A 72,089-nucleotide genomic window follows, 5' to 3' on the forward strand; every position below is an offset into this window, starting at 1 on the left:
TGACTACCTCTTAAAAAAATAACTTGTAACTTATATTTCTGACTATAAACCTATACTTTTTCTGTTTAGATTCATAAAATATAGTTCAATATGAAACCATAGCAAGTTTATTCACTCAAAACGGATTTAAAACGAAGAAGTTATGGGTAAAACAAGATTGGATATTTTTTGATTGTTGTAGCTACGGGAAATATTGTAACAATTCTATACAAATCATATCCTAGCTAACTTATATTATATTATACATGTATTCTAATATATTATGTAATCTTGGGATACCATAGACACGTATACAAATGTTTTGACATATCATATCGACCCATGTATATATATTATTTGGAACAACCATAGATACTCTATATGCAGTAATGTTTGAGTTAGCTATACAGGGTTGAGGTTGATTCCAAAAATATATATACTTTGAGTTGTGATCTAGCCTGAGACGTGTATACACTGGGTCGTGGATTGATTCAAGATAATATATATCGATTTATTTCTGTATATCTAATTGTGGACAACTAGTTGTAGGTTACTAATGAGGACAGCTGACTTAATAAACTTAAAACATTAAAACGTATTAAAAATGTTGTAAATATATTTTGAACATACTTTGATATATATGTACATATTTGTTATAGGTTCGTGAATCGACCAGTGGCCAAGTCTTACTTCCCGACGAAGTAAAAATCTGTGAAAGTGAGTTATAGTCCCACTTTTAAAATCTAATATTTTGGGATGAGAATACATGCAGTTTTATAAATGTTTTACAAAATAGACACAAGTAAATGAAACTACATTATATGGGAGAATGATCGAAGCCGAATATGCCCCTTTTTGCTTGGTAACCTAAGAATTAGTAAACCGATCTACTAATTGACGTGAATCCTAAAGATAGATCTATTGGGCCTAACGAACCCCATCCATGGTTGTGGATGCTTTAGTACTTCAATGTTGTTTTATCATGTCTGATGGATTTCCCAGAATGATAGGGGATATTCTTATATGCATCTTGTTAATGTCGGTTACCAGGTGTTCACCATATGAATGATTTTTATCTCTATGTATGGGATGTATATTGAAATATGAAATCTTGTGGTCTATTATTACAATTTGTTAAATATATAGTTTAAACCTATAACTCACCAACATTTTTGTTGACGTTTAAAGCATTCTTATTCTCAGGTGATTACTAAGAGCTTCCGCTGTTGCATGCTAATATATGGACAAGATTTGGTGTCAGCATGCTTGTATAATATTATTTAAAACTGCATTAGAGATTTATTTTGTTGTAACATATTAATATTGTAAACCAATATGTATTGGTAGTGTGTAAGTGTGATATTTTTAGATTATCATTTCTAGATAATCTAGGTGGTGTCTTTTTAACCTTGTCGATAAAATAAAGGTTATGGTTTGTTTTAAAAACGAATGCAGTCTTTGAAAAACGTCTCATATAGAGGTCAAAACCTCGCAACGAAATCAATTAATATGGAACACTTATAATCGATATGAACAAGACATTTCAGTCACGTTTCTCAACAAATCGTGAAGAACAAACATATGGAACAAACCATCATTCCTAATAATATCTTTCTCTAAAGGCCTAGATTATCATATTTGGATTGTTGATAATTGTGTAATAATTTTTGTTTAAAAGTTTTGAATGTAGAATATACTGTAACAATGTCAAACAATTTGTTTAAGAAAGCTCTGTTTTTAGCCATCTCAATGTATTCATAGTCCTCGAGAATAGATACATTTGTACCAATCGACACCGTTTTGGGTTTTAACCGGTGTGATGAGTTCTCTTGCAACTCAAGAACTTTGATTTTCTGAATTAAACATTGTTTTTCTTACTCAAAAGATCCTTTTTATGAATTAAATCACTTTCAAGTTTATTGATTTTCTAGTTTAAAATAACTTGATCGGATTTATATTTCAAACATTTAGTTTCAAAATCTTTTGATTGAGCAATCAAGACAAGTGTTTCAAATTCATATTATTTTGCTTGCTTGACGAGAACAGACTCAAGATCAGAAATTTTGTTCTGTAAAACAAGTATATCTGAATCTCGTTGAGCCTGTGAAATAGTAAAACTTTTGTTTTTAGCAATTAACTTGCTATTATCAACATGTAAGAAGTGAATGGTATCGGTGAAAACCTTATGTTCAACTTTGAGATCAATATACAGATTCTGAAGTCTGATGCGTTCCTCGTCAAACGAATCATCTTGTTTCTTCAGTTTTGCTTTCATTTCTGCTTCGTGTTTCGAAATTTGTTTCTTTAATTGAACCTTGTACATTTCAAGCATTTTGATCCGGTTAGCCAACTTGGAAACCTCCATTGTCAGTTCTGTTGAATCAACCAAATCACTCTTGTTTGAAGTAAAGTTTCCAAAAAGTTTGAATGCACACGGAAACGTCTTCGGTTGATTATTGTATGTGCACCAACAAGAGCAAAGTTTGTGTTTGTGATCACGTTCTTGTTCAAAAATGGGTTGTGTAGATTCCGAAGTTTGAGTATGAGCAGCGGAAGAATTTAGGTGAGACATTGTCAAACTGTGACAACCCAGAAATTTCCGAACAAATTTAAACCTTGATCTTTATATGTTTCCGACACGATAAGCAAATGTTTGTTAAGTTAAATCTCAAGAATTTTGAACTGTGTTCACACATTCATTTAACCTCGACCAAATTCCAATGATTCACGAACCATTATATGAACGGATATGATTATATATTTTAACTTGAAAACATTAACAAAGTATTAGACGTATGATACTTTACATAAACGTATTTGTTTTAGAATATATTTAGAATAATTATCGAGGGAATTAAAAGGTAATATCAAAAGATTGAAATATCAGATACGTTGAATTATGATTTTGAGTCTCTATTGAGAGGTCCACTTTGATTTAGGAAACCTTTCCTTTTAACCATATTCGGAAAATGGTAAAGTGATTTTACAAATAAGAACAAAGTGACAATTAACGAAAACTAGACAAGAGTTAGTGAAGATTCCTATTTGATTTTCAATTCATACTTTACAACATTTTCCTAGTGATTTTTAATACGATAACTATTTTAATCTTCATCTTAAAGTTGGGATGTAGAATGTAAATAACTTAGATATTGGATATCAACATTTTACATTGAGATGATTTCATACGTTTATCTAACCTTCGGACTTTATATCACGTTGCACCAACAAACGTTTAAAAACTTGAAATTTATTAAAAGTATATTTAATCTTACTTTTCTAAAACATTTTACCATATGACAACTTCTACTATTTTAACCTTTTAATAAAACGTTTATTTTATATATTTAGTTTTAGAAAACAAAGTTATCATATTTGATTTAAACGTATAAAAACGTTTCAGTTTAAAAAGAACTTTATTAATTAGGACATTTTATAAGATAATTTGTATATGACTTTTGAAGAAATTAAATAAAGTTTATATTATAAATTACAAATATATAAAGTGTTTCAAAAACGTAAACATAATTTGATATAATATTTTTCTACTATATAAACGATTCCAAAATAAACTTTAAAGATATAATTAGTTTTGAAAAACTAAATGTTATATTATTAAGTAAATATTTTAAGTACAAATTTATATTTCTAAATGAAAATATATGTATATATATATATATATATATATATATATATATATATATATATATATATATATATATATATATATATATATATATCTATACATTTTAACTTAGTCATAAAACATCCTGATTTAAACTAATATATTTTGACAAACAACGAGCCACTGATTTATAGAAGCAAATGACCACATCGCTCAATTTTATAAGTTACATTTATTATAAGGTAATTTGTTGATGAGAAAGTCAAATTATTAATAAGGGTACACGTCGCGTAACGTAAAAGGCTAGTTTTCTAAGCGTACGAAAATGCGTTCGAGAAACCGGAACCGAGACATGAGTCGGGTGACAACGTCCGTGTCATTTGAGTAAAAATTATATTTTTACCATGCCCGTAAATATAATATATTATATAAATAATTACCTAGATTAAATATATATATATATATATATATATATATATATATATATATATATATATATATATATATATATATATATATATATATATATATAATTTAAACGAGTGTCGGCAAGAGAATTCAATCGATCACAGCTGTACCAGGGTACAATATTATTATCATTAATAATATTATTAATATCATTTTTATTATTATTATTATTGTTTATTATTATCAATATAATTATTATTATTAGGATTATTGATATTATTATTATTATTATTATAAATTGTGTATAATTATTATTAGCATTAATATAGATATATGTTTAACAATATAGGTTATAATCAGATAAATACATATACATATGTTAAATACCGTCGAGTATATTATCAAATACATACACAGATAGTTAATTATATTTATTTATATACAAAGAAACTGTATATATATAAATACAGTTTACGCATAATTATATATAAACATAATACGTATCCTGTTTTCAATCAATCTCAAACTGTTCTAAAAGGTTAATCCTATCTATAAATCTGTACTGATCGAATCTCAATCTCTAATACCATCAAAATCTGTTAGGAATCCCTTTCACCTTTTGAATTTTTTTTATTTATTCTCTGTACCTGCTTCAATTATCTGTCGACCCCTATTTACCATATAATTGAGCCAATCCAGTTGTAAACGAAACAAAAACGAGTTACATTATCATTTATTAATCCCAACAACCCTTTACAGCTTTTATTTCATCGAATTAAAACAGAAAAGAAAGGAGAAACAGACGGCTACCCTGTTTTTATGTTAATTTTTCAAAAAGCTCGAAAATGAACCAATTGTTAAAGTCTTTAAAAGCAGTTATGTTTGAAATCTCCTATTCAAACAATCTGCAAGGTTTCACAGTCCAATTTTCCTTATCGAGTTCTAATTCACGAGTCAAAGTATTGGGTTTAAAAAGTCAACAATTATTCTTCAACAAATTTCGAGTTTTCTATTTAGATTTAGGTTAAATTGATAGTTTCTATAGTTTCCAGGAGGTTTTTGAAACATTTTTTATGTTATGATCGTGATCTATAACTGCCTCTAAACTTGAATTTGATTTTGAGTTCAAATGAATCTTTTTCTTTCTGTCAACGACTTTTTAATTAAAATTAACTGTTGTCTTAATTAAGGTAATCAATCCCTAATAATTCTGTGTCCTAAAACTAATTGTGTAAAATGAGACTAGTTTGAATCGACCCCTGGTCTGGTCAATTGAATTTTGAAGTGAAGAAGGAGAAATAGGGAACAAATTAAAATACGGGTTAAAAATATTTCTGGGTCGTATAAAAATAGAAAGGTAGTGTAGCTTGGATGGTTTGGGTGTTGGGTCGGGGTAGCGAGTGGTCTTGGGTTCGATTCCCTGCTGAGGCAGTATCTTTTTGGCTTAATTTCTTTGAAGGTAGTTTATTGTTTTTATTTAGTTTTATTATTATTATTATCATTTTCGTTATTATTATTATTGTTATTGTTATTGTTATTATAAATTATGATTATGTTAAAATTGATGATATGATTACTAATATTATAATTTTAGTTATTATTATGTAATATTGTTATGAATTAAAAGTATTATTATTAATGTAAAGTATGATTTTTTATTATTATTACGAATATGATTATTATAATTATTATTACTAAGAAAATAACACAACTTATTATTATTTTCACTAAAATTGGTATTAGTATCACTTTTATAATTATTAGTAATATTATTATTAACATAGGTATCATTATTAACAATATTATTATTATTATTATTATTATTATTATTATTATTATTATTATTATTATTATTATTATTATTATTATTATTATTATTAGTATTATCACAATTAATAAAGTTATTATTATTATTATTATTATTATTAGTAACTTATTATTATCAAAACTATCATTTTAACAAATGAAAATTAGTTTCATAAAAGGTACTTATTACATTTACTATAATTTAAAAAAAAAATATTTCATATAACTATAAATCAATCAGGCTAACATTTAAAATACTTATACCATATCGATTTTTAAATATAATACTAAACATAGCTGTATATAAATATATATAGATATCAAGATAACTAAAAGTATAGATATTAATTATTGTAATAAATATATATATATATATATATATATATATATATATATATATATATATATATATATATATAAAACATATAAATTAAAATATGATTTACATAAATAAAGAATATATTTTAATGAAGTTTAGAATAAATCCTTAATAACAACAAAGATATATAAATATTATGTGAATAATAAATGAACTTATGTGAATTCCAGTATACGTTTTAATATATAAATGAATGATATAGGTTCGTGAATCCGATGCCAACCCTGCATTGTTCAGTTTCGTCGTATGAATATTTTTACTACAAAATTTTGGATAGTGAGTTTCATTACTCCCCTTTTAAATGCTTTTGCAATATATATTTTTGGGACTGAAAATACATGCGCTTTTATAAATGTTTTACGAAATAGACACAAGTAATCAAAACTATATTATATGGTTGAATGATCGAAGCCGAATATGCCCCTTTTGCTTGGTAGCCTAAGAATTAGTAAACCGATCTACTAATTGACGCGAATCCTAAAGATAGATCTATTGGGCCTAACGAACCCCATCCAAAGTACCGGATGCTTTAGTACTTCGAATTCGTTTTTATCATGTCCGAAGGATTTCCCGGAATGATAGAGGATATTCTTATATGCATCTTGTTAATGTCGGTTACCAGGTGTTCAATCCATATGAATGATTTTTATCTCTATGCATGGGACGTATATTTATGAAAAATGGAAATGAAATTCTTGTGGTCTATTAAAATGATGGAAATGAATAATTATGATAAACTAATGAACTCACCAACCTTTTGGTTGACACTTTAAAGCATATTTATTCTCAGGTATGAAAGAAATCTTCCACTGTGCATTTGTTCATTTTAAGGATATTAGTTGAAGTCATTCATGGCATATTTCAAAGAACATTGCATTCGAGTCATTGAGTTCATCAAAGATTATTATTAAGTTAATTTATCGTTGGATAGTGGATATTATGAAATGGTATGCATGCCTGTCAATTGTTGATGTAAAGAAATTTTGTCTTTTAAAAACGAATGCAATGTTTGTAAAATGTATCATATAGAGGTCAAATACCTCGCGATGTAATCATATGTTATTGTATTCATTATTATGGATTAGGACGGGTCTTTACATGTGGTATCAGAGCGGTGGTCTTAGCGAACCAGGCCTGCATTAGTGTGTCTAACTGATAAGTCGTTAGGATACAATAGTGAGTCTGGACTTTTGCTTATCATTTCGTGTCGAAAATCATCTACTTATCACCCTTAGAAAATTACCTGCTTATCATTCCTAGTCTAGACACATCTTACTGCATTGATTGCATGAATAGTGTATAGACAAAATTCATATCTTAGCGTATCTGTTACTGTAAGCTTTGCCTGACATATCCCGCAAATTCCCCCGTAATCTATGAAATCTTTTGTTCTATATCTATGGATATTCTATGTAATTAGAATACCATCCGATAACCGAAAATCATTTCATATCAAAATATCCTTTATTCAATCGTACGAAATGGAATTCGTCATTAGTTCAAGTTCCTCAGATTTTGAAATGGAATCCCATTCAAGCTCCGAAAGCAGTGTGACCGAAATGGATCAACCAATCAGCCATCACCTATTCTGGATGAATTGGGGATGGGTTCATAGCCTCCTTGTAACGACCCGGCTTTTTTGACTTGCTTTTGTGCTTTGTGCTTCCGCGAAACTGCGTATTTGTGCGTAGTGTGCTATTTTATACTCTGGAATCTTACTACATATGGATTACTTTCATTTATATATTAAAACGTGCCTTTAAGTATGTAGGTTACTTAACTTGATCACCGAAAGCCTTTATGATCGTTAGTGTCACTTGACGTTACGAAAAAACTGCGTACTGCGTACACGTTTAACTTTTGTCGTAATCGGAATATTATGACTACGAAATCTTAATTATTATTTTATAATAATAATTACTTGGGTTTTTGGATGCTTAATTACGCGTAGTAATTTACTTATGCTTACTAGTTAGTCTTGTTGGACTTTCTACCTTGTTGGGCCTTAGCCCACCCTACACTAGTTAGTGGACTATTTAATTAGCCCAATTATTACTAGCTAGTGACCCATTAATATGTAAGACAAATGCTCATTTATTAGAGGGAACATAGTAGCATTTATGTCAAGTATTATCCTTAATGTTGCATGGGATCCTAATATAAGCACCAACTTTAGACAACCATTAACCAAAAAGCAAACTTTTGTCCCCCCTTGTCCCCCCCCCCCATTTCCAACGGCCATGACACCCCTCCCACACCCCATTCACTAATAAATACTAGCCTTATTCCATCCATTTTGCACTTGCTTTCATTTGTAATTCACACACACTCACTCTCTAATTCTCTCTCTAGTCTTTCTCTCTCTAAAAGTGTAAGTATTTTGAATTTCTCTTCTTCTTCTCCTTCTCATCATCACGAATTCATCATCATCATCATCATCATGGGTCTAGCTTTTTTGCTTTTGATCTTGATTACATCTTGTAGATTCAAACATGGATTTGAATCCTTCAAGAACATGGAAGATTCAAGCTTTCTAGCTTTGAATCTTCACCTACTTTGTAGATCCATATCTTTTAACTTTAAATCTTGTTATTTTGTTATAAATATTCAAACTTGTGTTTGTAATCTTCATGTAACTTAAAGATCTTCAAGAACAACCAAGATGCAAGCTTTCTAGCTTGAATCTTTATATCTTTTGTTGGATCTAAGTTTTCTAACTTATGATCTCATTATTTTGTTATAAAGATCAAAACTTATGTTTATGGTCTTCATATAACTTAAAGATCCAAGCTTTATGCTTCAAGTTCTTCAAGAACACTAAAGGTTCAAGCTTTCTGGTTTTGTGACCTTATAACTTGTGTGAAAAGGATCCAAGCTCTCTAGCTTAGGGTTTCATCACTTCATTTGACTTAGATTATGTTCATATTTGCTTGATTGAAGTAAAGTTTGTAGCTTTAGTTGTAAATGTAACTTGTAATTGTGTTAAGACTAATGATATGATGTAACCTTGGTTCATCATCCATCTAAGACTCTTAAATGAGTTTTGTTTTTACTTGGTCTTAACATATTGTGTGTTGATGGTAGAATCTTGGTCAAGGTGATGCTAACCCATTAACGAGTTGTACACTTGAAGCTACAAGCATCAAGGATGAGAACCGTGATGAGCATCAAGCACTAAGAACCCCATCGGAGCACCTTGCTTACTGTTTTGGGGTTCTGATTAGACCACCTGGGCTACTGGAAAGTTAATTTTCAGTTAGTTCGGTTTGAGTATATGATTTTCCGTTTAGACCTTGTCTTAATCCGAGTTACGATTTAGGATTTATGGCCTTCCGAAAGTCACTACACCTTATTAACGTTGTGCTGAAATTTCTGACCTACTCGCACTTACACCGAAGACGATTTAGGTTCTGAAAATTGGTTAGAAGTTAGGGGACTCATATACAAAGCCATAGCCACTGATTACGTGTCTTTTCGATTTACGTAGAGGTCGTAACAGCTGACCGAAGTCAGCCTATTGTTTCGATCTCTATTCTTGTCAAACTTACTTAGCTTTTATGATGATGAACGATGATGATGATGACACTTAAACTTATTTTATGCACTATTAGAACTTATGAGGATAACATACTGACCTAGTTACCTTTGACTTAAGTTGACGACTTTTTCGGACCGACTTACTACTTGCGTACTTTCATTATCTACTTTACCGCTCTTATCACTGTGAGTTATAGCATCCCTGTTTACTTTAATTATTTTGGGACTGAGAATACATGCACTTTTTACGTTTTACATACTAGGAACGAGTACTTAAACTTTATATATGTGTGGGTTATACAACGGCATAAACTTTCCCCTTAGCTCGGTAACGTTTAGTCATTAGTTTTTGAACCGGTGAACGCGAATCTTAGATATGGATCCATAGAGTTTGACATCCCCACTCGGGCTAGTCGCGCTAGCATTTAACGGGTGTTTAATACTTCGTAAACTTACGCACTCGCCAAGTGTACTTTTATGGGGTAATATTACGTTAAGTTAGTTACCGGGTGCCCACGGATAAGCATATACTTTATCATACTGATTTGAAATACTGATTTGAAACGCTGGTTGAAGCACTGAAATCTCGTGGCCTACATTACATTACTGATTACAGACAAACTATAGCTCACCAACATTCATGTTGACTTTTTAAGCATGTATTTCTCAGGTGCTTAGACGTTGTTGCTTCCGCTATTAGACTTGCTGCCTTGGTGTTATAAACTTGCTGTTATAGACTTGCTGTTACGGACCTGCTGTGCTAGATTTCCGCTGCATTACTTAGAGATGTCTCAATCATGGAACTTATATTTTTGCATTCGTAACTTATGTTATTTTGGATTACTGGTTTTGTAATGACTTTTGTGTCACGTTATCTTTTGTAAAACATTTGAAGTTATCTTTTTCATGAATGCAAAACTCGTTTTTAAACAGTATATAGTGTTTGACCTTGTAAAGATCCTGTTGTTAATGATCCGTACACGTTGATTTTGTACGGGGCGTCACATTTGGTATCATAGCATTGGTTGTAGGGAATTAGGTTGCATTAGTAAGTCTAGACCAGACCGAGTAGGATTCACTAATAGGACTAATCTACAACTTGCTTGTTTACTTGTTTTTGCAAAACTTACTGCATGCTATTGTCTACTTTTACTGCTGTATGATCTTACTGCATGCTATTGCTTGTCTTTACTGCCATGCGAACTTGCTGTACGCTTATTTCCGCTATTGCATGTTACTATCTGCTTTTGCATGTTACTTCTGTTTAGCGCTGTTGTTATTATTACCATGCTATGTACTGCTGTAGACAATCTAGGTTGTTGTAGTTACTATGCCTGATTACGTGTTTGCTACCCGTCTGCTTTTCGCTGTACCGACTTGGAAAAAAACTTATCTTTCCTAGTTCAGATGTTTTTCTGAACCCTTTTCCCACTCGTCTAACCCTAAGTATTAGTATTGTAATCCACCTGTTACTGTCGTTTCACCGTTCCAGAGATCGAAACATTACTTCACGCAAGCTTGGAGGAGTACCCCTCGGATTACGCGCCCACTAAAGTTGATCCTCAGAGGAGGAGATATGTGAGGACTTGTCGGAGTAACCGCACCCCGAGCTCACTCTAATTAGCCACGTATAACATATGAACATTAGAAGGTTGTTCACTTCCCGCAAGGTGACCTGTATCCCGTACGCTTTCATGACCGTCACTTATCTCTTTCATTCTACACCACTACTCGACTGTCTAACGACACTTCTGGACTTAGGTTCCCAACTCTCTTAGGAATTGGATAAGTCGGGAGGACATCTCCTTTCACAAGGTCATAGTGTCTTCCACTGATGCACAACCATACCCAAGGACTTGGGAGTCGCCTCAAAACATATCATATTACTACTTGCTACACGTACAACTCGACGCGAGACCCAAATTGAATTTCTAGAAAGGAACCTAACGATGTTACCTGAACCCAAACATTTTGAAGAAATTTCGGGACATTTAGGCATTGGTGCATGACCTACGGAACCTACGCACCCACACGGAGAAACCGTGAGATTAATTATGTAGATTTTTTTTTTGAGATAGCATAGATAAAGCACCGTTAGATGAAATTGAGTAGAACTGGAAGTGATCACGTTACATTGACCATATGAAATGATATTGGAATGAACGTACGATTTAGTACAATATAATGACGCCAGGCCAGTGTGATTATATTGAAATAAATCATGCAGAAGTTCCAATGTTACTACATGAGGGATATGAGGTGATTCAGGGAAAACTTTGGTAGGAACCACTTGAGTATACGCATTATGGTCTGTTAGAAGTAGGGAAAGATAACCACTTAGCCCAGATACTGTACAAGAAGGGTCTTGATTGCAGAAATTGATAAGCCGAAAATTTATAGATATAGACACCCTGGACACTTAAGGAAAAAGTTCTTAAATAGAAAAAACTTTGGATTTACTTGCGGTAGAGCAATCGTTATCTCAGCTATGGAGACTCACATGAATCCTGATTTTAGTTAGGGTATGTTTCGTCACAACGTTTTATTATCTCGAAGTTGTTTAATACTAGAGCGATAGAAACCTTATATCTAAGAACCTTAGTGTGATGACTAATAAGCCATTAACAACCATGAGAGTTACGTATTCTATAGGACAAGCTAATGGTAAACTGGCAGAGATAGAGGAATAATTTAAGGTAGTACCTTAAAATTAACAGGTCGGTCATTGGAGATGACCTCATGCCAACAAAACTTAGAAGTTTTGAAGTAGTAGTTGGAAAGGATTAGTTACCTATGCACAAGCAGATGTTATCTGAGAAGATTGATAGAATTTTTCACGGTAATATAATAAGATTTGGTTGGAATGAACCTTAAGATTAACCTAATACTCATCAAGTTATGAAGCTTGATGTAAAAGTTGGAATGAACTTTAGGGTTAACCTAATACTCATCGAGTTAGGAAGCTTTGATAAAATAGTTGGAATGGACTGGCTTTCAAGGATGAAAGCAAAAGTTATTTATAGTAAGAAGATTATTCGTATACCTCGCGAGAATGGTGAGCTAAAAGCCATCTGGGTTACTTCAACAACCCGAGATCCCACAATGGAAATGGGAAGGGATGACGATGGATTTCATCCCGAAACTACAGAAAACAATAGGCAGTTATGACACTATCTGGATTATCATTGACCATCTCACCAAATCTGCTCACTTTCTAGCCATGAAAGAAACCGATACAATGGATAAACTTACACGATGATACATAAAGGAAATTGTATCCCGTCACTTCGGCGACTCAAATTCTATCTTAAGGACTAGCCAGGAATCTTATTTGATAATCATTCTTACGTGACTCTGAATCCTAACTTATTCTGAGAGATATCTTATTTGATGATAATCACACCATCATCCTTCTTATTTCGATATTAGTCATACCAGTTCAAAATTTTCCAAAATCAATGGGTAGTTAAATTCCCATCCTCACACTCTCCCATTCATATCTCACTTATAAGCAACAACTTCACACTTAAGCATTTTTGGTCAAAGGACTTATGCCCTACTAATAGTCATCAACCACATTTAAATTCAATAGTTTTATTACCTCAAATATCACCCGAAATTTTCAAAATCTTTTACTCAATCCTCATCAAGCTTTTTCCAACTTGTAATCTCCGAAACATGAAAATTTTGTTTGCCAAAATTTCTCACACACTATTTTACTGTGCGATCCTCTCAAAGTTTTATATTATTTTATTTACCATTCGTGCAAAATTTTGAATTGTATATGTTATATAAAATAAAGTAAATGATTACTTATTTTTGACAAATACATATGAAAATTTACTATTACTTTTACAAATCAAATCTTTTATTCAAAGGATATTTTACTTTGAATGGTACATGTTATACATAACACTGGTTTACTAAGAACTTCGTTTCTTTTCTTACACTGTCACCTAAAATGATTTCGATAAAATTTTCGTTGCTTATTATATAAAATTTTTAGTTGCTTATTCGTATCCAAGTCATCGTGAAGACTTTACAACCGTCAAAATCTAGAGATTCATGAGTGTGTGTATATGTGATGAAGGCACTTACTATCACGTCATGCAGAGCCTTCGGGCATCCACTAACACTTAAACCATTCGAAATTATTGCTTTACCCCAAAGATACTATTTGCCACACCTGTTGGAACGATGATCTTTCTTACATAATTCTAAGTCCTGACTTATTCCAAGGGATTCTCATCTAGATATACTAACATCATCAGTACTCCGACTTTAATATTGGCCATAACCTATTTGGCATTTTGCAAAGTCAAGAAGCGATTAACTTCTCATCCTCATGCTCTATCCTTCATACCTCACCTTTTTACCAACGACTTCACACGTGAACATTTTTGGTCCAAAGACTTATGTCCTTATAATTAACAAAACTACATTTAATTCATTAGTTTTCATTACCTAGTAACATGTCACCCGATGATTCAAAGATTTTCATTCGATCCTTTTTCAACTCGTAATCTCTGAAATACGAAAAACTATGTTTATCAAAATTTTTACACGTTGCTTATTTGTGCGGTCCTCATGAGATTTATGGACAAATGAAAGTACTAAAAACTTTTCTGTCACTTATGCGATTTATAAAATCATATATGGTTAAATCTACCCTTACTTATTTTGGTTAGTACATACCAAGTTATACATCCAAATTCTTTAAAAATCGCTCCTCTGTTGAGTTGTTAAACTTAAGACAAATAGTTTTGAGCAAAATGGTACACATTATACATATTTCTAAATTTACTAGGAACTTCGTTCCGTTCATGTTGTCACATCGAACGTTTAAAGGTTTTTCAAAACTGCGTCGGTTGATTTTATTAAAGGTTTTCGTATTAGACTACACCATATAGGGATCACACTTCTTCTCACCCTCCGTTAGGGATGAAGCTTACTATTAAAATCTTTGTTAAAAACGCTTGAGCCGCTTTGGGTGGCAGATTTATAAAAATTTGTTAGGAAGTCTTTGTACTCGAAAAATGTTCCTTTTAAGGTTAGACATGGCAAAAACGTGGGCCGATAAATCAGTTTTCTGGGGTACACTTAGTGGTTACCCTATCGTAGGGAAAGCACTAGACGAGTTTCTACTCTCAATGTTTCACGGCTAAATCGCAACACCCTCGTAAATGTCATCTCTATGAATCAGTAGGTTGAGGTACAAGGAATCGTTTTTGAGATTCTTTTCACTTAGAGTAAACCGTTCTTTATGACCAAGGGTTCACATATCCTCTCATCCGTGCATCCCCATGAGTATAAGGAAAAATTCAGGACAAACCACTCGAAGAGCTCACCCTCGTTCAAGGATCACACCTTTCGTGCGATTTTCTTTCGGAAATGTAATATAAGATACTTTGAGAATCTATGAATCTTGTTATCCTCTTGGAAGGGGACTGCTTAAAACATTTACGACACTGATGTAGATACTCTACATATTTCTTCCTTCGTTGATTGCAACTATATGTTGTTCTAGTTAATGTTAACCCTAACATGTAACTGAAAGGATAAAGTTACATTATGGAACTGTGCTTTCATTCCATTCAAGGATTAGATCACATGCATCATGGAAAACTGAGTGATATCTTTCATCGTTCATTCGAACCGCCCTGAAGACACATAAATAATTATGGCTGGCTTTGCAAGTAAGTCTGATTTGTCACTTTCAGCTAAAATTTCGATTCAACAAATGTTTCTTAAATATCGGGTTCTTTATACCTATGGTCTCCTTTCGAAATCAAAGGATTAGTAAAATCCGTGGCTAACACTATCCAGATATCAAATCGCATGGTTATGATCACCATGTTTTCCATTCTATCTGTCAGCTTTGTATTGTGGCATATGCGCTCAATGTTTTAGATAAGTTTAGTAACATTCATGATGTATTTCATGCATCCAGCTTACTGAAGATGCCTGTAAGGCTAAAAACATCATCTTTCCTTTTATGGATATATATTCAGAGGACATGTTCATGTTAACAAGAAACGAAATCAATTTGTTGATCTCTTAGGACAAGAGACTTAATTAATGGCGCATACCTATTCTTACTGTTATACGCCCAAGTACCTTTCAAGGTAAATAACTCACTTCTGAGCCCACTTGTCTCACGGAACTTTGATACGCTCCTTTATATTCAAAAATGGTACCATTGTTGGTCACTCCTCAAAATTTCGGGACGAAATTTTCTTTAACAGGTGGGTAATGTAACGACCCGGATTTTTCGACTTGCTTTTGTGCTTTGTGCTTCCGCGAAACTGCGTATTTGTGCGTACTGTGCTATTTTATACTCTGGAATCTTAGTACATATGGATTACTCTCATTTATATATTGAAACGTGCCTTTAAGTACGTAGGTTACTTAACTTGATCACCGGAAGCCTTTATGACCGTTAGTGTCACTTGACGTTACGAACAAACTGCGTACTGCGTACACGTTTAAATTTTGTCATAATAGGAATATTATGACTACGAAATCTTAATTATTATTTTATAATAATAATTACTTAGGTTTTTGGATGCTTAATTACGCGTAGTAATTTACTTATGCTTACTAGTTAGTCTTGTTGGACTTTCTACCTTGTTGGGCCTTAGCCCACCCTACACTAGTTAGTGGACTATTTAATTAGCCCAATTATTATTAGCTAGTGACCCATTAATATGTAAGACAAATGCCCATTTATTAGAGGGAACATGCTAGCATTTATGTCAAGTATTATCCTTAATGTTGCATGGGATCCTAACATAAGCACCAACTTTAGACAACCATTAACCAAAAAGCAAACTTTTGTCCCCCCCTTGTCCCCCCCTTGTCCCCCCCATTTCCAACGGCCATGACACCCCTCCCACACCCCATTAACCAATAAATACTAGCCTTATTCCATCCATTTTGCACTTGCTTTCATTTGTAATTCACACACACTCACTCTCTAATTCTCTCTCTAGTCTTTCTCTCTCTAAAAGTGTAAGTATTTTGAATTTCTCTTCTTCTTCTCATCATCACGAATTCATCATCATCATCATCATGGGTCTAGCTTTTTAGCTTTTGATCTTGATTACATCTTGTAGATTCAAACATGGATTTGAATCCTTCAAGAACATGGAAGATTCAAGCTTTCTAGCTTTGAATCTTCACCTACTTTATAGATCCATATCTTTTAACTTTAAATCTTGTTATTTTGTTATAAAGATTCAAACTTGTGTTTGTAATCTTCATGTAACTTAAAGATCCAAGCTTTAAACTTCAAGATCTTCAAGAACAACCAAGATGCAAGCTTTCTAGCTTGAATCTTCATATCTTTTGTTGGATCTAAGTTTTCTAACTTATAATCTCATTATTTTGTTATAAAGATCAAAACTTATGTTTATGGTCTTCATATAACTTAAAGATCCAAGCTTTATGCTTCAAGTTCTTCAAGAACACTAAAGGTTCAAGCTTTCTAGCTTTGTGACCTTATAACTTGTGTGAAAAGGATCCAAGCTCTCTAGCTTAGGGTTCCATCACTTCATTTGATTTAGATTATATTCATATCTGCTTGATTGAAGTAAAGTTTGTAGCTTTAGTTGTAAATGTAACTTGTAATTGTGTTAAGACTAAGGATATGATGTAACCTTGGTTCATCATCCATCTAAGACTCTTAAATGAGTTGTGTTTTTACTTGGTCTTAATATATTGTGTGTTGATGGTAGAATCTTGGTCAAGGTGATGCTAACCCATCAACGAGTTGTACACTTGAAGCTACAAGCATCAAGGATGAGAACCGTGATGAGCATTAAGCACTAAGAACCCCACCGGAGCACCTTTCTTACCATTTTTGGGATCTGATAAAACCACCTGGGCTACTGGAAAGTTAATTTTCAGTTATTTTGGTTCGATTAGATGATTTTCCGTTTAGACCTCGTCTTAATCCGAGTTACGGTTTAGGATTTATGGCCTTCCGAAAGTCACTACAACCTATTAACGTTGTGCTGAAATTTCTGACCTACTCGCACTTAAACCATCGCCACGGTCAAACAAAGATGAGTTAGGTTCTGAAAATTGGTCAGCGGTTAGGGGACTCATATACGGAGCCATATCCACTGATTACGCATCTTTTCGATTTACGTAGTGGTCGTAGCAGCTGACTGAAGTCATCCTATTGTTTTGATCTCTATTCTTGTCAAACTTACTTAGCTTTTATGATGATGAACGATGATGATGATGATGATACTTAAACTTATTTTATGCACTATTAGAACTTATGAGGATAACATACTGACCTAGTAATCTTTGACTTAGGTTGACGACTTTTTCGGACCGACTTACTACTTGCGTACTTTCATTATCGACTTTACCGCTCTTATCACTGTGAGTTATAGCATCCCTGTTTACTTTAATTATTTTGGGACTGAGAATACATGCGCTTTTTACGTTTTACATACTAGGCACGAGTACTTAAACTTTATATATGTGTGGGTTATACAACGGCATAAACTTTCCCCTAAGCTCGGTAATATTTAGTCATTGGTTTTTGAACCGGTGAACGCGAATCTTAGATATGGATCCATAGGGTTTGACATCCCCACTCGGGCTAGTCGCGCTAGCATTTAACGGGTCTTTAATACTTCGTAAATTTATGCACTCGTCAAGTGTACTTTTAGGGGGTAATATTACGTTAAGTTAGTTACCGGGTGCCCACGGATAAGCATATACTTTATCATACTGATTTGAAACGCTGGTTGAAGCACTGAAATCTCGTGGCCTACATTACATTACTGATTACAGACAAACTATAGCTCACCAACATTCGTGTTGACTTTTTAAGCATGTATTTCTCAGGTGCTTAGACGTTGTTGCTTCCGCTATTAGACTTGCTGCCTTGGTGTTATAAACTTGCTGTTATAGACTTGATGTTACGGACCTGCTGTGCTAGATTTCCGCTGCATTACTTAGAGATGTCTCAATCATGGAACTTATATTTTTGCATTCGTAACTTATGTTATTTTGGATTACTGGTTTTGTAATGACTTTTGTGTCACGTTATCTTTTGTAAAACATTTGAAGTTATCTTTTTCATGAATGCAAAACTCGTTTTTAAACAGCATATAGTGTTTGACCTTGTAAAGATCCTGTTGTTGATGATCCGTACACGTTGATTTTGTACGGGGCGTCACACTCCTCAATCATAGGAGACAACAAGAAGGCGATCCTTTCCATCCACCACATTGCCCTCTTGACGAAGAACCTGAAGCACTTACCGGGGAACCTGTCTGAAACACCATTTTCTCTCTCATTTCCAGAGTATCTCGTCACGATTATATACTACATCAAATTCTAGATTTTATTTATCTGCTCGTCCGAACCGACAATCACCCCGATGTAATAGAAGAAGTCAACGAGCTTCGCGCTCGGGTAGTGGCTTTAGAGAATATGGTGTAAAGATTACAAACACCATCAGCAGCACCAGCAGCATAACCAGTACCATCATCAAAGCCAACAGTACCATTACCACCCCCAATTAAAACCGCGTCGTAAACCTCAACTTCAGAATCTGTCCTACGAGCATCAGTGTCATATGCCCTATAGATAACTAGGAAGACCAACAACAACAAATGATGAAGTATTAATTCATAACTTCATCGGAGAAATATTTTACGGTGATTATGTAATCTCTAAAATTTTAGAGATTACTTATTCTAGACCTAACCATAAATCAGTTAAGCGAACCAAAATGATAGAAGGAAGAGTAGAAACCCTGACAAAAATGGTGTGTGGTTAACAAGCTAAACTTATTTTACCAACAGCATCATCAGTACTGTCAGCATCACCAGCATCACCAGTGCAGTCAGCATCAGCACTAGCAGCACCTATAACATCACAAGCTCTGTCAGTTCAAGAATCACCGCGGACATCATTACGAATCAACAACGAGTATATTGTATCAACAAGTTATGAAGAATTAACTCATTTCCACTGAAGGATTTATATGTATATCTTATATATATAAATCTTTAAACCATAATAAATCTTTCCGTACTAAGCTATTAGGTGTGAATCTTAACTACTCGGTTAATTCATATTACAAATATGCAATGATGTACGTCCTTCATCCGCAACTTAACCATCATTAACTACAATCTCTGTTTCAATTCAATAAACTCTATTTCATAATAAATCAAGTGTATTATTCAAATATATGTTTGATTTTACACTTTCACCATCGATGTACTCGAAATTTTTCGATAACATCAATCATACCTTGCGAAGTTCACAAGAATTTCACGAAAACCAATATCATGCATCAATAAATAACGAAGTATTGATTCATAATTCCAATATCATTGAAGAAATACTCATGTAATTTCTAAAGTTTTAGGGATTTCTCAATTCTAGTTTCAACCGTAAATCAAATGAGTTTAATTTAATATTAACTCGTTAAATCTATGTTACATCTAAAGAAAAAAATATATATATATATATATATATATATATATATATATATTCTCATAAAGACTGTAATAAAATTCTTTTGTACAAAATATTAATTGTGTAATTTTTTTAACGGGTAGGTAATACCCGAGAAATATATAAATTCACAATTAATATGTTACATTCTTCGAATCCGATTCAACAATCATCAACTATACTCACTATTTCTCAACAATATACATTCTTTCATAAAAATCAAAACAACCATACTCATTCAAATTCAATTACATATTCTGATTTTGAAATCGTAAAATTCAATTCGAAATATAACCAGTATCATCACTCTTAGATTCTTACATTTTTCAAAGTTATACTTTGACTTCAAAATTGTGCTAGAACATCAAATGTATATTAACGATTACAATATGTGTTCAACCTTTCGAAATTCCTGAAGACACTTCAAATAATGAGCAATCGAGATGATGATCCAACCACATATTAACCACAATTATATACCTGAAAAACTCTCGAAACCAAAGTCATAATTTAACACGTATCCGCGTCAAATCCTTTGGCATTTATTAGCAAAAATAACCTTGAGATTTCTTTTCAAATAGCAAATTTTGTCACAGCTCCAACAAGTCAACTTTGACTTTTCAGTCAGACTAACTTTATTATAACCTTGAGATATACACCATAATTACCGGGGAACCTTTTACATTCCATCACATTATCAGCAGATGTACCAGCAACTTTATTACCCTTTGACTTTAGCCTCTCCAAAAAGTCACTATAGTTATTCATTGAAACCCCATCATTTACTCATCTGCATCTTGTAACAAGAATTGCCATACGAATCATCGGGAATTAGCAATCAGTATTTTGAAATCTCACAGCATGTCTACGCCAACAGTTATATGTATATATATAACATCTATCTCCTGGACTTATTTACTACGAATGTGAAGTTTCTGAAAAACACCCTGAACTGCGAACTAGTTCCCGAAATGCTGATGAAGCAGCAAAAAATATAAATGACCTTAACAGTAAAAGTTTGATGATAAAGAGTAGTGTGTTGGCAAAGCTCAGAAAAAGAGAAGGTTTGGGACTGAAAAATGGATTGAGCAAAGTATGAAGGAGGCCGTGGACAAATCACAAGGACGAAATCTACCTTCAAAGAATCCAAATGATTCGGTATTTGCTGAAGTCATTAACAAATACCTTGCTCCTAACTCTAAACCCCTGCGGACAATATTCTTCATCGTCCTCTGATTTTAGATATTCTAAGATATCATCATATCTTTCATTATAAATATCCTCGATATCTCTGAAGATATATTCATAACTATTTTTTCTGAGATTATTTATCTTTTCGCGCTATCTATGTTACATCATAAAAGAAACTATTTTAGTTTCTAAATTCTGAAACCGTCGAGTTTAAATTATGAATGTTTTGAAGTAGTGTTGGGAACTGAAACATGAGTTAGTATAATATAATGACACTTGATCAACGTGATTATATTACAGTAATTCATGCTGAGTTTCTAAATGGAATGTGATGATTCACAGATCATAACGTCATCATGTGCTATGTTACACGACTCTTGTATTCTTTTTAACCTCTAAAATATCAAGAAAATATTTCTTGATGATTCGGCCTTTTTCGAGGTATTCTAGTAATTTGACAAGTCAAGATTGTGCCATTACAATTTCCTTCTTAGAACATTAACAATGTTCATTTCGAAATTCATATCTGTGAATTCTGGACCATTACAAGCGGTGCTTAATCGCAAGAAGAAGAAACGAAAGGACAAAACTCCGAAATAGAAATTGGGGTATAAATCGCAGCAAATAGAAGAGAACATTAACTATGAATGGCAATAATTATAAAAGACAGAAGCAGGGACTTTGAAACATAAGGAAGGATATAAAGCCCAACAAATTACAAACCGTATATATCGATGCATATAGCAATATAGAGACACGGGAGAACTAAAAATACTATAAAACCAAGAGTATAGTAGAAGTAAATAGATTCTTTAGGAGGCAAATGAAAAAGAAGAACGACAGATATGAAAGTTAGGAGTATATCAAGAATTAGAACTGGATGAAGCATACTGATGAATGCTTTAAAAAATGAATTGAGGGAGAAAGAATGGAAGGTGTGAGTTGTGGAAATAAGGAAACGAAGGGGGTAGATATATAGTAAAATATCCGACAGAGCAATCAAAACAGATGATCGCATTTAAAGAGGATCCTAATTTCCTTGATTACCGAAGAATCAAATCTTTTTACGAAGATTTCCTCCAAATCCCTTGAACTCTGGAAATCAATTCTACCTACGTCAAAAGATATGACGAATCACTATTATCATATTTCATTCATTTACGATAACTTCACTCATACGCTTCGAGTAATCAAATTATTTTATCCATACTTCTTAAACATGATAAAACTCTAAAATCGTCATAATAACATTCTCATTGTTAGCCATGACGACCTCTATCAAATTTCGGGGACGAAATTTCTTAAACGGGTAGGTACTGTGACAACCAGGAAATTTCCGACCAAATTTAAACCTTGATCTTTATATGTTTCCGACACGATAAGCAAAGTTTGTTAAGTTAAATCTCAAGAATTTTGAACTGTGTTCACACATTCATTTAACCTCGACCAAATTTCAATGATTCACGAACCATTATATGAACGGATATGACTATATATGTATATGTGTATATATTATAACATGAAAACATTAACAAAGTATTAGACGTATGATACTTTACATAAACGTATTTGTTTCAGAATATATTTAGAATAATTATCGATGGAATTAAAAGGTAATATCAAAAGATTGAAATATCAGATACGTTGAATTATGATTTCGATTCTCTATTGAGAGTTCTACTTTGATTTAGGAAACCTTTCCTTTTAACCATATTCGAAAAATGGTAAAGTGATTTTACAAATAAGAACAAAGTGACAATTAACGAAAACTAGACAAGAGTTAGTGAAGATTCCTATTTGATTTTCAATTCATACTTTACAACATTTTCCTAGTGATTTTTAATAAGATAACTATTTTAATCTTCATCTTAAAGTTGGGATGTGGAATGTAAATAACTTAGATATTGGATATCAATATTTTACATTGAGATGATTTCGTACGTTTATCTAACCTTCGGACTTTATATCACGTTGCACCAACAAACGTTTAAAAACTTGAAATTTATTAAAAGTATATTTAATCTTACTTTTCTAAAATATTTTACCATATGACAACTTCTACTATTTTAACCTTTTAATAAAACGTTTATTTTATATATTTAGTTTTAGAAAACAAAGTTATCATATTTGATTTAAACGTATAAAAACGTTTCAGTTTAAAAAGAACTTTATTAATTAGGACGTTTTATAAGATAATTTGTATATGACTTTTGAAGAAATTAAATAAAGTTTATATTATAAATTACAAATATATAAAGTGTTTCAAAAACGTAAATGTAATTTGATATAATATTTTTCTACTATCTAAACGATTCCAAAATAAACTTTAAAGATATAATTAGTTTTGAAAAACTAAATGTTATATTATTAAGTAAATATTTTAAGTACAAATTTATATTTCTAAATGAAAATATATGTATGTATGTATGTATATATATATATATATATATATATATATATATATATATATACATACATACATACATTTTAACTTAGTCATAAAACATCCTGATTTAAACTAATATATTTTGACAAACAACTAGCCACTGATTTATAAAAGCAAATGACCACAACGCTCAATTTTATAAGTTACATTTATTATAAGGTAATTTGTTGATCAGAAAGTCAAATTATTAATAAGGGTACACGTCGCGTAACGTAAAAGGCTAGTTTTCTAAGCGTACGAAAATGCGTTCGAGAAACCGGAACCAACACATGAGTCGGGTGACAACGTCCGTGTCATTTGAGTAAAAATTACATTTTTACCCTGCTCGTAAATATAATATATTATATAAATAATTACCTAGATTAAATATATATTAATATATATATATATATATATATATATATATATATATATATATATATATATATATATATATATATATATATATATATATATATATATATATATATATATATATATATAATTTAAACGAGTTTCGGAAAGAGAATTCAATCGATCACAGCTGTACCAGGGTACAATATTATTATCATTAATAATAATATTACTATCATTTTTATTATTATTATTATTATTATTGTTTATTATTATCAATATAATTATTATTATTAGGATTATTGATATTATTATTATTATTATTATTATTATAAATTGTGTATAATTATTATTAGCATTAATATAGATATATGTTTAACAATACAGGTTATAATCAGATAAATACATATACATATGTTAAATACCTTCGAGTATATTATCAAATACATACACAGATAGTTAATTATATTTATTTATATAAAAAGAAACTGTATATATATATATATAAATACAGTTTACGCATAATTAAATATAAACATAATACGTATCCTGTTTTCAGTTAATCTCAATATGTTCTAAAAGGTTAATCCTTTCTGTAAATCTGTACTGATCGATCTCAATCTCTAATACCATCAAAATCTGTTAGGAATCCCTTTCACCTTTTGATTTTTTTTATTTATTCTCTGTACCTGCTTCAATTATCTGTTGACCCCTATTTGCCATATAATTGAGCCAATCCAGTTGTAACGAAACAAAAACGAGTTACACTATCATTTATCAATCCCAACAACCCTTTACAGCTTTTATTTCATCGAATTAAAACAGAAAAGAAAGGAGAAACAGACGGCTACCCTGTTTTTATGTTAATTTTTCAAAAAGCTCGAAAATGAATCAATTGTTAAAATCTTTAAAAGCAGTTATGTTTGAAATCTCCTATTCAAACAATCTGCAAGGTTTCAAAGTCCAATTTTCCTTATCGAGTTCTAATTCACGAGTCAAAGTATTGGGTTTAAAAAGTTAACAATTGTTCTTCAACAAAATTCGAGTTTTCTGTTTAGATTTAGGTTAAATTAATAGTTTCTATAGTTTCCAGGAGGTTTTTGAAACATTTTTTATGTTATGATCGTGATCTATAACTGCCTCTAAACTTGAATTTGATTTTGAGTTCAAATGAATCTTTTTCTTTCTGTTAACGACTTTTTAATTAAAATTAATTGTTGTCATAATTAAGGTAATCAATCCATAATAATTTTTGTGTCCTAAAACTAATTGTGTAAAATGAGACTAGTTTGAATCGACCCCTGGTCTGGTCAAATGAATTTTGAAGTGAAGAAGGAGAAATAGGGAACAAATTAAAATACGGGTTAAAAGTATTTCTGGGTCGTATAAAAACATAAAGGCAGTGTAGCTTGGATGGTTTGGGTGTTGGGTCGGGGTAGCGAGTGGTCTTGGGTTCGATTCCCTGCTGAGGCAGTATCTTTTTGGCTTAATTTCTTTGAAGGTAGTTTATTGTTTTTATTTAGTTTTATTATTATTATTATTATTATTATTATTATTATTATTATTATTATTATTATTATTATTATTATTATTATTATTATTATTATTATTATTATTATTATCATTTTCGTTATTATTATTATTATTGTTATTGTTATGTTATTGTTATTATAAATTATGATTATGTTAAAATTGATGATATGATTACTAATATTATAATTTTAGTTATTATTATGTAATATTGTTATGAATTAAAAGTATTATTATTATTATTAATGTAAAGTATGATTTTTAATTATTATTACGAATATGAATATTATTATTATTATTACTACGAAAATAACACAACTTATTATTATTTTCACTAAAATTGGTATTAGTATCTCTTTTATAATTATTAGTAATATTATCATTAACATAGGTATCATTATTAACAATATTATTATTATTATTATTATTATTATTATTATTATTATTATTATTATTATTATTATTATTATTATTATTATTATTATTATTATTATTATTATTATTATTGTTATTATTATTATTATTATTATTATTATTATTATTATTATTATTATTATTATTATTATTATTATTATTATTATCACAATTAATAAAGTTATTATTATTATTATTAGTAACTTATTATTATCAAAACTATCATTTTAACAAATGAAAATTAGTTTCATAAAAGGTACTTATTACATTTACTATAATTTTAAAAAAATAATATCTCATATAACTATAAATTAAACTGGCTAACATTTAAAATACTTATACCATATCGATTTTTAAATATAATACTAAACATAGGTGTATATAAATATATATAGATATCAAGATAACTAAAAGTATAGATATTAATTATTGTAATAAATATATATATATATAACATATAAATTAAAATATGATTTACATAAATAAAAAATATATTTTAATGAAGTTTAGAATAAATCCTAAATAACAACAAATATATATAAATATTATGTGAATAATAAATGAACTTATGTGAATTCCAGTATACGTTTTAATATATAAATGAATGATATAGGTTCGTGAATCCGAGGCCAACCCTGCATTGTTCAGTTTCGTCGTATGAATATTTTTACTACAAAATATTGGATAGTGAGTTTCATTACTTCCCTTTTAAATGCTTTTGCAATATATACTTTTGGGACTGAGAATACATGCGCTTTTATAAATGTTTTACGAAATAGACACAAGTAATCGAAACTATATTATATGGTTGAATGATCGAAGCCGAATATGCCCCTTTTGCTTGGTAGCCTAAGAATTAGTAAACCGATCTACTAATTGACGCAAATCCTAAAGATAGATCTATTGGGCCTAACGAACCCCATCCAAAGTACCGGATGCTTTAGTACTTCGAATTCGTTTTTATCATGTCCGAAGGATTTTCCGGAATGATAGGGGATATTCTTATATGCATCTTGTTAATGTTGGTTACCAGGTGTTCAATCCATATGAATGATTTTTATCTCTATGCATGAGACGTATATTTATGATAAATGGAAATGAAATTCTTGTGGTCTATTAAAATGATGGAAATGAATGATTATGATAAACTAATGAACTCACCAACCTTTTGGTTGACACTTTAAAGCATGTTTATTCTCAGGTATGAAAGAAATCTTCCGCTGTGCATTTTAAGGATATTACTTGAAGTCATTCATGACATATTTCGAAGAACGTTGCATTCGAGTCATTGAGTTCATCAAAGATTATTATTGAGTCAATTTATCGTTGGATAGTGGATACTATGAAATGGTATGCATGCCTGTCAATTGTCGATGTAAAGAAAGTTTGTTTTTTAAAAACGAATGCAATGTTTGTAAAATGTATCATATAGAGGTCAAATACCTCGCGATGTAATCATATGTTATTGTATTCGTTCTTATGGATTAGGACGGGTCTTTATACAAACAAGTCGGATCAGTCCTTTAAGACCCTTTTAAATCTTAAAAAGAAATTTGACAAATACGCAAATATTCGAAAAAGTCCGAATATGTAGTTATGTATGTTTATGTGTGTTTATGGTTGTTTGTATATGTTTATATTTGTTTATTGCTCTTTTAGTGTAGCTTCTCTTCACTAGGTTTGAGCTCCGCATGGCACTTTTTTTTTTACGGCTCTATTAAGTGAATGAACAACTCGCGTCGATCTATTGGCGATGTAACTACCGCTTAGAGCCTAAAGTGAACTCCAGGCATGATTTAAAACCCATGAAAATTTGACTCTACCATTTTCATGGCGTTTTCTTTTTTCATTTATGTTGTATTTTATATATATATATATATATATATATATATATATATATATATATATATATATATATATATATATATATATATATATATATATATATATATATATATATATATATATTATTTTTAATTTAATTTATTTATTTATTTATTTATTATTTTTATCTTTTTTTTTGGGCCGGAGGTCCCCATAGAAGCAATCTCTCTATCCGTCGAACATAGAGAGGGAAGACTTTCTCTAGCCTTGGAGTGTTTCACTCAGGAGGAGAAATGACTTCTTTTTATTCTAGGGTAGAGGAAGGATTGTCTACATCTCACATCCCCATACCCTACACATGTGGGATTGAGTTTTGTTGTTGTTGTTGTTGTATTCGAAAAAGTCCGAATGAATAATTCTCAAATTTTAGATCTAAAAAAATGGACTTCAAAAACTTTATAACTAAAAATTCTCAATTAGAAACTTTATTACTCAAAATGATTTGTTAAAATTGTCCAATCAGAATTTAATCACGATATCGAGTTGGGAGCATGGTTGACTAGCAAGATAAATTCATTCGTGGGCTTCACAAATTGAACTGGGTTACTTGGATTTGTAGACAAAATGATAAAGTGTGGACTACAAAAAGTGATATGCTCAAGACTTAAAGGATTTAAGCTGTTAAAGTATTTTGGGCCTGCAATAGTACACAAATAAATATAAAATATGTAAATGTGACATGTACCAATTCTTCTTCCCAAACACTATCGTACACCAATAACTGAAGCCTTCTTCTTCCGTACTTCAAACTCAAGAACCCTAATATCCCAAATCCATGTTTTTTCTTTTCAAATCAACCGTACGAGTGATACACGAGTGATGATGACGCGCACGAGTGATGATAACAGTACACGAGTGGGTACACGAGTGATGATATACAAGTGATACAAATCAAGATACGAGTGATGAATAATTCGTAGGAGTGGATTGATAAATATTACGAGTCATGAAGACCCGTGTGGTCAGTCGTACGAGTACGAATTGATAAAGAATATGAACATCATAAGCAGATTCCGGTCGCCGGGAAACTCTGTTACGGTGGTTTATGGTGGTTCTAAGCTGAAATCGCTCAAATCAAAGGTAAAACGTTCGATTTTAATTGCAAAACAAATCTAGACCAGCGATTATCACTAATTGTATGTGATTCAACCCTAAAACATGTTGATTCTACAGTTTTGATTTAGCTTTTGACAAAAATAGCTTGAAACTAAAAATTTGATAAAAGCCGAATCAAACAATTGAATTAGGACTTGAAACTTTGTAGGATTAACAACAAGATGATCATGAAGCTAGTAGTAAACACAAAAATTGCTAAACCACAATCAAGTTTAATCCCGCCATTTTCAGTTTGACTTTTTAAGATGTTTGACTCTGTGATTTTGAACGAATTGATGAATGTAGATTAGTTTTATGATCAACGAAGATAGAATAAGTGTTCCAGAATAGGACTAGATGATTAGATCCTACTGCACAGCTCTAAATCACTAAATTGAACTCATTTTTGAGAAAAACTTGAACGAAACCCTAAAATTGATGAATCTGTGAATGTGATAATCAAACAGAAGCTAAGATCGATCAACAATAGTTGTTTTGCTTTGATACCACGTGTTATTACTAGATTTCAGCTTTGAATCGTGTTATAGATGATGTATCAATTAAGTACAGTAGGTTTAGTGAAGATGATGAATATGAATGTTAAAGATGAACAAGATGTAACAAACTCAGATTTGAGTGGATTATAGCTTGTAATATATTTCTGTGTTTGTACAACAATCTAGCCAATGGATTCAATCACAATTATATTGATCCACGGCTTTCTTCAACAATCAACTTAATATAGATCAAGTTGATGTCACAAGCTTAAACTAGTCTCTCAATGTATTTGAGAGAGTATTTGGGGAAAACACACACTTAAGGTGTAAGTGTATGTAAATGGAATTGGAAGGCTTATGATTCTAAGGGATGAAAATGGTATTTATACCTCATACCATTACCTTACAATTAAGAACTAAATCATAAAACTTAGCCTACATAATCACTTATCATATATCTATTAATCACTAGGAATTTCTATTCCTAACAATATTCATGTCCGAAAATTTATCAAACCAGAGGTTTAATGCCACTTGATTTTCATCTATAATCTATAGTTCCATAACAAGTAGAAGGAGGTGTCCACCTATCACTTCTCTTCTCGTCGGTTGTAACTCAAAATTTACCATTTAGTCTCTTTTTCGTTATTTGATTTATTTTCTGTTACAAGGTATCTTTAATTTAATTTCACTTGGTCTAAAACATGTATAACAAGTTAGGATGTGTTTGTTTGCATCCGAATGGGGCCATTCAGAGCTCAACGTTGAATGGGTCAATACTCAGATTGTTTGCTTTGTTACTCTGAACGAAGGGTTGGTGCTGAATGGGAGAAAAATATTACTGAATCGTTCACCTTTAAAAATCACTTAGAACTATTCGTCATTTTCATTTTTCCCCTAACCCTTTTATATCTCATATGCATTCGCTTCTCATATCTTGCTTTCTTCTTCCAAATCCGTTGAACTCATTTCACCACGTAATTTCATATTTCATCTTGTTAAGTCCAAATATTATTATGTGCATTGTTATTGTTAAATGATGTAAATGGTGATGGTATGAACATATAGATACCATCATCTCCCTTAGTTCATTAACATTTTCCTATAACAACACCAAAATTACACACACCTCACCAAATCACTCTCCCTTGTAACCAACTCTTATCCATTCATACTTAATGTAATTCTGGCATCTGTTACTGTATCATCTTCATCATTCATCATTATACATATATAGTACACATATATATTCATACATTCATCATATACATTCATATATACATATACAGTACGCATATATATTCATACATTCATCATATACATTCATATATACATATTCAGTACGCATATATATTCATACATTCATCATTATTAAAGCTCGAATTCACGAATTAAACTAGAAATCTAACCTTTCATTTGGCATTAGAGCATATGGAATTCGTCGGTCTACATTTTAAGTAAAAAGTCAAAATCGTGTTACATGTGGTTTTGGATCTGAAAGTCATTCATGGAGGTTGTAGAAAAGATTTCGAAGCAAATGCAGACTCAAAATCAACTGGAAAACTTACATGAATTGTCTTCAGAAAATTCAAGTTCGCCGAAATTTTCATAAAAAAAGGTAACTGCTATTTTTGTCTAGTGAATCTGGTTCAATCGGGTGACAAGATCATTCGCTCATGTGACAACAACATCTATTCGGCTGAATCATGACTTGATCGACTCAAAACAATTTTCAATCGGGTGACATTATCTTTCTCGATCGGTTGAATTCTATTTATACTCGGGTGACACACGGACCGATCGATTGACTATGTGATCGATCTGTTGACTAGCTATTTTCGATCGTCTAACTAATTTCCTAATCGAGTGACATAATTCTAGGATTTAGGGTTCATGGTTCGTGAACTGATTTGGGAAGAAACACGTGATACAAAGAAGACATACTATATTGTTTTTGGACTCAACATAAGCTTATAACCCAACGCCCAACACCATAAGAAAACACTTGAATAACCAAGGCTCATCTCGTCCCATTTAAATACAAGCCCAAATTCGAAATCTATTTCATTTAAATTGGATCAGGCTTCTTTTGGATACAATTTCAGACAAAGTACGGGTGCGTTTGATAAAACTGAATGGTTTAGCGCTGAATGATTCAGAATCTGAATGATTCAAAGCCTCTGAATAATTTTGTTCTGAATGAAAATATGCTGTTTGATAATCATTTAGAATGAATGATATAAATTGAGTAAAAGTACTTTATCAAAGTGTAACATGAATAAAATATTCAATATACTTGTTAGTTAAGTGTTCAGGATAAGATTTGAGGAGAAAATTACAGAAAATTTAGGCTCTTAATGGTTAAGAGAGTGTTTCATCTCTGAATGGTTCAGCACTGAATTCTGAACTATTCAGCACCATATGTCATTCAGAGGTCAGAAACAAACGCACTGAATGCTGAATGGTTCAGCATTCAACACTGAACCATTCCATTAAGAGGCAAACAAACGCACCCTACATCAACCCATTAATAGTTAACTGTCAGTTAACTATTTCGTTAAATTTCTAACGAAAGGACTAATGGAGTAAAAGAAATTTAACGATTCTTGTTAACATTTATAACGAAATTTTCAAAAGTTCAATCTCGATAACGTCTCATTTAAATTCTTCAGTTGCTCAAACAACAACTTTCGAACCTTCAAGAGAGAATCTTTCAAAGATGGCTAACCAGATACATGAGCTTGCAAGGTTCCAATTGAAAGGACAAATTTCAAAGCTTCAAGCAGAGCTATAAAGTCAAAAAGATTCTTTCGACAAAGAACGAATCAATTTAGAGACACTAAATAATCGACTCAAAGATAAAATTCTTCATCTCATAGAAGAAAATAAGACAATTCGGACTCTTCGAACAAACAACAGTCATCTCAAATCCAAACTTGAGTTCGATTCAAAAACCATTCTACAACGTCGTACTAATTTTGATCGTGTTCAAACACTTAAACAGACATTAACTCATGTCTCTGAAAAATGCATTTATGATTTACAACATGAGTTAGATGTTAAATCAACACCAACTCCCAAACCAGCAATGGTGTCGATGGGTATACAAGTTAAAATCCTGAAATACAACGAACGAAAGGTTTCAGAATCAATATGCTACTTTCCTACGGTTGAGAAAAAAAATCCTTTAACAGAGATCCCAAAGGTTACTCAACCTCATAAATCTGGTTCTCATGGACAACAAATCTATTCCTGTCACCAGACCAAAACAAATTAACCATTTTTACAACCTACCTATGGGAAATATGGGGAACTCACACGAGGTGATCAATACAGATGTTTTCCTTATAAATAGAAGCAATCAAGTTCAAAGAATTCATCCATCAACCCGAGTTAAACATCGTTTGTTAAAACAACTTCAAAACCATTCAAGTACTCATTTAAAGAGTTATTATCCTTTCAACCAAGATATGTGATCAAACCTTGGTGGAATTCAAGACCAATCAATCAAATAGATCATGCCTACAAAACGTATACTAAAAACAATGACAAAGTAAAACGAAAAACCCACTACTCAAACTTCCGCATAAAATCTTTAACACAAACTCTTCTCAATAACACTTCTAACTCTTTCCTATTGAGGGGGAGCGAGATGATTCATCATTCAATCTTCAAGCAATCTCATTTCTACACCCCTCTCAATTCAATAAAGACATATTTGAACAATGCACACTAAGCGAGAGAGTCAATGTCATGACCAAAAGATGGTGTGCATTGTGATTCTTTCTCTCAAACCTTTTGACTTCCTCTCAAACTTAAATAGCCAACAGCGGAAAATTTTCTAAAATAAGAAGTTTATCCATTTCAAATCAAGATCTACAAGGGGGAGAGTTCAAGACTTTAAAAACATCCCCAAGAGCTTAAAGTCCAACAACAAACATCAACGGGGAGATTGTTAAGTCCAAATATTTTGATGATTGTTATTGTAAATGATGTAAGAGGTGATGGTATGGTCATATAAATACCATCACTTCCCTTAGTTCATTAACATTTTCCTATAACAACACCACAATTACACACACCTCACCAATTCACTCTCCCTTATAACCAACTCGTATCCTTTCACACTTAATGTGATGTAATTTTGGCACCTGTTATTGTATCATCTTCATCATTCATACTGTGTTCATCATATACATTCATATATTCATATACAGTGTATATATATATATATATATATATATATATATATTCATACATTCATCATCATTCAATCACGAATTTGTAACAGACTGAAACCGGGGTTAGAAGTAAGATTACCATATTGCCCTTAGTTTTACATTTATGTTTGTATATTTTTTAATTTAATTATATGTTTATAATTAATTGATTATTTGGTTGACACCAGTTTGTGACAAAGGTCACAGAACATGTTTGTTTGTTTAATTTGGACTTCGTTAGGACCGCCTAATGAGGTGTGTAAGATATCATATTACTGATAAATACCTGTGTGTTATAGAGTATGGGTTTATACCCATTTATGTATGTGTTTCTAGTTCCTTACACTTCATTTTCCTAAATTGGAAAATTAGAACTCGTACCTAACTCTTTACCATCATCAAACCTTAACTTGATTATTACTTGCAATTTGATTAAGAGACTCTAAAGACTGATTTCTAGCATCACTGTAAGCGTCATCTCAGGTTTGTCTAGATGAATGCTTGCTTTAATTCTTAGAAAATGGTTTTTTTGTGTTCATATGGGTTTTGGTTCATTTTGATTTGATTCTTGATAATTATGTGTTAGTAATGCTTGATTGTTTCTTAGGATAGCTTTTAGATGTGATATGTATTGTCCTTGAACCGTTTAATCGATCAAAACATGTTTGTATATCGAATTTGGATGAAAAAGAGCTGAAATGGGTGTTCTGGTGTCCCCGTACGAAGTGGACAATCACCTCTTACGAGGAGAGTCTTCTTCGTGCGAGGAGGATTCTCTTTGTACGGGCTGTTTATCAGCTTTTGGTAAAATTGAAAAGGCCGTACTTTCAAACCGTAAGACCGTTTTTGATAAATAAAGTATCGTTGGAATCGTCTTGAGGTCTACTTTCCAATGGTAAGGTTCTAAAACACTAAATCAAACTTTAAATTTGGGTTAAAATTATAAGATAGTGTGTATGCTTCGTTTTGCATATACGGGGGTTACCATTAAAGGGGGAATTGTATAATCTTATCATATATAGATAGAGAGATACATGAGTTGTGGTTTGTGTTGAAATTTCTATGTATTTATACTATGCGAGTTATTGATGCCTTATGTGAACGACAATTACTTCGTGCGAAGTGATGAGCAGTTCATACGAAGTGCCTATGACTTCGTACGAACAAGGATTATATGATGTTGATTTTGTAAAGTCTTTTACTCCTACGAAGGAGATGTACCTCGTACGAAGAGGGTGTCTCTTCATACGAAGACAGGGCACTCCGTACGAGGTGAATTCTATTAAACTGAACTCTTATTGAGTATTAGCCTCATACGAAGACCTCATTGCCTCGTACGAGGAGAGTGAGATCTCTTCATATGAAGAAGGGTCCTTCGTACGTACTTTTTGTTCATTTGAATGTTCAACTTTTGTGCTCATGTTGTGCTATATTGGATATGCAAATTACTGACTTATTATATCATTCTCAGGTGGAAAAGAGAAAGAGAGGGCTCAGAAAGATTAGACCTCTGAGAACCTTCAGTTGCTGGTAATCGGTGAGTGTGTCTATCTACAGATAGAATTTAAGTAGCAGGCTATGTTTCTTGTGTTTACTCTAGTTATCCTATGTAGTATAATGATTACCATGCTGTATGATTAGGATTGCCATGCATATGCATGTTGTTGTTGTGTTGTGATATTATGTGCGCACTGTATTTGACACCAACTGAAGCTAGGTTAGGTTGGGAACCCGTCGAGGCTAGGTCAGGTAAGGGTCCGTATGAGGTCAACCGAGGCTAGTTCAGGTTGAATCCAAGTCGTATGGGTTGTTCGGTATAACATAAAAGGACGCATGGGTTACGTCTGGATGGTTATACAGTTGACTCAATAGGAAGGATTATCGGTAGACTCTAGCCCGATCAGCTAGGAGTCGTGTGCCCGTACAAGCCATCGATCCTTGAATTATCGTTACTGTTGTTGTGGCTATTTTATGCTTGTTGGACATTAGCATATTTTCATGGTTTATGCATGATAGTACTTTTGCTTAGTCTGTTAGATAGATTTCATTTACTTAGCGGTGCGCTAATCCCCCACACTCCTCCCTTGTAGGTTTAGATACTGCTGGTTGGTTGGGTGTTGTTGATGAAGACATGTTTGACTCTACAAACTCTGATGTGTCATTTTGTACTAAAATACCAGAAGTTTTAAGTAACATCGTTTTGTAATTAAGTATTCAATAGTGTGGGCGTTTGTAATGCTTTAATTAATGTTATGTTATGTTTTATATAATATGTCTTCCACCGTGACTTAAAAAAAATGGCTGGTGTTACAGAATTCATGAATTAAACCAGAAATATAACCTTTCACATCTTCAACGATATCGAACTTTAAAACCCTATTTTTTATTTTGTCTTCTACTATCATGTATGTACACACGCAGATAGTTTATAAGATATATAGACACAATTTTATTATTCTTTTACTAACATTCATAGCCCTATCTATAATCCATGTACAACACTAAAGATTTGATTACAATATTTTATATTATTTTATTAAAAATCTAGGTTTTACGCTCTGTATTTTGTGAGTTTTATTTTTTTGTCTCAATCGCAAAAAATGTTACTTTGATGCTATCTAGAGTTATATGATCGATGTTATTTTTGTTTGATCGAAAAAAAGAAAAAAAGATACCATTATAAGAAATAGTTAAAATCATGTTTTTGTTTACTATCTATGCGGTACAAACTATGTTTTTTTTGTTTAATGAATATTGTTAATTGTTAATATTAATTTTCATCTCAATTAAATATTAATTATATGCATAGTTATTTCTTATTAAGCATTTATGCATTTCCAAAGTATATTAAAAAATGCAAGACATAAAACATAAAAGATAATTTAAATCATTCAGAGTGTTGATTCGGAATCCTTATCAAACAATAAATTTTTATTTTAGTTTTAGAGCATTTGAACCGTTTAGAATACTGAATAATTCAATGCTAAATCATTAAGTTTTATCAAACGCATCCATAATCGTATGGATCTAAATTCAATTTTAATTGTATATTATTGTGTAATCAAAATAATTAATGACTAAAAACTATATCAAATGTCTTTATTATTTATAACATTTTTTAAGAGTACTAGGAGTCGTGACACTGAAGCCAAAACAAGATAAATCGTTCAGTGTTAAATTTCAGTGTTGAATCAATTATAATTTTATTTTTTTTATTAATTATTTAGTTTAATTATATATTAAAAATATAAAAACAAGTACAATACTAAATTTCATTAATAAAAAATACATTAATTAAATATAAATAATAGTACTTAAAAAATACATTATTTAATAAAAAAACACAATACTTAAAAAAACTACACCGTCAACTACATTATTTAAAATCGTCAACTACCCGGTTCACGTACAAATTCAACTATTACTACGAACCAGAAAATTTTGATGTCTATCAATTTAACCACTTAAAATAAATTTTCGTAATTTTAAGAAGTATAGATAAGAAGTAGAAAAAATTCTAAGTCCTAAAAACTAGAATGACGAGAAATAAGAAAGAAAAAGAGCGCGTCGAAAAAGGTCGAAAAATAAAAGGCGTCGAAAAATACAAAAGAAAAAAATGACTTTAAAACTTAAAAACACTCGACTAACCCAACCTTATTACTACCACTAACTTAAAATTATAATCGCAAATTGAGATTACTAATTGGAATGATAATTGATACATAGGTAAAAGGTGTCTAAAAATATTAAAGCTTACAAGTAAAACTATATCCCGAATGGCAATAACTTAAAAAAAAAAAAAAAACACTAAAATTTAAAAAGGCGTCGCAAAATTCTAAAGCACCTAGATCTTAGTCTAAAGAAAAAGCACTTAAGGGATTTTACGACAAAGCCTAAAAATCTATAAATAAAAATAACTATGGCAAAAATTAAGTTTAAAACTAAAAACTAGCGAAAAACACAAAAGTTACGCTAAAAACAAATAAAAAGGGACAAAATATAAAAATATACTAAAGGTTGTAAAAAAAGTACAATTTTTTATAAAAATATTATTTTTATATTATTTATTTTATAAAACTATTAATTTTTATATATTAATAAAACTAAATTAATTAAAATTAATTAACTAACCAAACCCTAATTAGGTTTTAAAATTAATAATAATAATAATTATCCCGTAATTAATGCTGTTAGGGTTCCTGTGTGGCCCGTGTAAGACGGCTCCGCGAGTCGCGGTTGGTCCGGTTCAATAACTCCGCGAGTCGCGGAGGGTTCAGGCTCAGACGAGATGCAGGTCAAAATTCAACAGGTCAGTTTTATTTATATTTTATTTATTTATTTTTCTGTTTTAAATAAAATATATTTATATAAATTTAATAAAACTTATATTTTAAAACCTAAAATAAAAATAGAAATATTTTATAATTTTATAAATAAAACTCTTAAAACTAGATTTATAAATGTTTTTTTTCTTTTCGGTTTTTGATTTTATGTTTTAAATAAAAACAAAATATTTAAATAAAACTTATATTTTTATAAAATAAAAATAATGAAACTTTATAAAACTTAAATATTTCACAAACTCTTAAAAATATTTATATATTTGTTTTCTTTTTATATTTTCGAATATTTAAAACGTATTTTTACAAAAGCGTATTTTAATAAAAGTAAACTAAAAATAAAAATCTTTTTTTTAATATTTAGCGTTGAGCTTTCGGCGTTTAAGTTCCCCGGCAGCGGCGCCAAAAATACTTGATGTTAAAGCTAAGGGGTATAAAATACTATTAAATTTTACAAGGAAATACTATTAAATATGATACAATTTTACACAAGATATTTATTTATTTAGAGAATGAATATACTTAAACCTTGCTACAACACTTATAGGCAGTGTACCTAATAGTACAGTAGTGTAGTTTTTAGTAAGTCCGATTCGTTCCACAGGGAATCTTTTTCACAAAGCTTAACGCTATATTAGTTTAAATTTATAAAAATACAAATATATATATAAGTAATATTATTATTATAAAGGGGGGTTTTTACCGTTTAATGACCGGTTTGTAAATTTTAAACTCTTTAGTCGCAGTTAAAACCAAATGTAAAATATTAAAAATAAATAAAAGACTTAATTTAAAGCGTAATGTAAATAACGATAATGAAATTGCGATAAATAAAAGTGCGATTAAATAAACTTGCGATAATTAAAAAGTACGATAATTAAAAGTGCAATTAAATACAATAACAATAAATAAACGTGCGATAATTAGAAGTGCAATTAAATATAAAATAAAGGAAATTAAATATGAAATAAAAGAATTATGCTTATTTAAACTTCCGTAATCATGATGTTTGACGTGTTGATTTTAGTTTTATGCCCATGGGTTAATTGTCCTTTGTCCTGGATTATTTAATATGTCCGTCTGGTTTTTGTCCATAACAGTCCATCAGTCATAAATATAAAGTGCGAGTATCCTCGTCAAATTATCCTTATACCCGAAGTTAAATATTCCAACTAATTGGGGATTTAAACTGTAACAATATTTTAATACTTCGTTTAATAATTACACCAGGATGTCGACTGAGTGTAACCCAAGGTTTTAATACTTTGTTATCAATTATGCTAAGTGTCCTTGTACATAATTTCACCCCTGTTTTAATAATTCTAGTGGCTATTAATCCATTCCCGTGTCCGGTTAAATGAACGATTATTCGTACATATAAATATCCCGCCCATCGTGTCCGATTGAGTGTATATGGTTATTTATAGGGACGTCCAATTGTAAATCTTTATATTAAAATTAACAAACTATCATTTAGTTAAACAAATATAAAGCCCATTAATAGCCCATAGTCTAATTTTCACAAGTGTCGTTCTTTTGTCCAAACCCCAATTATGGTACAAAGCCCAATTACCCAATTTTAGTAATTAGCCCAACATCATGATTACTTCGTTTTAAATAAGCATAATAATAACTTAGCTACGAGACATTAAATTAAAAAGGTTGAACATAACTTACAATGATTAAAAATAGCGTAGCGTTACACGGACAGAATTTCGACTTACACCCTTACAACATTCGCTAACATACCCTTATTATTAGAATTTAAAATTAAAATTAAAATATAAATTATATATATTTACGTATACATATATAGAGAGAGATTGAATTTTTTTGGATATTTTTGAAATCAAACTGCGTTTGCTTTTATAGGGATTTGAGTCCAGGTGAGCTCCGTGAGTCGCGGCCTTTTCCCTCTTTGAACTCCGCAAGTCGCGGAGTTCGATTTTACAGCTCACACCATTTTGGAGCCTTTCTTGCCGACGGATTATTATATAAATATAATATATATATAATTTATATAATTAATTATATATTATATTATATTTATATACATAGTTAACTTGTAATTTTTAGTCCGTTGCGTCGAGCGTTGAGAGTTGACTCTGGTCCCGGTTCCGGATTTTCGAACGTCTTTGCGAATAATTTAATATCTTGTACTTAGCGTTTTGAATCTTGTACTCTTGTAATTTCGAGACGTTTCTTATCAATAATTGGAACCTCTTTGATTGTATTTTGTACTTTTGAGCTTTTTGGTCGTTTGCGTCTTCAATTCGTCGAATCTGTCTTTTGTCTTCACCTTTTATTATTTAAACGAATATCACTTTTAAATAGAACAATTGCAACTAAAAGCTTGTCTTTCTTGAGGAATAATGCTATGAAATATATGTTCGTTTTTAGCATTATCAAATATTCCCACACTTGAGCGTTGCTTGTCCTCAAGCAATATAGTCTTGAAATACTAGAATCACGTCTTTATTCTTCACACTTTGTACATCAGTGATTTCTATACGGCGGTATAAACAATGGTAGTAGCGATATGGTTTACAGTCCCACATGACTATAAAATTTAGATCCATTAAGGAAATTGAATCTTTATGAAAACATTTGATCTTTTGAAAATTAAATCTAGTTTTTTACCCTAGATAAGTTTTTCGGAATAACCCTTCACCGGTGTTTGCAAAATATTTTTATGGGTTGTGTGGGTTTCAGATTTGAAAATTTTAGCTCAACACTTGTGGTTTTGTGTTACCCACTTGCTAACCTTGTATTAGGAAAGCAATACGTCCAGTTCACTTGTCCCGTATATTACCTTTCGATAAACTACCGTCCGGTTGTAAAGGAAAGCGTTGAACAAGCAACAGTTAAAGCAATGTCCTCTGACATGCTTTTAATTATGGTCTATAATGTGTCGGACGCAATTACTATCCTTGGTAGGAGCAATAGTAAAGCTCACCCTTATAATTTTTTCGGTCTGGCACAAGGTCTTGTCTTTGACCATGCTATACAACCACCGTTCTTACGGTTGACACCCGATTTGGTTCAGATGACCTAATGAATTCCAGGTGAATTCCTAGGATTTTACGTTCAATGGTAATGAACGCATTGAAAATAGGGTTTTCAGAAAACAAATCGGTTTGTAATTTTATCAAAATATTTTCTCGTTCAAGCTCGAGTTTAGATATCATTGAATTCCATGAGTTTGAATTCTCAATCTTTAAGGTCAATCTCAAAAATTGAGTAATATCAGTCTTAAAAGCTGATTTTTAATTTTTAAGGAGATTATTCTTTCTGGGGATCTGATTCATTAGTCTTATCAAGCTAATTTGCACGGTGCCCCCCCATTGTACGAGATAAATCCTTTTCATGGTTAGGATAAATCTGACCACTTGGCGACCCTGTTTTATGCTGAGGTCCGTGGATTTCCTGCTGATTTTAGTGATGACTTTTCTAGATTTTTCGTCAACCTACAGCTGGTCTGGACGACAACTTCTTGACCTAAATCAAGAAGCGCGTGTCTTTTTCGGAAGACTTTACTTCCTTTTAACGATGGAATTGATTCATCGTGTAGATCCATCTCTTCTTTTCTTTCATCGGGTAAAACAGTTTAGTTTAGTCCAAAGCAAAAGTATTTTCAGTTATTTGTTACAGAAATATGTGACATATGTTTAAAATATCTTGGTAAATTTTCCCACACTTGACTTTTATTTTCCTTTTTATTGTCCTCTATTCCATTTTAAATGAATTCTAACATTTTAGTTTGTTTCTCAATTTATGTCCTTTCCGAGGTAACAATAATTTCGGTGTTAAAACCTAGTTTTATCATTCATAAATATGTATAAACATGATTTTGAGTTCATTTAATTGAAAATTTTGAAAAATTTTACTAGAATTGGGTAGTCAGTATATAAGACTAGGGCTATTCTTTATTATCAGAGAGCACTAGATTCTAATACAACTACTGCTTTACTAGTATTTTTAATGGTAACCAAGTGTATAAAGTAAAAATTTTAAAAATCCGAAAGAATTTAACCCCTTCCCACACTTAAGATCTTGCAATGCCCTCATTTGCAAGAAATCAGTAATAATTTAAATTATTGAGGGTGATTAGCGTAGAAATGATTAAATTTTACCAAAGTTTCCAAACATATTTGTGTTTGTTTGCTGAATGATAAATGGTGCATATCATTTGTTCATTCCGTCTTGTTGTTATTTCACATATATTTTGCATCTTATCGTCAAAATTAGTTGCTTTTGCTGAACTTAATGCCAGTCTTTGAAAATGTGTTGTTTTACCCTGTTGTGTACATAAGATAAACTGCAAACATATATACATATTTTTGAAGTTTGGTATATTACCCCACATTCAAAAATTATTAAAATCTAATAATAAAAGTTAGAAAATTATAAAAACTATTACAATATTAACATAAGTATTAAATGTATCAACATTACAAATAATAAAATAAATAAAACTAAGTAGACTAGGGATGATACTGATACCAGTAGGGGTTCCATGCATAACCGTATGTGTTATAGAATGCTTCGGCTGGGTTATACGTAGGATACGGTGGTTGGATCTCTATAGACCAGGGAGGAAATACGGGCGATGGAGTAGGAATATAGTTTCTACCTATTTGTTGGCAATAAGCTATGATTTGGTTTTGATGAACTTGCCAATCTTCAAATGCTCGATGTCTAGCATTTTCGTACTCTTGTGAAGCTATAAACCTTTGCATTTCTGTCATTTCATTTCCTCCTCCCACATTACCTGGCTGTTGGTTTCTCTCAACCTGTGGATGTCTACCATTATATCGTACTGCGGCGTTATTTCGCCTCTTCAAAACTTTAGCACCATGGTATACATTTAAACCAATTATATCGTTGGGTTCTGGTTCTTCGATTAGTAATCCCCCCCGACTTATATCCACACCGAGATATTCAGCAATCAAAGTAATAAATATTCCACCTCCTATTATACTGTGCGGTCTCATCCCTCTAACCATAGCTGATAAATAATAACCCACACAATACGGTATACTTACAGCACTTTGTGGGTCTCGAATACACATATGGTAAAATAAATCCTGTTCATTTACCTTTTCCTTATTCTTACCTCTTTGTGTAATCGAATTAGCTAAAAACCTATGAATTACTCTTAACTCTGCTCTATCTATATCCAAATAAGAGTAATTTCCCCCTTTAAATCGGTGATGGCTAGTCATTTGACTCCATACACCATGCGTATCAAAATTTTCATCAATTTTCCTACCGTTCAATATCAACCCTCTACAATAGGCAGATGCTAACTCCTCAGGCGTATATATACGTAAGGCCTGAGCCATGTCTAGTAAAGACATGTTGCGCATCGAACCTCCTAACAAAAATCTAATAAAAGATCGATCGGTTAAACTAACTACCCGATAATTTATTTCTATACTACACAATAATTCTTCACACCATACTTTATATACAGGTCTACGTATGCTGAATAATCGTACCCAATCGTTAAAAGTAGAATTACCATACCTCTGTGTAAGTAATTCTCTAATTGGCCCGACCAATTCTACAGCTTCTAATGGTCCCCATTCTATTACCCTAGGTACTTCAACCGCTTTAGAATGAAGAGTATAAGCCCCTTTGGTATTTTGGATAATCTATCCAACGTCTGTCAAATCTCAAGTTCGGGTGCAACTCTTCCAAGTGCATATCTGAAAATGTCATAACTGGATGAGGTATATCTTGTTTATAATAGCTATCAACATCCTGTTGTTCCGCATTCTCAGGAGGAGCATTGCGAGCTTGGGATGAAGATTCACCCCTTTCAGTCTGCAAAACACATCAAACACAATTTTTGTGCATCCAAATATGCATTAGTGTCAGCAAAATCATCAATCAAAATAATGACATGTCCAATTTATATCAAACTTATGCTCATTTTCATATTTTTATCAAATCTACACTTTTTCAAATAAGCATATACGAAAATGTTCGCCAAGTTCATAAGCATTCAACTCAAATAACATGTCAAAATAATCATTACTAGCATTTAAACAAGTTTCAAATGGCATTATTTCTCAAAAATCAAGTTCATGAATTTTAGACTTGAAAAAGTCCACTTTAATTCTCAAAATCATGTTTAGGCTCAAAGTTTGGATCATTTAACTACCTAAATATGTTACACTACTTAATTTAGCAACAATTCATGACAAAAATCGGCCATAACCTGTTTATATCAAAAAGTCCCAAATTGCTCAAGAACACAAACCCTAGATTACTTAAAATTTGAAGTTTAAGGCTTCTAATCATGTTAAATAGCATCAATCTAGGTTATACAAGCATAATACATAAGCAATTTAAGCATAATTACACTAAAAAGTATCAAAATCGAATTGGGGAAAAAATTTCTCAAGAACACCAATTTTCGGATTAAATGGTGTTTAGGTGTAGAAATTTACCGTTTTTCTTGAGTAATTCCTTGATAGCATCCTTCTCAACATGATTTTAGTAAAAGATTTGATGAAAAATGGTCAAAAATTGCGAATTTGGTGTGTGTTTTTCGGTATTTTCGGGTGTATTTTCGCAGTTTGGAGTGTGGTTGTGGGTGGACTGATCTGTTTCTTTGTGTTTTATTTTTTTCTGGGTTTTTTGGTCCTCCGCGAGTCGCGGCATTTGGACCTTACAAACTCCGCAACTCGCGGCGTTTGGTTTTTTTTTTTTTTTTTATTATATAAAACCTTATACTTTATAAAACTTATAATTAATTAAATTTTAAAAATTTGTTTTTCCTTTAGGAGCGAGGGTGTTTCGGATCGATGTCCTAGTCCGTCCCTCGACAAAATTTTAAAATTTGTCAATTCAAAGCGCGGTTTTAAAAGTAAAGATTTTTGGGTTTTTTTTTTAAATATTTTTGGCATACTTTAGTTTAATAAGATTAAAAATAATGATAATAAAAGTTCTCGTCCCTCCCTCGGGTAAAGCAATTTCGGTTCAAAGACCTAGTCTTCAACTTACGACGAATTTTAAAAATCATATTTTTAACTTAACGAAATAAAGTAAATTTTTGTTTTTAAATTCACACCAAACTTAAATTTAAAATGCATAAAATTAAAAATTCACACCAAACTTAATTAAAAATTCATATTATAAATTCACTCCAAACTTATATTTAATTTTGTTGTTATACATACAAACTTATATTAAAAATATTAAAATTTTTCAAATATTGACAAACTTAAACATATTGATCTTACAAAGTTCACAATATTAATTTAAGATTTATATATTAATTTTAAAAACATGGTAAAAATAAAATTAAAAATCTTTTTGGCTTTTATCCCACTTTAATCAATCAAATATTATCAAAAATATGCGCCCCTCTTTTCGGTAAAGTAATTTCGGTTCCATGACCTAATTTAACTCATGACGAATTTTTGAAATATTTTGGGTTGATTGATTAAAGATATTTATACCTTAAGAATAAACGTTAAATTTCGCAGTGATGTAATAAATTTTTGTATGATATCAATAATTTCGGTCGCCAAACCTAATTTTATTCAATACCAATTTAATACTTTATAACGAACAAATTAGCGTTTATTATCAAAAGGTTAAAAATAAAAATAAAAATAAAAACTGTACAGACTTAACTGTGAGATAGTATTCTTAGTGATATGATCTATCCCACTCATAAGATAGTCGGTTTAATTGGTTTTCCATAGCTACAAAGGCGTAACCTCGAGCATTCAGTGTTTTTTCTTCTAAACATATGAACGGTCCGTCTCTGCATAAAGTAACAAATTCGGTGTTTGAATAGGTTTGATTATTTGAACATTTACCTCCATGTGACCATTTTCCGCATTTGTGACATCTTTCAAGGTGTTGTGCTCTTCTTTTCGCTGCAGATTTTGATTTTCCTTTACCAAATTGTAACTTATTATCTTCGCATCTGGATTCTTTTCTTACTCCGTCCAATCTTTCTCTGATTACTGATACTATTTCACTCGGAAGTGTGTCATTATTACGTTTAGTGATCAAAGCGTGTAGCATTAGACCATGGTTTAGTTCACAGGAAGTCTTCATTTCCTAAAAAATATAAAAATTCAGAATGGGGGGAGAAGACTAGTTCTTTAGGGTCTGCTAGGGAAAGACCATTCGGGTTCCATTTTCGAGAACTACACGAAAACAGAAATTCTAACTCTAACAGAAATACATATTATCCTTTAAAGACTTGATTCTCCCCACACTTAGTTAGCTGTGGTATCGAAATTGTGATTAACTTCATTGTCGATTTCCATTGGACTATCTATGTAATGTTTAACTCTGTGACCATTAACCTTATATTCAATCCCATTTGAATTTATTAATTCTATCGTTCCGTATGGAAAAACTCTTTTGACTATGAATGGTCCAGACCATCCTGATTTCAATTTTCCAGGAAATAGCTTGAATTGTGAATTGAAAAGAAGAACTCTGTCTCCTTCTTTAAATTCTTTTGAACTTCTGATTCTTTTATCATGCCATTTCTTCGTTCTTTCTTTATAGATTAATGAATTTTCGTATGCTTCATGTCTTAATTCTTCTAATTCGTTTAGTTGACTTAACCGTAGACGTCCAGCTTCATGTAAATCAAGATTACATGTCTTCAAAGCCCAAAATGCTTTGTGTTCAATTTCTACTGGAAGATGACATGCTTTTCCATAAACGAGTCTAAAAGGTGTGGTTCCAATTGGAGTTTTGTAGGCTGTTCTAAAAGTCCAGAGTGCATCCTCCAATTTAATGGACCATTCCTTCGGATTTGATCCTACGGTTTTTTCTAGAATACGTTTTAAAGCTCGGTTGGTATTTTCAACTTGTCCACTTGTTTGTGGATGATATGCGGTAGAGATTTTATGAGTTACTCCATATCTTTTGAGAACTTTCTCAAGTTGATTATTACAGAAATGAGTACCCCGATCACTTATTAAAGCTTTCGGTGTTCCAAACCTTGCAAAAAGACGTTTTAAAAAGTTGACTACAACTCGTGCATCGTTAGTTGGGAGAGCTTGTGCTTCCGCCCATTTAGATACATAATCAATGGCTACGAGAATGTAGAGATTATTATGAGATTTTGGAAATGGACCCATAAAGTCAATACCCCAAATGTCAAATACTTTGCATACTTGAATGACAATTTGTGGCATTTCATCACGTTGACTTATTTTTCCGGCCCCTTTGACAAGCATCACAGGATTTGCAAAGAAGGTGTGCGTCTTTGTAAATTGTAGGCCAATAGAATCCAGCATCATAAACTTTTCTTGCTGTTAGTTGAGGCTCATAATGCCCTCCTGTTGGTCCTGTGTGACAATAGTTTAAAATTTTACTAGCTTCATCTCCGAATACACATCGGCGTATTATTTCATCTGGACAACTTTTAAACAGATGTGGATCTTCCCAGAAATAGTGTTTTATATCACTGAAGAATTTCTTTCGTTTTTGGTACGATAATCCTTTTTCAAGGAATCCACATACTAAATAGTTTGCATAGTCTGCAAACCATGGAATTTCATTATAATCTATCTTCAATAGATATTCATCAGGAAAGTTGTCTTGTATGGCCGATTCATTTAGAACTTCTAATTCGGGATTTTCAAGACCAGAAAGATGATCAGCGGCGAGATTTTCTGCTCCTCTTTTATCTCGGATTTCAATATCGAACTTTTGTAAGAGTAAGATCTAACGGATTAATCTTGGTTTGGCATCTTGTTTCGAAAATAGGTATGTAAGAGCAGAATGGTCGGTATAGACCACCGTTTTTGCTAGAACGAGATATGAACGAAATTTGTCAAAAGCAAAGACAATAGCAAGGAGTTCTTTTTCAATAGTTGTATAGTTCGTTTGTGCTCCTTGTAACATCTTACTAGCATAATATATAGGTTGAAATCGTTTTTCAATCCTTTGTCCTAAAACGGCTCCCATTGCAAAATCACTTGCATCGCACATTAGTTCAAACGGTAGATTCCAATTTGGTGTTATCATGATCGGCGCATTAGTGAGTTTCTCTTTAAGAATATTAAAAGATTCGATGCATTCATCTGAAAAGATGAATGGAGCATCTTTTTCTAGGAGTTTATTCATAGGAGTGGCAATTTTAGAAAAATCTTTTATGAAACGTCGGTAAAAACCGGCATGCCCTAGAAAACTCCTAACTCCTCTAACATTGGTGGGATGTGGAAGTTTAGCAATTACATCTACTTTAGCTCTGTCCACTTCAATTCCTTCTTTTGAAATTTTATGTCCAAGAACGATGCCTTCTTTAACCATGAAATGGCATTTCTCCCAATTAAGAAGTAGATTTGATTGTTCGCATCTAATCAGCATTCGTTTAAGATTAGCTAGACATGATTCAAATGTATCACCGAAGACTGAAAAGTCATCCATGAAAACTTCCATGCATTCATCTATCATGTCGTGAAAAATCGCCATCATGCACCTTTGAAAGGTTGCAGGGGCATTGCAAAGTCCAAATGGCATGCGTTTGTAAGCAAAAGTACCATAAGGGCACGTGAACGTGGTTTTCTCTTGGTCCTCGGGTGTTATTGGAATTTGAAAATATCCTGAAAAACCATCAAGAAAACAATAGTAACTATTTTCGGCTAATCTTTCCAACATTTGATCAATAAAAGGTAAGGGAAAGTGATCTTTTCTGGTGGCGTCATTTAATTTTCTATAATCAATACATACACGCCATCCTGTTACAGTCCTAGTAGGAATAAGCTCATTTTTCTCATTTGTAATGACAGTCATGCCACCTTTCTTAGGCACGCATTGAACTGGGCTTACCCATGGACTATCAGAAATTGGATAAATTAAACCTGCATCTAGCAGTTTAATAATTTGTTTTTTAACTACATCTTGCATATTAGGATTTAGTCTTCGTTGCGTTGCACATACGTTTTATGACCTTCTTCCATAAGGATTTTATGTGTGCAATACGAAGGACTTATTCCTTTTATATCATGAATCTTCCATGCAATGGCTGGTTTATGAGCTTTCAACACAGAAATGAGTTGTGATTTCTCATTTTCAGTAAGAGAAGACGATATTATTATAGATAATTCAGATTCACCATGTAAATAAGCGTATTTCAAATGGTTTGGAAGTGGCTTTAACTCTAATTTCGGAGGTTCTTCTATCGATGATTTATATCGATATCTGTCTTCTTCTTTTAGCATTTGAATTTCTTCCGTTGTTAGTTCATATCCATTTGCTATTAGTGTAGCTAACATTTTAGCTTCATCAATTTGTTCAGTTCCTTCTCCTAAAGAACATTCTCCTGTTCCTTGTAATTCTGGAAATTCTTCCAACAATTCTGCATGTGAATCTATAGTTTGAATATAATAACATGTATCATCTGCAGATTACGGTTGTTGCATTGCTCTATCAACTGAAAAGGTAACACTCTCGTCCTCTATACTTAGGGTCAGTTTCTTACCAAACACGTCTATCATTGCTTTAGCCGTGTTTAAGAATGGTCTTCCTAATATGAGAGGAACTTGAGAATCTTCTTCCATGTCCAGAACAACAAAATCTACTGGAAATACTAAAGTACCAACTTTAACTAGCATGTTCTCCATTATCCCTCTAGGATATTTTATTGATCTATCGGCTAGTTGTATACTTATTCTGGTTGGTTTCAATTCTCCAAGGTCTAGTTTAGCGTATAATGAATACGGCATTAAATTTATACTAGCACCTAAGTCTGCCAATGCTTCTATTGAACTAAGACTACCCAGAAAACATGGAATTGTGAAACTTCCTGGATCAGATAATTTTTCTTGTATCTTATTCAACAGCACTGCTGAACAATTAGCATTCATAGTAACAGCCGAGAGTTCTTCTATTTTCTTTCTATTTGAGATTAGATCTTTCAGAAATGTAGCATATCTAGGCATTCCTGAAATCACATCAATGAAAGGAAGATTTACATTTATTTGTTTAAACATATCCAAGAATTTGGATTGCTCGGCTTCAAGTTTTTCTTTTTTCATTTTACTCGGGTAAGGAAGTGGTGGTTGGTATGGTTTAACATAAGGTTTATCCTTAGCTGTGTTATCTTCATTAACCTTTTCAACTACCGGTTCTTTTTCCTTATCTTGATCAGGTTGTGGTTCTTGTGGAGTAGGAATAGCTTCATCAGAAGTTACAGGTATTTCAGGTGGTTTAAGTGTTGTACCACTTCTTGTGGTAATGGCTTTAGCTGTTTCATTCCGGGGGTTAGCATTTGTATCACTAGGTAGACTTCCCGGTTTTCTTTCACCTATTAACCTTGCTAGGTTACTTACTTCTTGTTCCAAATTTTGAATAGAAGCTTGTTGATTTCTAAATGCTTAAGCATTTTGTTCATTAGTTTGTTTTTGAGATGTGAAAAACTGCGTTTGAGTTTCAACTAGCTTCGTCATCATATCTTCTAAATTCGGCTTTTTATCATCGGTTTGTGGTGGTTTGTTTTGAAAATTAGGTCTTTGCTGATTGTAAGTATTATTGGATACTTGTTGATTGCTAGGACCTTGTTGGTTGTTGTATGAAATATTTCGGTTATAGTTCTGGTTTTGATTGTAAATCGGTCTTGGCGGTTGATAATTATTCTGATAATTATTTCCAGGCCTTTGGTTTATGTATGAAATATTCTCTCTTTGTTCCATTGTTAATTCAATACTGAGACAATCTTTTGTCAAATGTGGTCCTCCACACTGCTCACAACTAATTCGTATTGAGTGGATATCTTTAGTCATCTTTTCCATTCGTCTCTCGACAGCATCTATCTTTGCGGAAATGGAATCTAAGTCATGGCTAGAATCGGCTCTAGCTGCTTTAGATGATCTAACGATATCTTTTTCTTGGTGCCACTCATGTGAGTGGGAAGCAGTGTTATCAATAATTTTGTAAGCATCAGTTTCGGTTTTCTTCATAATAGAACCACCAGCTGCTATATCTATGTCTTTTCTTGTAGTGATGTCGCATCCTTGGTAGAATATTTGTACTATTTGACAGGTGTCTAAACCATGTTGCGGACATCCTCTTAATAACTTTCCAAATCTTGTCCACGCCTCATATAGAGTTTCATTTGGCTTCTGTGTGAACGTAACAATTTCTCCTTGAAGTCTTACGGCTTTAGATGCCGGAAAGAATTGTTTAAGAAATTTTTCAACTAAAACGTCCCATGTATCAATCGCCCCTTCAGGTAACGATTCCAACCAATCTTTGGCTTCTCCCTTTAAAGTCCAGGGAAATAACATGAGATATATCTGTTCATCCTCCACTTCTCGGATTTTAAATAGAGTGCAGATCCTATTAAAGGTACGAAGATGTTCATTTGGATCTTCCTTCGGCGCACCACTAAATTGGCATTGATTAGTCACCATGTGTAGAATTTGTCCTTTGATTTCATAATCTGGCGCATTAATGTCTGGATGAGTAATTGCGTGACCTTGGCCAGTGCGTTTAGCTCTCATTCGGTCTTCCATACTTAAAGGTTCCAGATTCTCCATGTTTGAATTTGTTGAATCCGAATCACTAGAGGATTCTGATTTAATGGTTCGTTCCTCAACAATCTCTGTTTGAATGATTGGTAGCTCCAGAGGAAAATTTAATGGTTCAGGATCTATGAATTGTCCCTGAATATTATCCGGATTCTCAATTGTGAGGTCGGGTTCAAAAAATGGATTATCAGAAATTTGAATTGGAGTACTTGGTCGACTGGATGACGATTCTAAAGGAAAATCAACGACGGTAATATTTGCTAGATGTCTTGATCTAGTTACATGTGGTGAACGTACAAAAGGTGGTGAACGTCTTGCTCGGTGCATTCACTGAATATCCTATCCTATTAGTTTTTAAAAGGAAAGAAAAATTATATAAGTTATCCAATTAATAGACTTTTCTGATTTTGCCCACGTTTCGAATAGCCAAAAGATGCAGCAGAGGGGCAGGATTCGTTTAATCTCACTATAATTGAGGACTGTTTGGCTCCAATAACCCGGTCCACGTACAAATCCAACTATTACTACGAACCAGAAAATTTTGATGTCTATCAATTTAACCACTTAAAATAAATTTTCGTAATTTTAAGAAGTATAGATAAGAAGTAGAAAAAATTCTAAGTCCTAAAAACTAGAATGACGAGAAATAAGAAAGAAAAAGAGCGCGTCGAAAAAGGTCGAAAAATAAAAGGCATCGAAAAATACGAAAGAAAAAAAATGACTTTAAAACTTAAAAACACTCGACTAACCCAACCTTATTACTACCACTAACTTAAAATTATAATCGTAAATTGAGATTACTAATTGGAATGATAATTGATACATAGGTAAAAGGTGTCTAAAAATATTAAAGCTTACAAGTAAAACTATATCCCAAGTGGCAATAACTTAAAAAAAAAAAAAACACTAAAATTTAAAAAGGCGTCGCAAAATTCTAAAGCACCTAGATCTTAGTCTAAAGAAAAAGCACTTAAGGAATTTTACGACAAAGCCTAAAAATCTATAAATAAAAATAACAATGGCAAAAATTAAGTTTAAAACTAAAAACTAGCGAAAAACACAAAAGTTACGCTAAAAACAAATAAAAAGGGACAAAATATAAAAATATACTAAAGGTTGTAAAAAAAAAGTACAATTTTTTATAAAAATATTATTTTTATATTATTTATTTTATAAAACTATTAATTTTTATATATTAATAAAACTAAATAAACTTAATATTACAAATTAAATAAATAAAACTAAATTAATTAAAATTAATTAACTAATCAAACCCTAATTAGGTTTTAAAATTAATAATAATAATAATTATCCCGTAATTAATGCTGTTAGGGTTCCTGTGTGGCCCGTGTCAGACGGCTCCGCGAGTCGCGGTTGTTTCGGTTCAATAACTCCGCGAGTCGCGGAGGGTTCGGGCTCAGACGAGATGCAGGTCAAAATTCAACAGGTCAGTTTTATTTATATTTTATTTATTTATTTTTCTGTTTTAAATAAAATATATTTATATAAATTTAATAAAACTTATATTTTAAAACCTAAAATAAAAATAGAAATATTTTATAATTTTATAAATAAAACTCTTAAAACTAGATTTATAAATGTTTTTTTTTTCGGTTTTTGATTTTATGTTTTAAATAAAAACAAAATATTTAAATAAAACTTATATTTGTATAAAATAAAAATAAAGAAACTTTACAAAACTTAAATATTTGACAAACTCTTAAAAATATTTATATATTTGTTTTCTTTTTATATTTTCGAATATTTAAAACGTATTTTTACAAAAGCGTATTTTAATAAAAGTAAACTAAAAATAAAAATCTTTTTTTTTAATATTTAGCGTTGCGCTTTCGGTGTTTAAGTTCCCCGGCAAAAATACTTGATGTTAAAGCTAAGGGGTATAAAATAGTATTAAATTTTACAAGGAAATACTATTAAATACGATACAATTTTACACAAGATATTTATTTAGTTAGAGAATGGATATACTTAAACCTTGCTACAACACTTATAGGCAGTGTACCTAATCGTACAGTAGTGTAGTTTTTAGTAAGTCCGGTTCGTTCCACAGGGAATCTTTTTCACAAAGCTTAACGCTATATTAGTTTAAATTTATAAAAATACAAATATATATATAAGTAATATTATTATTATAAAGGGGGGTTTTTACCGTTTAATGATCGGTTTGTCAATTTTAAAAACTTTAGTCGCAGTTAAAACCAAATGTAAAATATTAAAAATAAATAAAAGACTTAATTTAAAGCGTAATGTAAATAACGATAATGAAATTGCGATAAATAAAAGTGCGATAAAATAAACTTTCGATAATTAAAAAGTACGATAATTAAAAGTGCAATTAAATACAATAACAATAAATAAAAGTGCGATAATTAGAAGTGCAATTAAATATAAAATAAAGGAAATTAAATATGAAATAAAAGAATTATGCTTATTTAAACTTTCGTAATCATGATGTTTGACGTGTTGATTTTAGTTTTATGCCCATGGGTTAATTGTCCTTTGTCCTGGATTATTTAATATGTCCGTCTGGTTTTTGTCCATAACAGTCCATCAGTCATAAATATAAAGTGTGAGTATCCTCGTCAAATTATCCTTATACCCGAAGTTAAATATTCCAACTAATTGGGGATTTAAACTATAACAATATTTTAATACTTTGTTTAATAATTACACCAGGATGTCGACTGAGTGTAACCCAAGGTTTTAATACTTTGTTATCAATTATGACAAGTGTCCTTGTACATAATTTCACCCCTGTTTTAATAATTCTAGTGGCTATTAATCCATTCCCGTGTCCGGTTAAATGAACGATTATTCGTACATATAAATATCCCGCCCATCGTATCCGATTGAGTGTATATGGTTATTTATAGGGACGTCCAATTGTAAATCTTTATATTAAAATTAACAAACTATCATTTAGTTAAACAAATATAAAGCCCATTAATAGCCCATATTCTAATTTTCACAAGTGTCATTCTTTTGTCCAAACCCCAATTATGGTACAAAGCCCAATTACCCAATTTTAGTAATTAGCCCAGTATCATGATTACTTCGTTTTAAATAAGCATAATAATAACTTAGCTACGAGACATTAAATTAAAAAGGTTGAACATAACTTACAATGATTAAAAATAGCGTAGCGTTACACGGACAGAATTTCGACTTACACCCTTACAACATTCGCTAACATACCCTTATTATTAGAATTTAAAATTAAAATTAAAATATAAATTATATATATTTACGTATACATATATAGAGAGAGAGATTGAATTTTTTTGGATATTTTTGCGATCAAACTGCTTTTGCTTTTATAGGGATTTGAGTCCAGGTGAGCTCCGCGAGTCGCGGCCTTTTCCCTCTTTCAACTCCGCAAGTCGCGGAGTTCGATTTTACAGCTCACACCATTTTGGAGCCTTTCTTGCCGACGGATTATTATATAAATATAATATATATATAATTTATATAATTAATTATATATTATATTATATTTATATACATAGTTAACTTGTAATTTTTAGTCCGTTGCGTCGAGCGTTGAGAGTTGACTCTGGTCCCGGTTCCGGATTTTCGAACGTCTTTGCGAATAATTTAATATCTTGTACTTTGCGTTTTGAATCTTGCACTCTTGTAATTTCGAGACGTTTCTTATCAATAATTGGAACCTCTTTGATTGTATTTTGTACTTTTGAGCTTTTTGGTCGTTTGCGTCTTCAATTCGTCGAATCTGTCTTTTGTCTTCACCTTTTATTATTTAAACGAATATCACTTTTAAATAGAACAATTGCAACTAAAAGCTTGTCTTTCTTGAGGAATAATGCTATGAAATATATGTTCGTTTTTAGCATTATCAAATATTTCCACACTTGAGCGTTGCTTGTCCTCAAGCAATATAGTCTTGAAATACTAGAATCACTTCTTTATTCTTCACACTTTGTACATCAGTGATTTCTATACGGCGGTATAAACAATGGTAGTAGCGATATGGTTTACAGTCCCACATGACTATAAAATTTAGATCCATTAAGGAAATTGGATCTTTATGAAAACATTTGATCTTTTGAAAATTAAATCTAGTTTTTTACCCTAGATAAGTTTTCCGGAATAACCCTTCACCGGTGTTTGCAAAATATTTTTATGGGTTGTGTGGGTTTCAGATTTGAAAATTTTAGCTCAACACTTGTGGTTTTGTGTTACCCACTTGCTAACCTTGTATTAGGAAAGCAACACGTCCAGTTCACTTGTCCCGTATATTACCTTTCGATAAACTACCGTCCGGTTGTAAAGGAAAGCGTTGAACAAGCAACAGTTAAGGCAATGTCCCCTGACATGCTTTTAATTATGGTCTATAACGTGTCAGACGCAATTACTATCCTTGGTAGGAGCAATAGTAAAGCTCACCCTTATAATTTTTTTGGTCTGGCACAAGGTCTTGTCTTTGACCATGCTATGCAACCACCGTTCTTACGGTTGACACCCGATTTGGTTCAGATGACCTAATGAATTCCAGGTGAATTCCTAGGATTTTACGTTCAATGGTAATGAACGCATTGAAAATAGGGTTTTCAGAAAACAAATCGGTTTGTAATTTTATCAAAATATTTTCTCGTTCAAGCTCGAGTTTAGATATCATTGAATTCCATGAGTTTGAATTCTCAATCTTTAAGGTCAATCTCAAGGATTGAGTAATATCAGTCTTAAAAGCTGATTTTTAATTTTTAAGGAGATTATCCTTTCTGGGGATCTGATTCATTAGTCTTATCAAGCTAATTTGCACGGTGCCCCCCCCCCCATTGTACGAGATAAATCCTTTTCATGGTTAGGATAAATCTGACCACTTGGCGACCCTGTTTTATGCTGAGGTCCGTGGATTTCCTGCTGATTTTAGTGATGACTTTTCTAGATTTTTCGTCAACCTACAGCTGGTCTGGACGACAACTTCTTGACCTAAATCAAGAAGCGCGTGTCTTTTTCGGAAGACTTTACTTCCTTTTAACGATGGAATTGATTCATCGTGTAGATCCATCTCTTCTTTTCTTTCATCGGGTAAAACAGTTTAGTTTAGTCCAAAGCAAAAGTATTTTCAGTTATTTGTTACAGAAATATGTGACATATGTTTAAAATATCTTGGTAAATTTTCCCACACTTGGCTTTTATTTTCCTTTTTATTGTCCTCTATTTCATTTTAAATGAATTCTAACATTTTAGTTTGTTTCTCAATTTATGTCCTTTCCGAGGTAACAATAATTTCGGTGTTAAAACCTAGTTTTATCATTCATAAATATGTATAAACATGATTTTGAGTTCATTTAATTGAAAATTTTGAAAATTTTTACTAGAATTGGGTAGTCAGTATATAAGACTAGGGCTGTTCTTTATTATCAGAGAGCACTAGATTCTAATACAACTACTGCTTTACTAGTATTATTAATGGTAACCAAGTGTATAAAGTAAAAATTTTAAAAATCCGAAAGAATTTAACCCCTTCCCACACTTAAGATCTTGCAATGCCCTCATTTGCAAGAAATCAGTAACAATTTAAATTATTGAGGGTGATTAGCGTAGAAATGATTAAATTTTACCAAAGTTTCCAAACATATTTGTGTTTGTTTGCTGAATGATAAATGGTGCATATCATTTGTTCATTCCGTCTTGTTGTTATTTCACATATATTTTGCATCTTGTCGTCAAAATTAGTTGCTTTTGCTGAACTTAATGCCAGTCTTTGATAATGTGTTGTTTTACCCGGTTGTGTACATAAGATAAACTGCAAACATATATACATATTTTTAAAGTTTGGTTTATTACCCTACATTCAAAAATTATTAAAATCTAATAATAAAAGTTAGAAAATTATAAAAACTTTTACAATATTAACATAAGTATTAAATGTATCAACATTACAAATAATAAAATAAATAAAACTAAGTAGACTAGGGATGATACTGATACCAGTAGGGGTTCCATGCATAGCCGTATGTGTTATAGAATGCTTCGGCTGGGTTATACGTAGGATACGGTGGTTGGATCTCTATAGACCAGGGAGGAAATACGGGCGATGGAGTAGGAATTTAGTTTCTACCTATTTGTTGGCAATAATCTATGATTTGGTTTTGATGAACTTGCCAATCTTCAAATGCTCGATGTCTAGCATTTTCGTACTCTTGTGAAGCTATAAACCTTTGCATTTCTGTCATTTCATTTCCTCCTCCCACATTACATGGCTGTTGGTTTCTCTCAAACTGTGGATATCTACCATTATATCGTACTGCGGCGTTATTTCGCCTCTTCAAAACTTTAGCACCATGGTATACATTTAAACCAATTATATCGTTGGGTTCTGGTTCTTCGATTAGTAATCCCCCCCAACTTATATCCACACCGAGATATTCAGCAATCAAAGTAATAAATATACCACCTCCTATTATACTGTGCGGTCTCATCCCTCTAACCATAGCTGATAAATAATAACCCACACAATACGGTATACTTACAGCGCTTTGTGGGTCTCGAATACACATATGGTAAAATAAATCCTGTTCATTTACCTTTTCCTTATTCTTACCTCTTTGTGTAATCGAATTAGCTAAAAACCTATGAATTACTCTTAACTCTGCTCTATCTTTATCCAAATAAGAGTAATTTCCCCCTTTAAATCGGTGATGGCTAGTCATTTGACTCCAATCACCATGCGTATCAAAATTTTCATCAATTTTCCTACCGTTCAATATCAACCATCTACAATCGGCAGATGCTAACTCCTCAGGCATATATATATGTAAGGCCTGAGCCATGTCTAGTAAAGACATGTTGCGCATCGAACCTCCTAACAAAAATCTAATAAAAGATCGATCGGTTAAACTAACTACCCGATCATTTATTTCTATACTACACAATAATTCTTCACACCATACTTTATATACAGGTCTACGTATGCTGAATAATCGTACCCAATCGTTAAAAGTAGAATTACCATACCTCTGTGTAAGTAATTCTCTAATTGGCCCGACCAATTCTACAGCTTCTAATGGTCCCCATTCTATTACCCTAGGTACTTCAACAGCTTTAGAATGAAGAGTATGCAAGCCCCTTTGGTATTTTGGATAATCTATCCAACGTCTGTCAAATCTCAAGTTCGGGTGCAACTCTTCCAAGTGCATATCTGAAAATGTCATAACTGGATGAGGTATATCTTGTTTATAATAGCTATCAACATCCTGTTGTTCCGCATTCTTAGGAGGAGCATTGCGAGCTTGGGATGAAGATTCACCCCTTTCAGTCTGCAAAACACATCAAACACAATTTTTGTGCATCCAAATATGCATTAGTGTCAGCAAAATCATCAATCAAAATAATGACATGTCCAATTTATATCAAACTTATGCTCATTTTCATATTTTTATCAAATCTACACTTTTTCAAATAAGCATATATGAAAATGTTCGCCAAGTTCATAAGCATTCAACTCAAATAACATGTCAAAATAATCATTACTAGCATTTAAACAAGTTTCAAATGGCATTATTTCTCAAAAATCAAGTTCATGAATTTTAGACTTGAAAAAGTCCACTTTAATTCTCAAAATCATGTTTAGGCTCAAAGTTTGGATCATTTAACTACCTAAATATGTTACACTACTTAATTTAGCAACAATTCATGACAAAAATCGGCCATAACCTGTTTATATCAAAAAGCCCCAAATTGCTCAAGAACACAAACCCTAGATTACTCAAAATTTGAAGTTTAAGGCTTCTAATCATGTTAAATAGCATCAATCTAGGTTATACAAGCATAATACATAAGCAATTTAAGCATAATTACACTAAAAAGTATCAAAATCGAATTGGGGAAAAAATTGCTCAAGAACACCAATTTTCGGATTAAATGGTGTTTAGGTGTAGAAATTTACCGTTTTTCTTGAGTAATTCCTTGATAGCATCCTTCTCAACATGATTTTAGTAAAAGATTTGATGAAAAACGGTCAAAAATTGCGAATTTGGTGTGTGTTTTTCGGTATTTTCGGGTGTATTTTCGCAGTTTGGAGTGTGGTTGTGGGTGGACTGATCTGTTTCTTTGCATTTTATTTTTTTCTGGATTTTTTGGTCCTCCGCGAGTCGCGGCATTTGGACCTTACAAACTCCGCAACTCACGGCGTTTGGTTTTTTTTTTTTTTTTTTTTTTTATATAAAACCTTATACTTTATAAAACTTATAATTAATTAAATTTTAAAAATTTGTTTTTCCTTTAGGAGCGAGGGTGTTTCGGATCGATGTCCTAGTCCGTCCCTCGACAAAATTTTAAAATTTGTCAATTCAAAGCGCGGTTTTAAAAGTAAAGATTTTTGGGTTTTTTTTTAAATATTTTTGGCATACTTTAGTTTAATAAGATTAAAAATAATGATAATAAAAGTTCTCGTCCCTCCCTCGGGTAAAGCAATTTCGGTTCAAAGACCTAGTCTTCAACTTACGACGAATTTTAAAAATCATATTTTTAACTTAACGAAATAAAGTAAATTTTTGTTTTTAAATTCACACCAAACTTAAATTTAAAATGCATAAAATTAAAAATTCACACCAAACTTAATTAAAAATTCATATTATAAATTCACACCAAACTTATATTTAATTTTGTTGTTATACATACAAACTTATATTAAAAATATTAAAAATTTTCAAATATTGACAAACTTAAACATATTGATCTTACAAAGTTCACAATATTAATTTAAGATTTATATATTAATTTTAAAAACATGGTAAAAATAAAATTAAAAATCTTTTTGGCTTTTATCCCACTTTAATCAATCAAATATTATCAAAAATATGCGCCCCTCTTTTCGGTAAAGTAATTTCGGTTCCATGACCTAATTTAACTCATGGCGAATTTTTGAAATATTTTGGGTTGATTGATTAAAGATATTTATACCTTAAGAATAAACGTTAAATTTCGCAGTGATGTAATAAATTTTTGTATGATATCAATAATTTCGGTCGCCAAACCTAATTTTATTCAATACCAATTTAATACTTTATAACGAACAAATTAGCGTTTATTATCAAAAGGTTAAAAATAAAAATAAAAATAAAAACTGTACAGACTTAACTGTGAGATAGTATTCTTAGTGATATGATCTATCCCACTCATAAGATAGTCGGTTTAATTGGTTTTCCATAGCTACAAAGGCGTAACCTCGAGCATTCAGTGTTTTTTCTTCTAAACATATGAACGGTCCGTCTCTGCATAAAGTAACAAATTCGGTGTTTGAATAGGTTTGATTATTTGAACATTTACCTCCATGTGACCATTTTCCGCATTTGTGACATCTTTCAAGGTGTTGTGCTCTTCTTTTCGCTGCAGATTTTGATTTTCCTTTACCAAATTGTAACTTATTATCTTCGCATCTGGATTCTTTTCTTACTCCGTCCAATCTTTCTCTGATTACTGATACTATTTCACTCGGAAGTGTGTCATTATTACGTTTAGTGATCAAAGCGTGTAGCATTAGACCATGTTTTAGTTCACAGGAAGTCTTCATTTCCTAAAAAAAAATAAAAATTCAGAATGGGGGGAGAAGACTAGTTCTTTAGGGTCTGCTAGGGAAAGACCATTCGGGTTCCATTTTCGAGAACTACACGAAAGCAGAAATTCTAACTCTAACAGAAATACATATTATCCTTTAAAGACTTAATTCTCCCCACACTTAGTTAGCTGTGGTATCGAAATTGTGATTAACTTCATTGTCGATTTCCATTGGACTATCTATGTAATGTTTAACTCTGTGACCATTAACCTTATATTCAATCCCATTTGAATTTATTAATTCTATCGTTCCGTATGGAAAAACTCTTTTGACTATGAATGGTCCAGACCATCCTGATTTCAATTTTCCAGGAAATAGCTTGAATTGTGAATTGAAAAGAAGAACTCTGTCTCCTTCTTTAAATTCTTTTGAACTTCTGATTCTTTTATCATGCCATTTCTTCGTTCTTTCTTTATAGATTAATGAATTTTCGTATGCTTCATGTCTTAATTCTTCTAATTCGTTTAGTTGACTTAACCGTAGACGTCCAGCTTCATGTAAATCAAGATTACATGTCTTCAAAGCCCAAAATGCTTTGTGTTCAATTTCTACTGGAAGATGACATGCTTTTCCATAAACGAGTCTAAAAGGTGTGGTTCCAATTGGAGTTTTGTAGGCTGTTCTAAAAGTCCAGAGTGCATCCTCCAATTTAATGGACCATTCCTTCGGATTTGATCCTACGGTTTTTTCTAGAATACGTTTTAAAGCTCGGTTGGTATTTTCAACTTGTCCACTTGTTTGTGGATGATATGCGGTGGAGATTTTATGAGTTACTCCATATCTTTTGAGAACTTTCTCAAGTTGATTATTACAGAAATGAGTACCCCGATCACTTATTAAAGCTTTCGGTGTTCCAAACCTTGCAAAAAGACGTTTTAAAAAGTTGACTACAACTCGTGCATCGTTAGTTGGGAGAGCTTGTGCTTCCGCCCATTTAGATACATAATCAATGGCTACGAGAATGTAGAGATTATTATGAGATTTTGGAAATGGACCCATAAAGTCAATACCCCAAATGTCAAATACTTCGCATACTTGAATGACATTTTGTGGCATTTCATCACGTTGACTTATTTTTCCGGCCCTTTGACAAGCATCACAGGATTTGCAAAGAAGGTGTGCGTCTTTGTAAATTGTAGGCCAATAGAATCCAGCATCATAAACTTTTCTTGCTGTTAGTTGAGGCCCATAATGCCCTCCTGTTGGTCCTGTGTGACAATAGTTTAAAATTTTACTAGCTTCATCTCCGAATACACATCGGCGTATTATTTCATCTGGACAACTTTTAAACAGATGTGGATCTTCCCAGAAATAGTGTTTTATATCATTGAAGAATTTCTTTCATTTTTGGTACGATAATCCTTTTTCAAGGAATCCACATACTAAATAGTTTGCATAGTCTGCAAACCATGGAATTTCATTATAATCTATCTTCAATAGATATTCATCAGGAAAGTTGTCTTGTATGGTCGATTCATTTAGAACTTCTAATTCGGGATTTTCAAGACGAGAAAGATGATCAGCGGCGAGATTTTCTGCTCCTCTTTTATCTCGGATTTCAATATCGAACTCTTGTAAGAGTAAGATCCAACGGATTAATCTTGGTTTGGCATCTTGTTTCGAAAATAGGTATCTAAGAGCAGAATGGTCGGTATAGACCACCGTTTTTGCTAGAACGAGATATGAACGAAATTTGTCAAAAGCAAAGACAATAACAAGGAGTTCTTTTTCAGTAGTTGTATAGTTCGTTTGTGCTCCTTATAACATCTTACTAGCATAATATATAGGTTGAAATCGTTTTTCAATCCTTTGTCCTAAAATGGCTCCCATTGCAAAATCACTTGCATCGCACATTAGTTCAAACGGTAGATTCCAATTTGGTGTTATCATGATCGGCGCATTAGTGAGTTTCTCTTTAAGAATATTAAAAGATTCGATGCATTCATCTGAAAAGATGAATGGAGCATCTTTTTCTAGGAGTTTATTCATAGGAGTGGCAATTTTAGAAAAATCTTTTATGAAACGTCGGTAAAAACCGGCATGCCCTAGAAAACTCCTAACTCCTCTAACATTGGTGGGATGTGGAAGTTTAGCAATTACATCTACTTTAGCTCTGTCCACTTCAATTCCTTCTTTTGAAATTTTATGTCCAAGAACGATGCCTTCTTTAACCATGAAATGGCATTTCTCCCAATTAAGAACTAGATTTGATTGTTCGCATCTAATCAACATTCGTTTAAGATTAGCTAGACATGATTCAAATGTATCACTGAAGACTGAAAAGTCATCCATGAAACTTCCATGCATTCTTCTATCATGTCGTGAAAAATCGCCATCATGCACCTTTGAAAGGTTGCAGGGGCATTGCAAAGTCCAAATGGCATGCGTTTGTAAGCAAAAGTACCATAAGGGCACGTGAACGTGGTTTTCTCTTGGTCCTCGGGTGTTATTGGAATTTGAAAATATCCTGAAAAACCACCAAGAAAACAATAGTAACTATTTTCGGCTAATCTTTCCAACATTTGATCAATAAAAGGTAAGGGAAAGTGATCTTTTCTGGTGGCGTCATTTAATTTTCTATAATCAATACATACACGCCATCCTGTTACAGTCCTAGTAGGAATAAGCTCATTTTTCTCATTTGTAATGACAGTCATGCCACCTTTCTTAGGCACGCATTGAACTGGGCTTACCCATGGACTATCAGAAATTGGATAAATTAAACCTGCATCTAGCAGTTTAATAATTTCTTTTTTAACTACATCTTGCATATTAGGATTTAGTCTTCGTTGCGTTGCACATACGTTTTATGACCTTCTTCCATAAGAATTTTATGTGTGCAATACGAAGGACTTATTCCTTTTATATCATGAATCTTCCATGCAATGGCTGGTTTATGAGCTTTCAACACAGAAATGAGTTGTGATTTCTCATTTTCAGTAAGAGAAGACGATATTATTATAGGTTATTCAGATTCACCATGTAAATAAGCGTATTCCAAATGGTTTGGAAGTGGCTTTAACTCTAAATTCGGAGGTTCTTCTATCGATGATTTATATCGATATCTGTCTTCTTCTTTTAGCATTTGAATTTCTTCCGTTGTTGGTTCATATCCATTTGCTATTAGTGTAGCTAACATTTTAGCTTCATCAATTTGTTCAGTTCCTTCTCCTAAAGAACATTCTCCTGTTCCTTGTAATTCTGGAAATTCTTCCAACAATTCTGCATGTGAATCTATAGTTTGAATATAATAACATGTATCATCTGCAGATTGCGGTTGTTGCATTGCTCTATCAACTGAAAAGGTAACACTCTCGTCCTCTATACTTAGGGTCAGTTTCTTACCAAACACGGCTATCATTGCTTTAGCCGTGTTTAAGAATGGTCTTCCTAATATGAGAGGAACTTGAGAATCTTCTTCCATGTCCAGAACAACAAAATCTACTGGAAATACTAAAGTACCAACTTTAACTAGCATGTTCTCCATTATCTATCTAGGATATTTTATTGATCTATCGGCTAGTTGTATACTTATTCTGGTTGGTTTCAATTCTCCAAGGTCTAGTTTAGCGTATAATGAATACGGCATTAAATTTATACTAGCACCTAAGTCTGCCAATGCTTCTATTGAACTAAGACTACCCAGAAAACATGGAATTGTGACACTTCCTGGATCAGATAATTTTTCTGGTATCTTATTCAACAGCATTGCTGAACAATTAGCATTCATAGTAACAGCCGAGAGTTCTTCCATTTTCTTTCTATTTGAGATTAGATCTTTCAGAAATTTAGCATATCTAGGCATTCCTGAAATCACATCAATGAAAGGAAGATTTACATTTATTTGTTTAAACATATCCAAGAATTTGGATTGCTCGGCTTCAAGTTTTTCTTTTTTCATTTTACTCGGGTAAGGAAGTGGTGGTTGGTATGGTTTAACATAAGGTTTATCCTTAGCCGTGTTATCTTCATTAACCTTTTCAACTACCGGTTCTTTTTCCTTATCTTGATCAGGTTGTGGTTCTTGTGGAGTAGGAATAGCTTCATCAAAAGTTACAGGTATTTCAGGTGGTTTAAGTGTTGTACCACTTCTTGTGGTAATGGCTTTAGCTGTTTCATTCCGGGGGTTAGCATTTGTATCACTAGGTAGACTTCCCGGTTTTCTTTCACCTATTAACCTTGCTAGGTTACTTACTTCTTGTTCCAAATTTTGAATAGAAGCTTGTTGATTTCTAAATGCTTGAGCATTTTGTTCATTAGTTTGTTTTTGAGATGTGAAAAACTGCGTTTGAGTTTCAACTAGCTTCGTCATCATATCTTCTAAATTCGGCTTTTTATCATCGGTTTGTGGTGGTTTGTTTTGAAAATTAGGTCTTTGCTGATTGTAAGTATTATTGGATACTTGTTGATTGCTAGGACCTTGTTGGTTGTTGTATGGAATATTTCGGTTATAGTTCTGGTTTTGATTGTAAATCGGTCTTGGCGGTTGATAATTATTCTGATAATTATTTCCAGGCCTTTGGTTTATGTATGAAATATTCCCTCTTTGTTCCATTGTTAATTCAATACTGAGACAATCTTTTGTCAAATGTGGTCCTCCACACTGCTCACAACTAATTCGTATTGAGTGGATATCTTTAGTCATCTTTTCCATTCGTCTCTCGACAGCATCTATCTTTGCGGAAATGGAATCTAAGTCATGGCTAGAATCGGCTCTAGCTGCTTTAGATGATCTAACGATATCTTTTTCTTGGTGCCACTCATGTGAGTGGGAAGCAGTGTTATCAATAATTTTGTAAGCATCAGTTTCGGTTTTCTTCATAATAGAACCACCAGCTGCTATATCTATGTCTTTTCTTGTAGTGATGTCGCATCCTTGGTAGAATATTTGTACTATTTGACAGGTGTCTAAACCATGTTGCGGACATCCTCTTAATAACTTTCCAAATCTTGTCCACGCCTCATATAGAGTTTCATTTGGCTTCTGTGTGAACGTAACAATTTCTCCTTGAAGTCTTACGGCTTTAGATGCCGGAAAGAATTGTTTAAGAAATTTTTCAACTAAAACGTCCCATGTATCAATCGCCCCTTCAGGTAACGATTCCAACCAATCTTTGGCTTCTCCCTTTAAAGTCCAGGGAAATAACATGAGATATATCTGTTCATCCTCCACTTCTCGGATTTTAAATAGAGTGCAGATCCTATTAAAGGTATGAAGATGTTCATTTGGATCTTCCTTCGGCGCACCACTAAATTGGCATTGATTAGTCACCATGTGTAGAATTTGTCCTTTGATTTCATAATCTGGCGCATTAATGTCTGGATGAGTAATTGCGTGACCTTGGCCAGTGCGTTTAGCTCTCATTCGGTCTTCCATACTTAAAGGTTCCAGATTCTCCATGTTTGAATTTGTTGAATCCGAATCACTAGAGGATTCTGATTTAATGGTTCGTTCCTCAACAATCTCTGTTTGAATGATTGGTGGCTCCGGAGGAAAATTTAATGGTTCAGGATCTATGAATTGTCCCTGAATATTATCCGGATTCTCAATTGTGAGGTCGGGTTCAAAAAATGGATTATCGGAAATTTGAATTGGAGTACTTGGTCGACTGGATGACGATTCTAAAGGAAAATCAACGGCGGTAATATTTGCTAGATGTCTTGATCTAGTTACAGGTGGTGAACGTACAAAAGGTGGTGAACGTCTTGCTCGGTGCATTCACTGAATATCCTATCCTATTAGTTTTTAAAAGGAAAGAAAAATTATATAAGTTATCCAATTAATAGACTTTTCTGATTTTGCCCACGTTTTGAATAGCCAAAAGATGCAGCAGAGGGGCAGGATTCGTTTGGTCTCAATATAATTGAGGACTGTTTGGCTCAAATAACCCGGTCCACGTACAAATCCAACTATTACTACGAACCAGAAAATTTTGATGTCTATCAATTTAACCACTTAAAATAAATTTTCGTAATTTTAAGAAGTATAGATAAGAAGTAGAAAAAATTCTAAGTCCTAAAAACTAGAATGACGAGAAATAAGAAAGAAAAAGAGCGCGTCGAAAAAGGTCGAAAAATAAAAGGCATCGAAAAATACGAAAGAAAAAAATGACTTTAAAACTTAAAAACACTCGACTAACCCAACCTTATTACTACCACTAACTTAAAATTATAGTCGCAAATTGAGATTACTAATTGGAATGATAATTGATACATAGGTAAAAGGTGTCTAAAAATATTAAAGCTTACAAGTAAAACTATATCCCAAGTGGCAATAACTTAAAAAAAAAAAAAAAAAAACACTAAAATTTAAAAAGGCGTCGCAAAATTCTAAAGCACCTAGATCTTAGTCTAAAGAAAAAGCACTTAAGGGATTTTACGACAAAGCTTAAAAATCTATAAATAAAAATAACAATGGCAAAAATTAAGTTTAAAACTAAAAACTAGCGAAAAACACAAAAGTTACGCTAAAAACAAATAAAAAAGGACAAAATATAAAAATATACTAAAGGTTGTAAAAAAGTACAATTTTTTATAAAAATATTATTTTTATATTATTTATTTTATAAAACTATTAATTTTTATATATTTATAAAACTAAATAAACTTAATATTACAAATTAAATAAATAAAACAAAATTAATTAAAATTAATTAACTAATCAAACCCTAATTAGGTTTTAAAATTAATAATAATAATAATTATCCCGTAATTAATGCTGTTAGGGTTCCTGTGTGGCCCGTGTCAGATGGCTCCGCGAGTCGCGGTTGTTCCGGTTCAATAACTCCGCGAGTCGCGGAGGGTTCAGGCTCAGACGAGATGCAGGTCAAAATTCAACAGGTCAGTTTTATTTATATTTTATTTATTTATTTTTCTGTTTTAAATAAAATATATTTATATAAATTTAATAAAACTTATATTTTAAAACCTAAAATAAAAATAGAAATATTTTATAATTTTATAAATAAAACTCTTAAAACTAGATTTATAAATGTTTTTTTTTCGGTTTTTGATTTTATGTTTTAAATAAAAACAAAATATTTAAATAAAACTTATATTTTTATAAAATAAAAATAAAGAAACTTTACAAAACTTAAATATTTCACAAACTCTTAAAAATATTTATATATTTGTTTTCTTTTTATATTTTCGAATATTTAAAACGTATTTTTACAAAACCGTATTTTAATAAAAGTAAACTAAAAATAAAAATCTTTTTTTTTTTAATATTTAGCGTTGTGCTTTCGGCGTTTAAGTTCCCCGGCAGTGGCGCCAAAAATACTTGATGTTAAAGCTAAGGGGTATAAAATACTATTAAATTTTATAAGGAAATACTATTAAATACGATACAATTTTACACAAGATATTTATTTAGTTAGAGAATGGATATACTTAAACCTTGCTACAACACTTATAGGCAGTGTACCTAATCGTACAGTAGTGTAGTTTTTAGTAAGTCCGGTTCGTTCCACAGGGAATCTTTTTCACAAAGCTTAACGCTATATTAGTTTAAATTTATAAAAATACAAATATATATATAAGTAATATTATTATTATAAAGGGGGGTTTTTACCGTTTAATGACCGGTTTGTCAATTTTAAAAACTTTAGTCGCAGTTAAAACCAAACGTAAAATATTAAAAATAAATAAAAGACTTAATTTAAAGCGTAATGTAAATAACGATAATGAAATTGCGATAAATAAAAGTGCGATAAAATAAACTTGCGATAATTAAAAAGTACGATAATTAAAAGTACAATTAAATACAATAACAATAAATAAAAGTGCGATAATTAGAAGTGCAATTAAATATAAAATAAAGGAAATTAAATATGAAATAAAAGAATTATGCTTATTTAAACTTTCGTAATCATGATGTTTGACGTGTTGATTTTAGTTTTATGCCCATGGGTTAATTGTCCTTTGTCCTGGATTATTTAATATGTCCGTCTGGTTTTTGTCCATAACAGTCCATCAGTCATAAATATAAAGTGCGAGTATCCTCGTCAAATTATCCTTATACCCGAAGTTAAATATTCCAACTAATTGGGGATTTAAACTGTAACAATATTTTAATACTTTGTTTAATAATTACACCAGGATGTCGACTGAGTGTAACCCAAGGTTTTAATACTTTGTTATCAATTATGCCAAGTGTCCTTGTACATAATTTCACCCCTGTTTTAATAATTCTAGTGGCTATTAATCCATTCCCGTGTCCGGTTAAATGAACGATTATTCGTACATATAAATATCCCGCCCATCGTGTCCGATTGAGTGTATATGGTTATTTATAGGGACGTCCAATTGTAAATCTTTATATTAAAATTAACAAACTATCATTTAGTTAAACAAATATAAAGCCCATTAATAGCCCATAGTCTAATTTTCACAAGTGTCGTTTTTTTGTCCAAACCCCAATTATGGTACAAAGCCCAATTACCCAATTTTAGTAATTAGCCCAACATCATGATTACTTCGTTTTAAATAAGCATAATAATAACTTAGCTACGAGACATTAAATTAAAAAGGTTGAACATAACTTACAATGATTAAAAATAGCGTAGCGTTACACGGACAGAATTTCGACTTACACCCTTACAACATTCGCTAACATACCCTTATTATTAGAATTTAAAATTAAAATTAAAATATAAATTATATATATTTACGTATACATATATAGAGAGAGAGATTGAATTTTTTTGGATATTTTTGCGATCAAACTGCGTTTGCTTTTATAGGGATTTGAGTCCAGGTGAGCTCCGCGAGTCGCGGCCTTTTCCCTCTTTGAACTCCGCAAGTCGCGGAGTTCGATTTTACAGCTCACACCATTTTGGAGCCTTTCTTGCCGACGGATTATTATATAAATATAATATATATATAATTTATATAATTAATTATATATTATATTATATTTATATACATAGTTAACTTGTAATTTTTAGTCCGTTGCGTCGAGCGTTGAGAGTTGACTCTGGTCCCGGTTCCGGATTTTCGAACGTCTTTGCGAATAATTTAATATCTTGTACTTTGCGTTTTGAATCTTGTACTCTTGTAATTTCGAGACGTTTCTTATCAATAATTGGAACCTCTTTGATTGTATTTTGTACTTTTGAGCTTTTTGGTCGTTTACGTCTTCAATTCGTCGAATCTGTCTTTTGTCTTTTGTCTTCACCTTTTATTATTTAAACGAATATCACTTTTAAATAGAACAATTGCAACTAAAAGCTTGTCTTTCTTGAGGAATAATGCTATGAAATATATGTTCATTTTTAGCATTATCAAATATCCCACACTTGAGCGTTGCTTGTGTAGTAACCCGAACTAATCCTCCCGGATGAAGTCTTCAACAGTTGGTCCCATTGCGATGATCGACTCCAAATAGGGTCCTTAATATGAGCTATTGCACAGCGGAAGACTTATTTCGTACCTGAGAATAACATGCTTTAAAATGTCAACATAAAGTTGGTGAGATATATAGGTTTGATGCTAGCAGCGATATAATAATGGACCACAAGATTTCATATATATACTTTTTAATAAAAATATTCTAAGTGGTTGAGCACTTGGTAACCATACTTAACATTTAATCACGTCGCATATTCCCTTTATTATGAAATCTTACTACACTGTACCAAGTGTAGTCACGAAACGAAGTACTGTGCAACCGTTGAATACTGGTCGTCCAGTCCGGTTGGGGTTGTCAGGCCCGATAGATCTATCAACAGGATTCGCGTTTACAATACCGCTGTAAATAGTAGTTACCAAGCTACAGGGAAGTATGCCAGTGGTACAACTCAACGTATAATATATATTTTCCGGTTACTTGTGTCCATAACGTAAAAAATAAAATACATGTATTCTCATCCCGAAATACTTAGAGTTTAAAAATGGGACTATATACTCACCTAATGTATTTTGTAGTAAAAATACATATAACATCATTGAACACGTATAAGGTTGGCCTCAGATTCACGAACCTATATCATTTGCATATATATATTAACACACGTATTTGTAATCGAATAAATATATATATTAGATTAATAAATTTTATGTAGTTAGTATTATATTAAAAATTAATATTTTATTATATGTAAATATTGATATAAATAATGTTAATATATGTAATATTATTATAAGTATATTTTTATATATATAATATTTATTTGTTCTAATAATAATACTTATAATAATATTAATATAAAAATAATAATTTCATTAAAATGATCATTTTACCTATAATGATAAAAATATTAATAATGATATTATTAATAATAAAAATAATAGTTTTAATAAAAAAAATGATAATTTTACTAATGATGTTACTTTTAATAATAATAATAATAATAATAATAATAATAATAATAATAATAATAATAATAATAGTAATAAAGCTACCTTCAAAGATTTTCTGCCTAAAAAGAAAAGTGCCACTCCCAAGACTCGAACCCACAATCACCCAGTAACCCGAATCAACACATAACCATTGAGCTGTTAACGTTTTTCTAAATTAATATCTACTGATATATTTATAACCCATATTAATTTGTGTTCTCTGTTTCTTCTCTATTTGTTTCAAACAGATCGACCAATATTCTGTTAACAGGCCCCATACTATTTATACGGCCCATACAAATGCATAAATCTCGGCCCAACAGCATATTCGATCCAACATCCTTTGTTTAGCCCAAACGATTAAATATATGGTGTCCAGATATGTTACGATACATCAGAAGTCGAGTAAAGTAATTAGAGTTTCGGTTTCATCAAACACTTATACCATT

General features: G+C 31.8%; 1 long non-coding RNA gene across 1 annotated transcript; it reads left to right on the forward strand.

Annotated features, from left to right (window-relative positions):
* Positions 1-28,738: 28,738 nt before the first annotated feature.
* On the forward strand, positions 28,739-36,064 carry LOC139893521 (uncharacterized). The gene is made up of 3 exons (XR_011774582.1): positions 28,739-29,103; positions 35,307-35,372; positions 35,926-36,064. It is a non-coding gene; the product is annotated as an uncharacterized lncRNA (long non-coding RNA).
* The last annotated feature ends 36,025 nt before the right edge of the window (positions 36,065-72,089 follow it).

This window comes from Rutidosis leptorrhynchoides, chromosome 2, assembly GCF_046630445.1.
Source record: "Rutidosis leptorrhynchoides isolate AG116_Rl617_1_P2 chromosome 2, CSIRO_AGI_Rlap_v1, whole genome shotgun sequence".
Taxonomy (NCBI): domain Eukaryota; kingdom Viridiplantae; phylum Streptophyta; class Magnoliopsida; order Asterales; family Asteraceae; genus Rutidosis; species Rutidosis leptorrhynchoides.